Source organism: Oncorhynchus mykiss, chromosome 4, assembly GCF_013265735.2.
Source record: "Oncorhynchus mykiss isolate Arlee chromosome 4, USDA_OmykA_1.1, whole genome shotgun sequence".
NCBI lineage: Eukaryota > Metazoa > Chordata > Actinopteri > Salmoniformes > Salmonidae > Oncorhynchus > Oncorhynchus mykiss.
In genome coordinates, this window is record NC_048568.1 from 38611956 (window position 1) to 38682500 (window position 70545).

General features: G+C 45.5%; 2 protein-coding genes and 2 long non-coding RNA genes across 7 annotated transcripts in view; 1 reads left to right on the plus strand and 3 right to left on the minus strand.

The window, feature by feature from the left end:
* Positions 1–14260: 14260 nt before the first annotated feature.
* On the plus strand, positions 14261–39107 carry thbs1b (thrombospondin 1b). Of its 2 annotated transcripts, XM_036976230.1 has the most exons (22): positions 14261–14445; positions 14634–14717; positions 14952–15511; positions 15805–15880; positions 17636–17728; positions 18496–18605; positions 19032–19157; positions 22464–22560; positions 24264–24437; positions 24725–24901; positions 25222–25395; positions 26222–26502; positions 27169–27387; positions 27600–27707; positions 28627–28786; positions 30946–31064; positions 36726–36960; positions 37235–37462; positions 37662–37933; positions 38065–38162; positions 38364–38503; positions 38659–39107. In XM_036976230.1, exons 2-22 carry the CDS (start codon positions 14654–14656, stop codon positions 38664–38666), a joined length of 3519 nt encoding a protein of 1172 aa, XP_036832125.1. In that variant the 5' UTR covers positions 14261–14445; positions 14634–14653; the 3' UTR covers positions 38667–39107. The 2 variants fall into 2 exon arrangements, with proteins under 2 accessions (XP_036832125.1, XP_036832124.1); XM_036976229.1 differs by lacking the exon at positions 38659–39107 and having other exon boundaries at positions 38364–38517.
* LOC118964472 lies at positions 29154–30127 on the minus strand. Of its 3 annotated transcripts, XR_005051530.1 has the most exons (6): positions 30065–30127; positions 29873–30016; positions 29712–29823; positions 29520–29663; positions 29359–29470; positions 29154–29310 (listed from the first exon to the last, which is right to left on the minus strand). It is a non-coding gene; the product is annotated as an uncharacterized LOC118964472 (long non-coding RNA). The 3 variants fall into 3 exon arrangements; XR_005051529.1 differs by lacking the exon at positions 30065–30127 and having other exon boundaries at positions 29905–30036; XR_005051528.1 differs by lacking the exon at positions 30065–30127 and having other exon boundaries at positions 29873–30036.
* Positions 30182–30664, minus strand: LOC118964473. Its single transcript, XR_005051531.1, has 3 exons — positions 30451–30664; positions 30322–30401; positions 30182–30241 (listed from the first exon to the last, which is right to left on the minus strand). It is a non-coding gene; the product is annotated as an uncharacterized LOC118964473 (long non-coding RNA).
* Positions 39108–67998: 28891 nt separating the features above from the next.
* LOC118964498 (extensin-like) overlaps positions 67999–70545 on the minus strand; it is a 6917-nt gene continuing 4370 nt past the window's right edge. Inside the window, exon 2 of the mRNA XM_036976482.1 lies at positions 67999–69572. Coding sequence (XP_036832377.1) covers positions 67999–69572 — 1574 coding nt within the window. The remainder of the gene's footprint in view (positions 69573–70545) is intronic.

The following is a 70545-nucleotide window of genomic DNA, read 5'->3' on the forward strand; positions in this document are numbered from 1 at the left end:
GGAAAGCCTCCCTGGTCTTTGTGGTTGAATCTATGATTGGAATTCACTGCTCGACTCAAGAGCCATACATATACGTATGTGTGGGCTACAGAGATTCAGAAATCATGTTAAAAACTATTGTTGCACACAGAGTAAGTCCATGCAACTTATTATGTACCTTGTTAAGCACATTTCGACTAAGGAACTTATTTAAGCTTGCCATAACAAAGGCGTAGAATACTTATTTACTCAAGACATTTCAGCTTTTAATTTGTAATCAGATCTAAAAACATAATTCCACTTTGACAAAATGACGTATTTTGTGTAGGCCAGTGACACAAACCCCCATCTCAATTTAATCCATATGAAAGTCAGGCTGTAACACAACAACATGTGGAAAAAGACAAGGGGTCTAAATACTTCCCGAAGGTACTGTAACTTCACATCCCGCTCTGCCTGCATCCCAAATGGCACCCTATTCCCTATTGGCCCCGGTCAAAAAAGTAGTGCACTACATAGGAAATAGGGTGACTCTTAGCAACAGAGTGGCTGTGACACGTGTCTTTGAGCGTCTGACGGGGACTATAGCAGGCCATAGAAGGTCATTGCAGAGGTCACGACAAACTGGAGAGTGAGACATGATGCCTAGAGGGTGAAACAGGGAAAATATAGACAATTGATGATGGTCGGATGGTGACGTACTCACTGTAGAATCCTCACACTCATTGACCATCTGGGCCCTGAAGGGACAGATATAGATTCATTGAGATCTCATGACTAAGAACTTTAGGAGAACAGGGTCTACAGTAGATGTACTTTATCCCAACTTTGATCACTGTCTTGCATGCTAAGGGGAGATGGGTGTGTGTGTGTGTGTGTATATGTGTGTGTGTGTGTGTGTGTGTGTGTGTGCGTGCGTGTGTGCGTGTGCGTGTGCGTGTGCGTTGCGTTGCGTTGCGTGCAAGCAGAAATGCGAGATGACCAGAGCTCTCGGTTTCTGTCTGTAATTGTCAAGATAGATAGTGTCATCAAAACCAAGGTTACTGTCTGTCTGTCAATAGGAGTCATTCTAACCCCTTGTAGGACCACAGTATGTCTGAAAGTTGTAAGTTCTGTCAGATATGTGTCAGTGGCAGTGAACCAAGTCACGCTAGAGCAGACACATCCTTTTATTACATAAGTGAGAAACATCATTCATCAGTCATGAACATAATGCCCAACAGACCATTTAAATCCAATTCTCTGCCTTGACTTGTAGAGATTTGAACATGCCAAGTGATGACAAACCTTTCTCCTCTCCTCTAGCATCAAAACACTGATCAAAACTCTCCTCTCCTCTAGTATCAAAACACTGATTAAACCTCTCCTCTAGTAACAAACCACTGATCAAACCTCTCCTCTAGTATCAAAACACTGATCAAACATCTCCTCTAGTATCAAAACACTGATCAAACCTCTCCTCTAGTATCAAACCACTGATCAAACCTCTCCTCTAGTATCAAAACACTGATCAAACCTCTCCTCTAGTATCAAAACACTGATCAAACCTCTCCTCTAGTATCAAAACACTGATCAAACCTCTCCTCTAGTATCAAACCACTGATAAAACATCTCCTCTCCTCTAGTATCAAAACACTGATCAAACCTCTCCTCTAGTATCAAACCACTGATCAAACCTCTCCTCTAGTATCAAACCACTGATCAAACCTCTCCTCTAATATCAAACCACTGATCAAACCTCTCCTCTCTCCTCTAGTATCAAACCACTGATCAAACCTCTCCTCTAGTATCAAACCACTGATCAAACATCTCCTATAGCATCAAACCACTGATCAAACCTCTCCTCTAGTATCAAACCACTGATCAAACCTCTCCACTAGTATCAAAACACTGATCAAACCTCTCCTCTAGTATCAAACCACTGATCAAACCTCTCCTCTCTCCTCTAGTATCAAACCACTGATCAAACCTCTCTTCTAGTATCAAACCACTGATCAAACCTCTCCTCTAGTATCAAACCACTGACCAAACCTGTCCTATAGTATCAAACCACTGATCAAACCTCTCCTCTCTCCTCTAGTATCAAAACACTGATCAAACCTCTCCTCTAGTATCAAACCACTGATCAAACCTCTCTTCTAGTATCAAACCCCTGATCAAACCTCTCCTATTGTATCAAACCACTGATCAAACTGATTTTTGTTTTAGATTCCGTCTCTCACAGTTGAAGTGTACCTATGATAACAATTACAGACCTCTACATGCTTTGTAAGTTGGAAAACCTGCAAAACCGGCAGTGTATTAAATACTTGTTCTCCCCACTGTATATGGCCTAAAAAACAAGTTTCATGAAATCGATAACTTGCTAGTAACAGATGATATTCATATACTGACTATCTATAAAACTCGCTTAGATAATACCTTTAACTTCTGTGTCAGATTTCAAAAAGGCTTTACGGCGAAAGCACACCATGCGATTATCTGAGGACAGCGCCCCGCATACAAAACCATGAAAAACATATTTCAACCAGGCAGGTGCGACACGAAAGTCAGAAATAATTATATAATAAATGCCTTACCTTTGATGATCTTCTTATGTTGGCACTCCAAAAGGTCCCAGTTACATCACAAATGGTCCTTTGGTTCGATAATGTCCTTCTATATATACATAAAAACTCAGTTTAGCTGGCGCGCTTCAGTCAATAATCCACCCAGTTTCCCTCCATCAAAATGCATACAAAATAAATCCCAAACGTTACTAATAAACGTTTCCAAACAAGTCAAACAAAGTTTGTAATCAAACCTTAGGTACACTAATACCTAAACAGTATTTGGTTTCTTTCAAATTCTTTACCTGTGCTTGATTGAGCTTCCCTGGTGCGATGGAACCAATAGAGCAGTCCCAAAAGTGAAAACACTACGCATCTGGCACTCCGGCTCGGGCTCAAATAAACATTCAAAGGTTTTTCGAAAATAAGACATATGATTTGAACCCAGATCTGTAACCTAAATGGAGCGTAAAGGAGGATGGCCATGCTGATAGGTATGTATGACCCATTACACTCCAGGGTAGAGAGGAGTGGGTTCTCTCTCTGCCAGCACAGGATCAGGTCATGCATGGCCTGCTGTGAATCCTTACTTCAGTGGAAAGGAGACAGAGGGCACGGCAGAGTTAGTCACCTGGGAGGGAGGGAGGGAGGGAGGGAGGGTGTGCGTGCGTGCGTGCGTGCGTGCGTGCATGTGTGACCTGGCTTTCAAGAGAAGACAGGCTATGTGCACACTGCCCACAAAATGAGGTGGAACCTGAGCTGCACTTCCTAACCTCCTGACAATATTAGAGACACATATTTCCCTCGGATCACTTTTGTGCGTTCCTTTTTCTGTTCAAAATGACTGTTGATTTTTTTATTGTTTATTTCCTGTTTGTTTATTATCTATTTCACTTACTTCGGCGATGTTAATAATTAACATGTTTCCCATGCCAATAAAGCCCCTTTTGAATTGAATATAGGGGTTAGAGGTCAGTCTGAACTCCAGGACAACAGGACCTACATTAGATGGACTTTATCCCAACTTGCATCACTGTTTTGCACGCTTAGGGGGATGGGAGTGTGTGTGTGTGTGTGTGTGTGTGTGTGTGTGTGTGTGTGTGTGTGTGTGTGTGTGTGTGTGTGTGTGTGTGTGTGTGTGTGTGTGTGTGTGTGTGTGTGTGTGTGTGTGTGTGTGTGTGTGTGTGTGTGTGTGTGTGTGTGTGTGTGTGTGTGTGTTGTGAGGGGACCAAGTATTTTGCCTGTTGCTCTAAAGCGGAAAGGTGGAATAGGAGTCGGGATTATTATTATTTTTTTGACATAGAACAAAGTTCTCTATTGAAATATCTTCTCTTCTCCAACATGCCCACATAACTAAAAGGATAACACAATTCTTCTTCTTCACAGGAATAGGGAAAACAAAGTGAGTAACTTTTAACTACAACGTAAATCACGCGTGTGTCACCGTCTTAACTATACGTTGGTGGAGATCTCATTTCCGATGGCGGTTGAGAATTCGTGTTTGTCCCAAGAGGTTCTTTCTTCTGTCGTCTGTCAGGTAAGTCAGCCGTTTGGAGAATCAACACGTCCTTTTTCCACCGAGCTTCCCCGCTACTGGTTCTCCCGTATCCTACGTAGGAGGAAGGGAATAGGTGATTAGTGCCGCCAGGCGGGCTTAGCTGTCTCTGATTCCCTGCACTCACATGCCCGGGCTGGGCTACTATCAGTGGGCACAGCCTAACACCCCTGGAGGTCCTTCCACAGTGTGTGGTGGTGACACCTCTTCTAGCAGGTCCCTCTCAGAAAACACCTGATCTCAACCTTATTTGATGACTCACACTTTTGAATAGAAACCTGATGACGTTGACACCATGTGACAAAGCTGGTTCCCAGACCGCCACACACACACGTTACACACATAATACTGGATCACATACAGTACCCTAAACTAATCCCCAGTACTCCCTCAGGCAGTAAACAGGCTAACTGGAGAGACACCTATAACCCCTGACCCTAGGACCCCTGACAGTAGGACCCTAGGGCTGAAGGAGTGGAACCCAATCACCTACCTCACCATAACTCTAGAGTCCTCACTAGACTGTAAAACATAAAAATACCTTAAAACAGATCAAATGCCTCAAATTGGAACAATTACCTCAATGTGGAACAATTACCTCAAATTGGAACAATTACCTCATTGTGGAACAATTACCTCATTATGGAACAATTACCTCAATATGGAACAATTACCTCAATGTGGAACAATTACCTCATTATGGAACAATTACCTCAATATGGAACAATTACCTCAATGTGGAACAATTACCTCAATATGGAACAATTACCTCATTGTGGAACAATTACCTCATTATGGAACAATTACCTCAATATGGAACAATTACCTCAATGTGGAACAATTACCTCATTATGGAACAATTACCTCAATATGGAACAATTACCTCAATGTGGAACAATTACCTCAATATGGAACAATTACCTCATTGTGGAACAATTACCTCATTATGGAACAATTACCTCAATATGGAACAATTACCTCAATGTGGAACAATTACCTCAATATGGAACAATTACCTCAAATTGGAACAATTACCTCAATATGGAACAATTACCTCATTGTGGAACAATTACCTCATTATGGAACAATTACCTCAATATGGAACAATCACCTCAAATTGGAACAATTACCTCATTATGGAACAATTACCTCATTATGGAACAATTACCTCAATATGGAACAATTACCTCAAATTGGAACAAATACCTCAATGTGGAACAAATACCTCAATGTGGAACAATTACCTCATTGTGTGTCACGACTTCCGCCGAAGTCGGTCCCTCTCCTTGTTCGGGCGGCGTCCGGCGGTCGACGTCACCGGTCTTCTAGCCATCGCTGATCCATCTTTCATTTTCCATTGGTTTTGTCTTTATTTTCTACACACCTGGTTTTCATTACCCAATTACATATTCATGTATTTAACCCTCTATTTCCCCCATGTTTGTTGTGCGTGATTATTGCTATGTTCAGTTCGGTTCACGTTGGCTTGTATTTCGACGGGTGCTGTGTTCACCCGTGCGTAACATTTACCGTCGTTGTTTTTGGTGAAGTGTATTTGGAAACCTTGTGCCTTTATTTTTTGAGTAAAATACGTTGCTCACTCATTTTGCTCTCGTGCGCCTGACTTCATGCACCAGCTACACTCACCTTCTGACAATCTGGAACAATTACCTCATTATGGAACAATTACCTCAATATGGAACAAATACCTCAATGTGGAACAATTACCTCAGTATGGAACAATTACCTCATTATGGAACAATTACCTCAATGTGGAACAAATACCTCAATGTGGAACAATTACCTCAGTATGGAACAATTACCTCATTATGGAACAATTACCTCAATGTGGAAGAATTACCTCAATGTGGAACAATTACCTCATTATGAAACAATTACCTCATTATGGAACAATTACCTCAATGTGGAAGAATTACCTCAATGTGGAACAATTACCTCATTATGGAACAATTACCTCAATGTGGAACAATTACCTCAATGTGGAACAATTACCTCAATATGGAACAATTATCTCAATGTGGAACAAATACATCAACGTGGAACAAATTCATTAGAGCTCACACTACTACTGTTCTTTACGTCATTAGACCTGATTTAGATCATCAGACTAGAGACGGCAAGAAGAAAAGTTGTTTTTGAGCGAATTGTGCAAATGATTCAATCACAGTGTTTCACCTTGTACCTGACTGTATCAGTGTGATCTATGTTTGCTTCTCTGACAGGTGGCGGGACTCTTAGGAAAAAAAAAATGCTTCATTTGTCCCCATAGGAGAACCCTTTTAGTTCCAGGTAGAACCCTTTGGTGGTGAAAAAGGTTCTACTTCAAACCGTTTAGTGGTGAAAGGATTCCAAGGAGAACCTTCAACATTCTATTAAATAAATATTTGTTTTCATAGGCTTCTCCTATGGGGACAATTGTACAACCTTTTATCGTCCCAGGTAGCAGCCACTGCCTGACCGTCAGCTAACAGCTAACGTCCCATCTCTCGCTCTATCTCACTCTTTCTCTAGCTTTCTCTCTCTTTCTGTCTCCACTATCTGCCCCCCCCCCACCCTCCTCATTCCCAGTTAGTCAAAACACTGTCTGTCGGAGAACTTGTTACCTAGCACTCTGTCTCTCTCTGTTTAACAATTTATTTCTGGATATACAAGGGGATATTATTTGATGTTGGCAAGGAGAAGAGAGGAAGAGAGAGAGGCAGCGGCAGTAGGGACAGAAGAAGAACTCCAGGTCCAGCAGAACAGACACACTGCTGGGATAGTCATCACCCTTTCACCACTAACTCCAGATCTCCAGATGACTATGGGAATCTTTAATAGCAGTTATATTAAGAAACAAAAATAAAAGCCACATTCTCCTGCTGGTATTTTTGATAGCTGAGCTGGACGTTGGACGCTGGATCAAAACATAACTTTAGCCAAGACTTTAGAGAGACGTCTGGTGGAGGAGAGCTAGTGAGGATGCCACACACAGACACAGCACTTACACACACACACACACACACGCACACACGCACGCATGCACGCACACACACACACACACACACACGCACACACACACACACACACACACACACACACACACACACACACTCCAGCAGTATCCCCTTGCTGTATCCACTTGCTGTATCGTCTTGCTGTATCCACTTGCTGTATCATCTTGCTGTATCACCTTGCTGTATCCCCTTGCGGTATCCCCTTGCTGTATCCCCTTGCTATATCCCCTTGCTATATCCCCTTGCTATATCCCCTTGCTATATCCCCTTGCTGTATCGTCTTGCTGTATCACCTTGCTGTATCGTCTTGCTGTATCACCTTGCTGTATCATCTTGCTGTATCGTCTTGCTGTATCGTCTGGCTGTATCGTCTTGCTGTATCGTCTTGCTGTATCGTCTTGCTGTATCACCTTGCTGTATCGTCTTGCTGTATCGTCTTGCTGTATCGTCTTGCTGTATCCCCTTGCTGTATCACCTTGCTGTATCGTCTTGCTGTATCGTCTTGCTGTATCGTCTTGCTGTATCGTCTTGCTGTAACTACGGCATTTTTTTACAGCAAAATTTGACTTCAAATATTTTTCAATCAAGACAGACTGCAATTTCTGATACTCCATTATATATTCTGATCAACTGGCTTGTTCTTGTGTCAGGAAACTAAATCCCACATTAATCAGATAATGTACCTGGCCATTACAACAGATCAAAGATTTGTTTTACCAAATTCGTAGTTATTGCTTTTTGCCTTTTGTAGGGCAGAATAGTTGTCTCATTATTTGCCGTATAAGAAGATGGTCCCAGAACCACAGAGATCCTATATATTACTATGTCCAGAACTACAGAGATCCTATATATTACTATGTCGAGAACCACAGAGATCCTATATATTACTATGTCGAGAACCACAGAGATCCTTTTCATTACTATGTCCAGAACCACAGAGATCCTATATATTACTATGTCCAGAACCACAAAGATCCTTTTCATTACTATGTCCAGAACCACAGAGATCCTATATATTACTATGTCCAGAACCACAAAGATCCTTTTCATTACTATGTCCAGAACCACAGAGATCCTATATATTACTATGTCCAGAACCACAAAGATCCTATATATTACTATGTCCAGAACCACAGAGATCCTATATATTACTATGTCCAGAACCACAAAGATCCTTTTCATTACTATGTCCAGAACCACAGAGATCCTATATATTACTATGTCCAGAATCACAGAGATCCTATATATTACTATGTCCAGAACCACAGAGATCCTATACATTACTATGTCCAGAACCACAAAGATCCTTTTCATTACTATGTCCAGAACCACAGAGATCCTATATATTACTATGTCCAGAATCACAGAGATCCTATACATTACTATGTCCAGAACCACAAATATAATTTCCATTACTATGTCCAGAACCACAGAGATCCTATATATTACTATGTCCAGAACCACAAAGATCCTATATATTACTATGTCCAGAACCACAGAGATCCTATATATTAATATGTCCAGAACCACAGAGATCCTATATATTACTATGTCCAGAACCACAGAGATCCTATATATTACTATGTCCAGAACCACAAAGATCATTTTCATTACTATGTCCAGAACCACAGAGATCCTTTATGTTACTATGTCCAGAACCACAAAGATCCTATATATTACTATGTCCAGAACCACAAAGATCCTTTTCATTACTATGTCCAGAACCACAGAGATCCTTTATATTACTATGTCCAGAACCACATAGATATTTTTCATTACTATGTCCAGAACCACAGAGATCCTATATATTACTATGTCCAGAACCACAAAGATCCTATACATTTCTATGTCCAGAACCACAGAGATCCTATACATTACTATGTCCAGAACCACAGAGATCCTATATATTACTATGTCCAGAACCACAAAGATCCTATATATTACTATGTCCAGAACCACAAAGATCCTTTATATTACTATGTCCAGAACCACAGAGATCCTATACATTACTATGTCCAGAACCACAGAGATCCTATACATTACTATGTCCAGAACCACAGAGATCCTATATATTACTATGTCCAGAACCACAGAGATCCTATACATTACTATGTCCAGAACCACAGAGATCAAATCAAATCAAATCAAATCAAATTTTATTTGTCACATACACATGGTTAGCAGATGTTAATGCGAGTGTAGCGAAATGCTTGTGCTTCTAGTTCCGACAATGCAGTAATAACAAGTAATCTAACTAACATTTCCAAAACTACTGTCTTGTACACAGTGTAAGGGGATAAAGAATATGTACATAAGGATATATGAATGAGTGATGGTACAGAGCAGCATAGGCAAGATACAGTAGATGGTATCGAGTACAGTATGTACAAATGAGATGAGTATGTAAACAAAGTGGCATAGTTTAAAGTGGCTAGTGATACATGTATTACATAAGGATACAGTCGATGATATAGAGTACAGTATATACGTATGCATATGAGATGAATAATGTAGGGTAAGTAACATTATATAAGGTAGCATTGTTTAAAGTGTCTAGTGATATATTTACATCATTTCCCATCAATTCCCATTATTAAAGTGGCTGGAGTTGAGTCAGTGTCAGTGTGTTGGCAGCAGCCACTCAGTGTTAGTGGTGGCTGTTTAACAGTCTGATGGCCTTGAGATAGAAGCTGTTTTTCAGTCTCTCGGTCCCAGCTTTGATGCACTTGTACTGACCTCGCCTTCTGGATGATAGCGGGGTGAACAGGCAGTGGCTCGGGTGGTTGATGTCCTTGATGATCTTTATGGCCTTCCTGTGACATCGGGTGGTGTAGGTGTACTGGAGGGCAGGTAGTTTGCCCCCGGTGATGCGTTGTGCAGACCTCACTACCCTCTGGAGAGCCTTACGGTTGAGGGCGGTGCAGTTGCCATACCAGGCGGTGATACAGCCCGCCAGGATGCTCTCGATTGTGCATCTGTAGAAGTTTGTGAGTGCTTTTGGTGACAAGCCAAATTTCTTCAGCCTCCTGAGGTTGAAGAGGCGCTGCTGCGCCTTCTTCACGATGCTGTCTGTGTGAATGGACCAATTCAGTTTGTCTGTGATGTGTATGCCGAGGAACTTAAAACTTGCTACCCTCTCCACTACTGTTCCATCGATGTGGATAGGGGGGTGTTCCCTCTGCTGTTTCCTGAAGTCCACAATCATCTCCTTAGTTTTGTTGACGTTGAGTGTGAGGTTATTTTCCTGACACCACACTCCGAGGGCCCTCACCTCCTCCCTGTAGGCCGTCTCGTTGTTGTTGGTAATCAAGCCTACTAATCCGCAAACTTGATGATTGAGTTGGAGGCGTGCGTGGCCACGCAGTCGTGGGTGAACAGGGAGTACAGGAGAGGGCTCAGAACGCACCCTTGTGGGGCCCCAGTGTTGAGGATCAGCGGGGAGGAGATGTTGTTGCCTACCCTCACCACCTGGGGGCGGCCCGTCAGGAAGTCCAGTACCCAGTTGCACAGGGCGGGGTCGAGACCCAGGGTCTCGAGCTTGATGACGAGCTTGGAGGGTACTATGGTGTTGAATGCCGAGCTGTAGTCGATGAACAGCATTCTCACATAGGTATTCCTCTTGTCCAGATGGGTTAGGGCAGTGTGCAGTGTGGTTGAGATTGCATCGTCTGTGGACCTATTTGGGCGGTAAGCAAATTGGAGTGGGTCTAGGGTGTCAGGTAGGGTGGAGGTGATATGGTCCTTGACTAGTCTCTCAAAGCACTTCATGATGACGGATGTGAGTGCTACGGGGCGGTAGTCGTTTAGCTCAGTTACCTTAGCTTTCTTGGGAACAGGAACAATGGTGGCCCTCTTGAAGCATGTGGGAACAGCAGACTGGTATAGGGATTGATTGAATATGTCCGTAAACACACCGGCCAGCTGGTCTGCGCATGCTCTGAGGGCGCGGCTGGGGATGCCGTCTGGGCCTGCAGCCTTGCGAGGGTTAACACGTTTAAATGTCTTACTCACCTCGGCTGCAGTGAAGGAGAGACCGCATGTTTTCATTGCAGGCTGTGTCAGTGGCACTGTATTGTCCTCAAAGCGGGCAAAAAAGTTATTTAGTCTGCCTGGGAGCAAGACATCCTGGTCCGTGACTGGGCTGGATTTCTTCCTGTAGTCCGTGATTGACTGTAGACCCTGCCACATGCCTCTTGTGTCTGAGCCGTTGAATTGAGATTCTACTTTGTCTCTGTACTGGCGCTTAGCTTGTTTGATAGCCTTGCGGAGGGAATAGCTGCACTGTTTGTATTCGGTCATGTTACCAGACACCTTGCCCTGATTAAAAGCAGTGGTTCGCGCTTTCAGTTTCACACGAATGCTGCCATCAATCCACGGTTTCTGGTTAGGGAATGTTTTAATCGTTGTTATGGGAACGACATCTTCAACGCACGTTCTAATGAACTCGCACACCGAATCAGCGTATTCGTCAATGTTGTTATCTGACGCATTACGAAACATCTCCCAGTCCACGTGATGGAAGCAGTCTTGGAGTGTGGAGTCAGCTTGGTCGGACCAGCGTTGGACAGACCTCAGCGTGGGAGCCTCTTGTTTTAGTTTCTGTCTGTAGGCAGGGATCAACAAAATGGAGTCGTGGTCAGCTTTTCCGAAAGGGGTGCGGGGCAGGGCCTTATATGCGTCGCGGAAGTTAGAGTAACAATGATCCAAGGTCTTTCCTCCCCTGGTTGCGAATCCTATAGAGATCCTATATATTACTATGTCCAGAACCACAAAGATCCTATACATTACTATGTCCAGAACCACAGAGATCCTATATATTACTATGTCCAGAACCACAGAGATCCTATATATTACTATGTCCAGAACAATCACAAATGCATTTAGGTCGTAGGTCACATGCAGTTTTGGGGAAGCTACTCTGAGCTACTATGTCCAGAACCACAGAGATCCTATACATTACTATGTCCAGAACCACAGAGATCCTATATATTACTATGTCCAGAACCACAAAGATCCTTTATATTACTATGTCCAGAACCACAAAGATCCTATACATTACTATGTCCAGAACCACAGAGATCCTATATATTACTATGTCCAGAACCACAGAGATCCTTTATATTACTATGTCCAGAACCACAGAGATCCTATATATTACTATGTCCAGAACCACAGAGATCCTATATATTACTATGTCCAGAACCACAGAGATCCTTTATATTACTATGTCCAGAACCACAGAGATCCTATATATTACTATGTCCAGAACCACAGAGATCCTTTATATTACTATGTCCAGAACCACAGAGATCCTTTATATTACTATGTCCAGAACCACAGAGATCCTTTATATTACTATGTCCAGAACCACAGAGATCCTATATATTACTATGTCCAGAACCACAGAGATCCTATATATTACTATGTCCAGAACCACAGAGATCCTTTATATTACTATGTCCAGAACCACAGAGATCCTTTATATTACTATGTCCAGAACCACAGAGATCCTATATATTACTATGTCCAGAACCACAGAGATCCTTTATATTACTATGTCCAGAACCACAGAGATCCTATATATTACTATGTCCAGAACCACAGAGATCCTTTATATTACTATGTCCAGAACCACAGAGATCCTATATATTACTATGTCCAGAACCACAGAGATCCTTTATATTACTATGTCCAGAACCACAGAGATCCTATATATTACTATGTCCAGAACCACAGAGATCCTTTATATTACTATGTCCAGAACCACAGAGATCCTATATATTACTATGTCCAGAACCACAGAGATCCTATATATTACTATGTCCAGAACATCCACAAATGCATTTTAGGCCGTAGGTCACATGCAGTTTTGGGGAAGCTACTCTGAAAAAAATAGTTTACCAAGCTACCAATTACTTTACACTGGATTACATTAAGATACACCACAGCTACCCTCAAGGAAAATATAGTTTACTGAACTAAAGTTACTTTGAATAAGTAGTTCATATGTACATCTGAAATGCCAATGATCACAAATTGCTAGAAAACACATCACTTTGGGCTCATATGTTAATATAAAATGTAATTTAACCTATTAAACACAAAAACTATATTTCAAGGGAGAATTAGGCCTGTCTGATGCCGAAAAAGTTATAAATCGTATATTATTTTTTGCACAAAAAGTAGTGTGTAGTTCCAGTAGTTAGCTACACCCCTACATGGCAGAAAAATCATTAAATACTGATAACACTACTTAGATTTGAATTTAGTTCAACTACCAACCAAGCCACTGTACAATGTAGTTTAATTACTAGTTGAACTACATGTAGGTCGTACCTCACCAGCACTGGTCACATGAAATATGATTGTAATATATGAATTGGTAAAAAAGTGGTGCCATCTTAAAATAACCTCATATACGTGCATTCAATTCATATTCAAACGTCAATAGTACAGCACATCTGTGTGTGTGTGTGAATTGATTCACAAATCCAGTCGTTCTCTCATTCATATGATTGCAGCACAGGCCTCGGCGCCTCTCTAGTGAACTCACCACGGCTTCTAGCGGACAAACTTGGAACAGCAGCGTGGAATAAAACATTTTTTTCCCAATTGACTGACTGAGCATCCTCTCGCAAATTCCTGAAGCCTGTCTGGTGAATAAATAAGACCATATTTTCGCTCTAGGAATTGATTCACATTTCCATATTAATCCAACTTTCTCCATAAGAAAATAACACTGATAATCAGTTACCTATTTTGGTGAGACCACTATTGATAAGCAAGTGTAAGAATTAAGCATAAACTTAATCAAACATGAGCAAAAAGGTTTAAAGATAGAGAATATTATTATTATTATTTTATTTTTTTCCGAGAACATTTCAAACTGATGAGTAAACCAATAACCGGAAATGATGGTCTAGTAAAGGTATGGATCCGGTCATGGAATTCGGCCTGTGGAATGTGGCGCGTTTTTTTCTATCTCCCCTCTCCCCTTGTGCGCGTCTGAATGGGACTCAGTGCGCTCCAGCGGCTCTACTTGCTGTGAGGTAAGACCATAAGCTCATCCCTTTTCCCTTCCACCATCTGATTGGGCGAGACGCGTTCTTAGGAATGTCATGAAACTATTTAAATAGTACTTTGTCCCCTGGCTTACAGTTAGGTTCTTAGCTTCAGATACCAGAGAGAAGATTTTGCCGTTCAATTAAAGCAAGACAAGAAACGTACTTTCTGCATCTTATATCGGACTCCTTTCCATTAGAAATTAACAAGAAATTGTTTTTATCTTGTGGATTATTATTGGATTTCTATTTGACTGTTTCTCTCTGCTGTTTTCATTCAACAGGTGGGTTAACAATATTTCGATTTTCTTTCAACGAATCCAGCCTATATCAAGACATATTTTTCTAATATTGTCTTATTATAGTAAATAATAATATGCGTTTGGATTATTGTTTATTATTATATTTAAATGTTATGTGTAAATATGAACTTTTGTGAAAAGTGGTTGACTTTATTTGCTGTTTTTCATAGGGAAAAAACAGAGTTTCATCATGAAGTTGACAGGAATATTTCTGCTGTTGATGCTTTTGACCTGCGAGAGCGTACGAGTTGCAGGTGAGATGCTTGTCTGATACTGTATGTTTGTCTAGAATTAACGGAGTTTCTAACGCTTCAACTTAAAACTCCATGAACTTAAAACTTTAAAAAAATATATATATATTATCCCTTTAATTTATTGATTGCGTTGGACAAACTTTAGACTTCATTCCGCACAACAAAAATAATAAATTCCAAAGACATGCAGATAAAGACTAATTGCTCCCACTCATTCCCATGTCCCTCCCACAGAGAACCGAGACGACAATAGCGTGTACGACCTGTTCGAGCTGGTCCAAGTCTCCAAGAAGAACCACGGAGTGACCCTAGTGAAGGGCGACGACCCATACAGTCCCGCCTACAAGATCCTCAACCCGGACCTGATCCCCGAGCTCCCCGAGAGCTCCTTCAGGGACCTCATCGATTCCATCCATGCCGAGAGGGGCTTCCTCCTCCTGCTTAACTTCAAGCAGTTCAAGCGGACCAGGGGCTCCCTCTTGACCGTGGAGAAGCGGGACGGATCAGGAGCAGTGTTCGAGATTGTCTCGAATGGAAAAGCGAACACCCTGGATGTGGTTTTCTCCACCGTTAATAAGCAACAGGTGGTCTCGATAGAAGATGTGGACTTGGCGACGGGCCACTGGAAGAATATTACGCTGTTCGTGCAGGAGGACCGGGCGCAGCTATATGTTGGCTGTGAGGAGGTGAACACGGCGGAACTGGACGCTCCCATCCAGAGCATCCTCACTCAGGAGACTCCCGCCACAGCGCGCCTCAGGATCGGGAAGGGAGCGGTGAAGGACCGGTTCATGGTAAGTGGAGCGCGGAGCGCAGAGCACATGACGCACGGCATTACACATAATGGACACAGATGATTTAAGTGATCGAGTTGTTTTAGATGTTAGTAAGTGTTGAATTTAGTATTGTGTGACACTTAAATTAATACAAAATGATGTGCATAAAACCTATAGACCCATCCATAAAATGGATACGGTACACCATATTGGAAATCCTTGTATGATCCATAAAGTCCTATATTTGTTGAGTAAATGTCGAATGACAGTGACTGAAATACTCGAGCTAAAATGGATATTGATTCTCGCAGGGGGTGCTCCAAAACGTGCGCTTCGTCTTTGGAACCACTTTGGACGCGATTCTGCGCAACAAGGGATGTCAAAACTGTAAGTAGCCTAATCATGAACAGAAAGCATATTTGCGTGTTTACCCATGCGCCACTGGTTGTTATTCTAAAGCTACCAAGCATTCTATAAGACATGCGTGTGATTGTTTAAGAGCTGAGTTATTAACTGTCACGGGAAAGTTGCTAACAAATTCACGTTTATGTTGCCATGGGAAAGCTGAAGTTTACAAGCACTTCAATGCCTCCTCAGGGCTGGGCACATTAACTCATTAACTTCATTGTGATCCAAGATAGTATGAGGCTGTAATGTTCTGTATTCACTCAACTGAGTGTAGTTACATATCATCCACCCTTATATCACCAATGAGCCCTGGGGACAGTGTGTCTGTTGTGGTCTGTTGTGGTCTGCTGTGGTCTGCTGTGGTCTATTGTGGTCTGTTGTGGTCTGCTGTGGTCTGCTGTGGTCTGCTGTGGTCTGTTGTGGTCTGCTGTGGTCTGCTGTGGTCTGTTGTGGTCTGCTGTGGTCTGCTGTGGTCTGTTGTGGTCTGCTGTGGTCTGTTGTGGTCTGTTGTGGTCTGTTGTGGTCTGCTGTGGTGTGTTGTGGTCTGTTGTGGTCTGCTGTGGTCTGCTGTGGTCTGTTGTGGTCTGCTGTGGTCTGCTGTGGTCTGCTGTGGTCTGCTGTGGTCTGTTGTGGTCTGTTGTGGTCTGCTGTGGTGTGTTGTGGTCTGTTGTGGTCTGCTGTGGTCTGCTGTGGTCTGCTGTGGTCTGCTGTGGTCTGTTGTGGTCTGCTGTGGTCTGCTGTGGTCTGCTGTGGTCTGCTGTGGTCTGCTGTGGTCTGTTGTGGTCTGTTGTGGTCTGTTGTGGTCTGTTGTGGTGTGTTGTGGTCTGTTGTGGTCTGCTGTGGTCTGCTGTAGTCTGTTGTGTTCTGCTGTGGTCTGCTGTGGTCTGCTGTGGTCTGCTGTGGTCTGTTGTGGTCTGCTGTGGTCTGTTGTGGTCTGCTGTGGTCTGCTGTGGTCTGTTGTGGTCTGCTGTGGTCTGCTGTGGTCTGTTGTGGTCTGTTGTGGTCTGTTGTGGTCTGTTGTGGTCTGTTGTGGTGTGTTGTGGTCTGTTGTGGTCTGCTGTGGTCTGCTGTGGTCTGTTGTGGTCTGCTGTGGTCTGCTGTGGTCTGTTGTGGTCTGATGTGGTCTGCTGTGGTCTGCTGTGGTCTGTTGTGGTCTGCTGTGGTCTGTTGTGGTCTGCTGTGGTCTGTTGTGGTCTGTTGTGGTCTGCTGTGGTCTGTTGTGGTCTGCTGTGGTCTGCTGTGGTCTGTTGTGGTCTGTTGTGGTCTGTTGTGGTCCGCTGTGGTCTGCTGTGGTCTGCTGTGGTCGGCTGTGGTCTGCTGTGGTCTACTGTGGTCTGCTGTGGTCTGCTGTGGTCTGTTGTGGTCTGCTGTGGTCTGCTGTGGTCTGTTGTGGTCTGCTGTGGTCTGCTGTGGTCTGCTATGGTCTGCTGTGGTCTGCTGTGGTCTAGTGGGTATTGCCATTACAGTTTACATTGCTCTAAACAGTCTCTCTTTTTGTTTCTCCCTTCCTCCCTCTTCCTCCCTCTTCCTCCCTCGTCCTCCCTCTTCCTCCCACCCTACTCTGTCTCACTCCTTTTCCCCTGTCTCCCTCCCCCCCTCGCTTCCTCTCTTTCCACTCTCCCTCCCTCTCCCCTCTCCCCTCTATCCCCTCCCCCTCCTTCCCCCTCCCTCCCTCCCTCTCCCTCCCTCCCTCTCCCTTCCTCCTTCTCCCCCTCATCTCCCTCCCTCCCTCAGCTGTTCTGACTGATGAGATCGTCCTTATCGACGACACCATCAATGGGTCCAGCCCTGCCATTAGGACGGACTACACTGGCCACAAAACTAAAGGTAAACACAACTGCTGCTGCTTATTGTTATAAACCCTGTATAAACCCTGTATAAACCCTGTATAAACCCTGTATAAACCCTGTATAAACCCTGTATAAACCCTGTATAAACCCTGTATAAACCCTGTATGAACCCTGTATAAACCCTGTATAAACCCTGTATAAACCCTGTATAAACCCTGTATAAACCCTGTATGAACCCTGTATAAACCCTGTATAAACCCTGTATAAACCCTGTATAAACCCTGTATGAACCCTGTATAAACCCTGTATAAACCCTGTATAAACCCTGTATAAACCCTGTATAAACCCTGTTAAACTCTCCCGAAAAGGGTTCCATATACAGAATAGAACAGAACAGCATAGAATAGAATATAACAGCATAGAATAGGACAGCATAGAATAGAATAGAACAGCATAGAATAGAACAGCATAGAATAGAACAGAACATCATAGAATAGAATAGAAGAGCAAAAAATAGAATAAAACAACATAGAAAAAATAAAACAGCATAAAATAGAATAGAACAGCATAGAATATAACAGCATAGAATAGAACAGTATGGAATAGAACAGCATAGAACAGCATAGAAGCATAGAAGTATTAGAAGAAAGTAAATTATTCTATTCTATTCTACTGTCAGCAGTTGTCTGAAGCTTTAGGGAGTTGAACATTAGTCTGGAAGCCTTCATGTACATTGATAGTGAAACTGTATTTCCCATAGAATTCACATATCTCCATATATCTCTGTGTTTTCCCTCCCTCCAGACCTGCAGATGATCTGTGGGTTCTCCTGCGAGGACCTGGCTGGCATGTTCAAGGAATTGAAGGGGCTGGGAGTGGTGGTGAAGGAGCTGTCCAATGAGCTACGCAAAGTGGTGAGGAAACACACATGACTCCTGAACCAGATGTCTGTCTGTCTGTCTGTCTGTCTGTCTGTCTGTCTGTCTGTCTGTCTGTCTGTCGCATGATACTCTGCAACAAACTGTTTGTCAGTCACTGCATGTGGGCCTTGCTTAGCATACTGGCCTACCAGCACCAACTCTGGCTAGTCTGTCAAACTGCATGTTAGTTCATTGATTAAATCAAATTAGGTATGCTTTTCTAACTAGCTTTCCTTTGAAAGGCTTCTTAATGCTAAACCAGTGTGAGGTGGGGAAAATAATTCTCAAAGACCTGAATCTCTTTTTCAAACCACTTGGGCTATTGACAACTGAAGAGTGAAACAGTGTCTGCATTTGAAACCCTTTCTCATCCAGTATTCATATAGGAGTGTATGCTTCCTTCCTTCCTGTCTCCTTCAGACGGACGAGAACAAGTTTTTGATGAACAGAGTTGGGATCCACAGTGGAGTCTGTCTGCACAACGGCATCGTCCACAAGAACAAGGCCGAGTGGACCGTTGACGACTGTACCGAGTGCACTTGTCAAGTAAGGGCCGAAGTCGAGAGAGTTTGTGTGGATGGGGAGGGTAGTGGGGTGTGTGTGTGTGTGCGTGTGTGTGTGTGTGTGTGTGTGTGTGTGTGTGTGTGTGTGTGTGTGTGTGTGTGTGTGTGTGTGTGTGTGCACGCACCTACGTTTGCACTCTCAGACAGGCACTTGCAAACACATACTCATCCCCACTCAGCAAGTGCCCGCTCGCTACTCAAAACCTGTCTGTCATCTGGACAGTAATTGGGTTGGAGGAAGAGGCTGGCATCAAGCCAACAAGCCAACAGTGGGTGCTGTAGTGAAGTGACCATGCATGGCTCACCACTCTAGTGAACAAACAGAGCCTGAACAGGCCCACCATAGGCCCTGGTCAAAAGTAGTGCATCATAAAGAGAATAGGGCACCTCCTCATCTCTAATTACCTCCTCATCTCTAATTACCTCCTCATCTCTAATTACCTCCTCATCTCTAATTACCTCCTCATCTCTAATTACCTCCTATTCTCTAATTACCTCCTCATCTCTAATTACCTCCTCATCTCTAATTACCTCCTCATCTCTAATTACCTCCTCATCTCTAATTACCTCCTCATCTCTAATTACCTCCTCATCTCTAATTACCTCCTCATCTCTAATTACCTCCTCATCTCTAATTACCTCCTATTCTCTAATTACCTCCTCATCTCTAATTACCTCCTCATCTCTAATTACCTCCTCATCTCTAATTACCTCCTCATCTCTAATTACCTCCTATTCTCTAATTACCTCCTCATCTCTAATTACCTCCTCATCTCTAATTACCTCCTCATCTCTAATTACCTCCTATTCTCTAATTACCTCCTCATCTCTAATTACCTCCTCATCTCTAATTACCTCCTCAGCTCTTCTCAGCAGCTCCTCATCTCTAATTACCTCCTCATCTCTAATTACCTCCTCAACTCTTCTCAGCAGCTCCTCATCTCTAATTACCTCCTCAGCTCTTCTCAGCAGCTCCTCATCTCTAATTACCTCCTCAGCTCTTCTCAGCAGCTCCTCGTCTCTAATTACCTCCTCAGCTCTTCTCAGCAGCTCCTCGTCTCTAATTACCTCCTCAGCTCTTCTCAGCAGCTCCTCATCTCTAATTACCTCTCAGCTCTTCTCAGCACCTCCTCATCTCTAATTACCTCCTCATCTCTAATTACCTCCTATTCTCTAATTACCTCCTCATCTCTAATTACCTCCTCATCTCTAATTACCTCCTCGGCTCTTCTCAGCAGCTCCTCATCTCTAATTACCTCCTCATCTCTAATTACCTCCTCAACTCTTCTCAGCAGCTCCTCATCTCTAATTACCTCCTCAGCTCTTCTCAGCAGCTCCTCATCTCTAATTACCTCCTCAGCTCTTCTCAGCAGCTCCTCGTCTCTAATTACCTCCTCAGCTCTTCTCAGCAGCTCCTCATCTCTAATTACCTCTCAGCTCTTCTCAGCAGCTCCTCATCTCTAATTACCTCCTCATCTCTAATTACCTCTCAGCTCTTCTCAGCAGCTCCTCATCTCTAATTACCTCCTCATCTCTAATTACCTCCTCAGCTCTTCTCAGCAGCTCCTCGTCTCTAATTACCTCCTCAGCTCTTCTCAGCAGCTCCTCATCTCTAATTACCTCCTCACCTCTAATTACCTCCTCATCTCTAATTACCTCCTCAACTCTTCTCAGCAGCTCCTTGTCTCTAATTACCTCCTCAGCTCTTCTCAGCAGCTCCTCGTCTCTAATTACCTCCTCAGCTCTTCTCAGCAGCTCCTCGTCTCTAATTACCTCCTCAGCTCTTCTCAGCAGCTCCTCATCTCTAATTACCTCCTCATCTCTAATTACCTCCTCAGCTCTTCTCAGCAGCTCCTCGTCTCTAATTACCTCCTCAGCTCTTCTCAGCAGCTCCTCATCTCTAATTACCTCCTCACCTCTAATTACCTCCTCATCTCTAATTACCTCCTCAACTCTTCTCAGCAGCTCCTTGTCTCTAATTACCTCCTCAGCTCTTCTCAGCAGCTCCTCGTCTCTAATTACCTCCTCAGCTCTTCTCAGCAGCTCCTCGTCTCTAATTACCTCCTCAGCTCTTCTCAGCAGCTCCTCATCTCTAATTACCTCCTCATCTCTAATTACCTCCTCAGCTCTTCTCAGCAGCTCCTCGTCTCTAATTACCTCCTCAGCTCTTCTCAGCAGCTCCTCGTCTCTAATTACCTCCTCAGCTCTTCTCAGCAGCTCCTCATCTCTAATTACCTCCTCATCTCTAATTACCTCCTCAGCACTTCTCAGCAGCTCCTCATCTCTAATTACCTCCTCAGCTCTTCTCAGCAGCTCCTCATCTCTAATTACCTCCTCATCTCTAATTACCTCCTCGTCTCTAATTACCTCCTCAGCACTTCTCAGCAGCTCCTCGTCTCTAATTACCTCCTCAGCTCTTCTCAGCAGCTCCTCGTCTCTAATTACCTCCTCAGCTCTTCTCAGCAGCTCCTCGTCTCTAATTACCTCCTCAGCTCTTCTCAGCAGCTCCTCATCTCTAATTAACAACATATTTAAAACAGAGCTTTAGCTCAGACAAGTGGCCCACAGACAGGAAGACACAGAGTGCTACTGTATTCAATAAAAACTGCTGCAGGCAAATCTGCTCTGCCAGCCGTATCACCTTTCTCCTCGTAATCCCCTTGGCTCATGGGCTCTCTTGATCTGTGAATCAACTGGCCAGGATGTTAGTATGCTTCATTAGACAGACATATTGAATGTTCTGTCCATCAAGGCAAACTAATGCCCTTCTTTTGGTAGATAGATGTTTTATTTTTTGGGGTCGTCAGTGCCCAGTTCAACCCTCCACCGACTGTTTGGCCGTATTCCTACTACCCTGACCCAGTGGGCAGGTGCTGATTGGTCCACAGGGGGTCTCTGGCTCTCATTGTATTGACCCAGTGGGCAGGTGCTGATTGGTCCATAGGGGGTCTCTGGCTCTCATTGTATTGACCCAGTGGGCAGGTGCTGATTGGTCCACAGGGGGTCTCTGGCTCTCATTGTATTGACCCAGTGGGCAGGTGCTGATTGGTCCACAGGGGGTCTCTGGCTCTCATTGTATTGACCCAGTGGGCAGGTGCTGATTGGTCCACAGGGGGTCTCTGGCTCTCATTGTATTGACCCAGTGGGCAGGTGCTGATTGGTCCACAGGGGGTCTCTGGCTCTCATTGTACTGACCCAAGTTGGTCCAGGTGCAGAAAAGGGGGAACTTACTGTATGTCATTAACGTCCTGATTCCTTGTGATTCTTTGTCTCCGCCCCTTTTTTGTAGAACTCTGCCACCGTGTGCCGTAAGATCTCCTGCCCCCTGATCCCGTGTGCCAACGCAACCGTGCCCGATGGAGAGTGCTGCCCGCGCTGTGGAACACGTGAGTTCCGACCCTAGAATTACAATGATTGGTTCTGATTCTATGGTTCTATTTGTGTGGTTCCAACTCCATACAATAAGTAACATACCTGCACAAACAAAGGTTCACCTCAGGATCAAGGAAGTCTATATACAGTATTACGAACCAGAGGTTTATTCTATTCTAAAGCCATTGATAGCCTGAGTTGTCCTTTAATGTCTTTAAGACAAACAGGCCATTTAAACGGCACTCCATTTACTGCCATCTACTCGGATTCTATTTGCCAAATAAAGTATGAAGCCGCCAACATTTTCTCGGCGTAAAAGTTTCTATTCAAGAAAAACAAATTCATTTTAAGGGTGATTTAAATCTCCTAGCTTGTTAATGTATGAAAAGGCTGTTATGTGTCAGAACACTGTATAGAGGAATGGTCCAAATTTCCTCCTGACCATTGTGCAGGTCTGATCAGCAACCACAGAAAACGTTTGGTTGAGATTATTGCTGCCGAAGGAGGGTCAACTAGTTATTAAATCCAAGGGTTCACATACTTTTCCCACCCTGCACAGTGAATGTTTACACAGTGTGTTTAATGAAGACACGAAAAACATCCACCCAAAACATCTTTAATCTTCGGCTTGTAATGGCTATAATTGGGACAAATTGGTTTAAGTGGGATGGAAAATGTCTCTGTTTACCAAATGCATCCTAGACATTTTCCACATACCTAAGAGGGCTGGGCCGCAGTGGCCCCTACAACCTAAAGAAAGGCAGACAACCACACTCATCAGTACCTTGGACAACGTTATGACATGGTCCCTGGTTTCCTTTTTTACAAGTAACAGCAGTCAATGGGGATCACTGTGCATTCAGCTTCTTAGACGGACTTTCCCATTTTTACCCACTTCCCTTTGGCCTCTCTAACTCTCCTGAACTCCCAGGGGAGGCCGTCTCTTTAACTCTACCAACACACAGGCACACACACACACACACATGGACACAGACATGCACAGGCGACACACACACACATGGACACAGACATGCACAGGCGACACACACACACACACACAGGCACACACATGCACAGGCGACACACACACACACACAGGCACACACACAGGCACACACACACACAGACATGCACAGGCGACACACACACACACACACAGGCACACACAAACACATACACTCATCCCAGGGCTAAATCACGTACATTAGACCGGAGTTCTAATAACCTTAAGAGCTTTTAACCCTAATTTACTGCGAAGGGTGGGGTGGGGTGGGGGGGGCTTGTGGTCTCTGCAGTCCAATAAGCCCTCTCATTGTCTCCCTCTCTCCCTCTCCTCTCTCCCTCCACTCTCTCTCTCTCCCTCTCTTCCTCCCTTCCTCCTCTCCCTCCCTTCTCTCCCTCCTTCTCTCTCTTTCTCCCTCTCTCCCTCCTTCTCTCTCTTTCTCCCTCTCTTCCACCCCTCTCTCTCTCTCTCTCTCTCCCTCTCTTCCTCCCTTCCTCCTCTCCCTCCCTTCTCTCCCTCCTTCTCTCTCTCTCGCCCTCTCTTCCTCCCTTCCTCCTCTCCCTCCCTTCTCTCCCTCCTTCTCTCTCTCTCTCCCTCTCTTCCTCCCTTCCTCCTCTCCCTCCCTTCTCTCCCTCCTTCTCTCTCTCCCTCCCTTTTCTCCCTCCTTCTCTCTCTTTCTCCCTCTCTTCCTCCCCTCTCTCTCTCTCTCCATAGCGAGTGACTATGCGGAGGATGGATGGTCCCTCTGGTCTGAATGGACCCACTGTTCCGTGTCTTGTGGGCGGGGAATTCAGCAGAGAGGCCGCTCCTGCGACCGCATCAACAACAACTGCGAGGGAACCTCGGTCCAAACCAGGGACTGCTACCTTCAGGAGTGTGACAAACGCTGTGAGTTCAGTATTCTATACACATTCAAATCTACCGACCAAATCACATTCATCAATTGTCACATAGAAACTTGTTTCACATACTTTTATCGCCAACTTGTATTGATGGTGACAGAAACGATGGACCACATCTAAGCATTCAGCTGCAGATCAGCCAGCTGTGACTCCACAGAGCAACAATGCCGTTTAACTTTAAACTTCTCTTAATCTGTTTTGATTTAACATTGACCCATAACCAAGCGTCTCATTGACCCCTGACCCCTAACCTCTGCTCCTGTGACCCTCCAGTCAAGCAGGACGGTGCCTGGAGCCACTGGTCCCCCTGGTCATCCTGCTCGGTCACCTGTGGGGCGGGTGTCATCACCCGTATCCGCCTCTGCAACTCCCCCACACCCCAGCTGGAAGGCAAGGACTGCCAAGGAGAAGGAAGACAGACTGAGAAGTGCACCAAGTCACCCTGCCCAAGTAAGTACCATTAGTCAAGGGTTTTAAGAACAAGACCTGGTTCACATGTCATTGTGATCATTTGACATTAGTCAAAGGCTTTTTCATGCACCTCACACCCTGAAATATTTGCAGTCAAATGAACATCCTCATCCTCTTTCATGTGGTACCCTGTCATTTAGACTCAATTGCAGTCTGTATTTGTTCCTTGTTTGGCAAGTCAACGACCAAGGAGTTGGCTATTGCAGAAACAAAGATGGCATTGCAAAATGCCCTACCATCATGAAGAGCACAACAGTCACACCTGTATTGAAACCTCTGTCTCTTTACTTCCCCTTCAGTCAACGGTAACTGGGGACCCTGGTCGCTATGGGATACCTGCTCTGCCACCTGTGGGGGAGGAGCTCAGACACGTAAACGCCTCTGCAACGACCCCGCCCCTAAATATGGTGGTAAGGAGTGCCAGGGTGACTCCAAGGCCACTCAGCAGTGCAACAAGAACGCCTGTCCCATCGGTGAGTAGCAGGACACTGGTTGTGTCCGAAATGACACCCTATTCCCTATATAGTGCGCTACTTTTGACCAGGGCCTATAGGGTAGTAGTGCACTACTTTAGACCAGGGCCTATAGGGTAGTAGTGCACTACTTTTGACCAGGACCTATAGGATAGTAGTGCACTACTTTTGACCAGGGCCTATAGGATAGTAGTGCACTACTTTAGACCAGGGCCTATAGGGTAGTAGTGCACTACTTTTGACCAGGACCTATAGGGTAGTAGTGCACTACTTTTGACCAGGGCCTATAGGGTAGTAGTGCACTACTTTTGAACAGGGCCTATAGGGTAGTAGTGCACTACTTTTGACCAGGGCCTATAGGATAGTAGTGCACTACTTTTGACCAGGACCTATAGGATAGTAGTGCACAACTTTAGACCAGGGCCTATAGGATAGTAGTGCACTACTTTAGACCAGGGCCTATAGGATAGTAGTGCACTACTTTTGACCAGGGCCTATAGGGTAGTAGTGCACTACTTTTGACCAGGGCCTATAGGATAGTAGTGCACTACTTTTGACCAGGGCCTATAGGGTAGTAGTGCACTATATAGGGCATAGGGTGCCATTTCAGACGCATACAATGTCTCTTAAAACCTAAGTACTGTGAATGATTACACAAATGTTAGGTTTTAGACCGTTTTAAAGTGAAAATAACACTTTTAAAACTATTACTTTTAAAGCTTTTATTGATTTTAGGGCTTATAAAACACTTTTACACGTATAACTTAACACTAGTACTTAAAGCAGTCAGTACACAGTACTTACAAGCTCGTGTCTCTCTCCTCAGATGGCTGTCTGTCCAACCCTTGCTTCCCTGGGACCAAGTGCACCAGCTTCCCTGATGGAACATGGAGGTGTGGAAAATGCCCCTCTGCTTACTCTGGTGATGGCATCAAGTGCGAGGACATTGACGAGTGCAAAGAGGTTCCTGACGCTTGCTTCGTGTTCAACGGAGTCCACCGCTGTGAGAACACTGACCCTGGTTACAACTGTCTGCCCTGTCCCGCACGCTACTCTGGACCTCAGCCCTTCGGCAGGGGAGTGGAGGAGGCCACCGCCAAGAAACAGGTTAGTACTGGTAAAGTGTTGTGATGATTGTCCTCTTAGACCGTACCTCTGGTGTCAGCTGATTTAGAATTTAGAATTAGGAATTTGGAATTAGGAATTTAGAATTTAGAATTAGGAATTTAGAATTTAGAATTAGGAATTTAGAATTTAGAATTAGGAATTAGGAATTTAGAATTAGGAATTAGGAATTAGGAATTTAGAATTAGGAATTAGGAATTTAGAATTAGGAATTAGGAATTTAGGATTAGGAATTAGGAATTTAGAATTTAGAATTAGGAATTTAGAATTTAGAATTAGGAATTAGGAATTTAGAATTAGGAATTAGGAATTTAGAATTTAGACTTAGGAATTAGGAATTTAGAATTAGGAATTTAGAATTTAGAATTAGGAATTAGGAATTTAGAATTTAGAATTAGGAATTTAGAATTTAGAATTAGGAATTAGGAATTTAGAATTAGGAATTAGGAATTTAGAATTTAGAATTAGGAATTAGGAATTTAGAATTAGGAATTTAGAATTTAGAATTTACAAGATCATAGATTCCTTGAAAAAGCTATGCTTTTCTCTGTCCCGATCATACTGCCAATTGTTGTCCTCTAAACAAAGGCTGGGAGGTTATCCATTTCCTGGCTCGTCTGATCAATTCTTCACTTCCTCCCCCTCCAGGTGTGTACACCACGTAACCCCTGCCTGGATGGGAGCCACGACTGCAACAAGAATGCCCGCTGTAACTACCTGGGACAATTTACCGACCCCATGTACCGCTGTGAGTGTAAGCCTGGCTATGCTGGAAATGGACACATCTGTGGTGAGGACACGGACCTGGACGGATGGCCCAACCAAGACCTGGTCTGTGTGGAGAACGCCACCTACCACTGCAAGAAGGTATACAGGAGCCTGACATGTAGAGGTCCTTGAAAAGGCCCAGCTTGCTATTTAACTAGAGAAGAACTCACATACCTTATAATGTGCTGATAATGACTATTACACAGATCAATAATGTTCTACAGAAAACACACGAGTGGTTCGTTCACTGTCCGACAGGACTGTTCATCGTGTGCACTGTTTGGCCTTATGGTGTACACTTTCTTTTGTAGGACAACTGCCCCAACCTTCCCAACTCAGGCCAAGAAGACTACGACAAGGATGGTGTTGGTGACGCTTGTGACAACGATGATGACAATGATGGTATTGCTGACGACAGGGTAAGTGAGGAAGTGATTACCTCATTCATTCATTCAGTAATTGAAGGTCTGAAGTCCCCACCCCTTACTGAGACAAATATAATTCATATTTTTTCAGGTTATGCTGAATGTGTGTGTGTGTGTGTGTGTGTGTGTGTGTGTGTGTGTGTGTGTGTGTGTGTGTGTGTGTGTGTGTGTGTGTGTGTGTGTGTGTGTGTGTGTGTGTGTGTGTGTGTGTGTGTGTGTGTGTGTTCAGATTTGGCAGTGGGCCATGATTGTGGTTTTACATTCATCATTCATGCTGTGAAATAAAACAACTGAGCAGAAAGCAAGCGTTTATTTGCCCTCAGAGCCAAACCTCAAATTCCAACACTGAGGTAACACTCTGAATGAGACGCAGTGTAATATGCTAGTCCTAACCTTATATATGGGACGGGGCCTAAATATAAGACTCACTTTCATCCACCCTCTCTCTCTGCAGGGTACACAGACCACAGCAAGTTAATATATCATGTCAGAGATGTTTTCCTGAGCAGTGGACACTGGGTTTATTATTCTAGTAACTGAACTGTGCCCTCTCTCTCCCTTTCCCCCTCTCTCTCTCTCTTGCTCTCTCTCTCTCTCTCTCTCTCTCTCTCTCTCTCTCTCTCTCTCTCTCTCTCTCTCCCTATCTCTCTCTCTGTCTCTCTCTCCCTTTCTCTCTGCCTCTCTCCCTTTCCCTCTCTCTCTCCCTTTATCTCTCTCTCTCTCTCTCTCTCTCTCTCTCTCTCTCTCTCTGTCTCTGTCTCTGCTTCCCTCTCCCTTTCCCCTTCTGTCTCCCTTTCCTTCTCCCTCTGTCTCTCACCCTCTCCCTCTCTCCCTCTCTTCCTCCTCCCTCTCTCTGCTTCTCTCTCTCTCTCTCTCTCTCTCTCGCTCTCTCTCTCTCTCTCTCTCTCTACAGGATAACTGTCCGTTCGTGTACAACCCCAGGCAATACGACTATGACAGAGATGATATTGGAGATCGTTGTGATAACTGTCCTTACAACAGCAACCCTGACCAGACCGACACAGACAACAACGGGGAAGGAGACGCCTGCTCTGTGGACATTGATGGAGATGGTGAGACTCAAACTTGCTTAGTTGTCCCCTATTTGAATCCTGTTCTGTATAATATAGGCGCTATAGAACATCTAGGCATCAACTCGCTACAAAGAGCACAACAAATCAAATCAAATCAAATTAATTTTTATAGCCCTTCGTACATCAGCTGATATCTCAAAGTGCTGGACAGAAACCCAGCCTAAAACCCCAAACAGCAAGCGATGCAGGTGTAGAAACACGGAGAACACAACAGAGGTAGAAAACACAATCATAGAGAACAAACCTGTTCTTCAGTAAAAAGGTCCTCAATCACCTTTCTGAATTGCCCTAGAGACACCAGTTCACCCACATTTAGATATTATTTTTTTTTAGATTACTCCACCTTCCTCATCTCATCCTGAATAACAACAACACCTTCCTCATCTCATCCTGAATAACAACAACACCTTCCTCATCTCATCCTGAATAACAACAACACCTTCCTCATCTCATCCTGAATAACAACAACACCTTCCTCATCTCATCCTGAATAACAACAACACCTTCCTCATCTCATCCTGAATAACAACAACGGCTAGGTTTTCCCTCACCTTCCTCATCTCATCCTGAATAACAACAACACCTTCCTCATCTCATCCTGAATAACAACAACGGCTAGGTTTTCCCTCACCTTCCTCATCTCATCCTGAATAACAACAACACCTTCCTCATCTCATCCTGAATAACAACAATAGGCTAGGTTTTCCCTCACCTTCCTCATCTCATCCTGAATAACAACAACACCTTCCTCATCTCATCCTGAATAACAACAACACCTTCCTCATCTCATCCTGAATAACAACAACGGCTAGGTTTTCCCTCACCTTCCTCATCTGATCCTGAATAACAACAACACCTTCCTCATCTCATCCTGAATAACAACAACGGCTAGGTTTTCCCTCACCTTCCTCATCTCATCCTGAATAACAACAACACCTTCCTCATCTCATCCTGAATAACAACAACGGCTAGGTTTTCCCTCACCTTCCTCATCTCATCCTGAATAACAACAACACCTTCCTCATCTCATCCTGAATAACAACAATAGGCTAGGTTTTCCCTCACCTTCCTCATCTCATCCTGAATAACAACAACACCTTCCTCATCTCATCCTGAATAACAACAACACCTTCCTCATCTCATCCTGAATAACAACAACGGCTAGGTTTTCCCTCACCTTCCTCATCTGATCCTGAATAACAACAACACCTTCCTCATCTCATCCTGAATAACAACAACGGCTAGGTTTTCCCTCACCTTCCTCATCTCATCCTGAATAACAACAACACCTTCCTCATCTCATTCTGAATAACAACAACACCTTCCTCATCTCATCCTGAATAACAACAATAGGCTAGGTTTTCCCTCACCTTCCTCATCTCATCCTGAATAACAACAACACCTTCCTCATCTCATCCTGAATAACAACAACACCTTCCTCATCTCATCCTGAATAACAACAACGGCTAGGTTTTCCCTCACCTTCCTCATCTGATCCTGAATAACAACAACACCTTCCTCATCTCATCCTGAATAACAACAACGGCTAGGTTTTCCCTCACCTTCCTCATCTCATCCTGAATAACAACAACACCTTCCTCATCTCATCCTGAATAACAACAATAGGCTAGGTTTTCCCTCACCTTCCTCATCTCATCCTGAATAACAACAACACCTTCCTCATCTCATCCTGAATAACAACAACACCTTCCTCATCTCATCCTGAATAACAACAACGGCTAGGTTTTCCCTCACCTTCCTCATCTCATCCTGAATAACAACAACACCTTCCTCATCTCATCCTGAATAACAACAACACCTTCCTCATCTCATCCTGAATAACAACAACGGCTAGGTTTTCCCTCACCTTCCTCATCTCATCCTGAATAACAACAACACCTTCATCATCTCATCCTGAATAACAACAACGGCTAGGTTTTCCCTCACCTTCCTCATCTGGTCCTGAATAACAACAACACCTTCCTCATCTCATCCCGAATAACAACAACGGCTAGGTTTTCCCTCACCTTCCTCATCTGATCCTGAATAACAACAACACCTTCCTCATCTCATCCTGAATAACAACAACACCTTCCTCATCTCATCCTGAATAACAACTACTGCGATTGGTCCAACAGGCATTCTGAATGAGAAAGACAACTGCCCGTACGTCTACAACGTGGACCAGAGAGACACCGACCTGGACGGTGTGGGAGACATGTGTGACAACTGTCCTCTGGAACACAACCCTGACCAGGTGTGTATACGTACACTCACAACCCATTCTACACACACACACACACACACGCGCACACGCACACACACACGCACACGCACACGCACACAAACACACACACACATACACACACACACACATACACACACATACACACATACATACACACACACACACACACACACACACACACACACACACACACACACACACACACACACGCACACACACACACACACACATACACACACACACACATACACACACATACACACATACATACACACACACACACACACACACACACACACACACACACACACACACACACACACACACACACACACACACACACACACACACACACACACACATATACACATACACACACACATACACACACACCCACAACAAATGTGTGCAGACAGAAATGCATGAGCGTACGGGTACACATGCATGCCACTGTCACAAACACCTCTAATTTGCATACATCTGTCTGGTGGGGCATGTCTGTCATTCAGGAAGAACACTCTGTTGTGTGAGAGCTGTAATGAGTAGCTGTAATGGGTAGCTGTAATGAGTAGCTGTAATGGGTAGCTGTAATGAGTAGCTGTAATGAGTAGCTGTAATGAGTAGCTGTAATGGGTAGCTGTAATGGGTAGCTGTAATGAGTAGCTGTAATGGGTAGCTGTAATGGGTAGCTGTAATGGGCAGCTGTAATGGGTAGCTGTAGTGGGTAGCTGTAATGGGTAGCTGTAACGGGTAGCTGTAATGGGTAGCTATAATGGGTAGCTGTAACGGGTAGCTGTAATGAGTAGCTGTAATGAGTAGCTGTAACGGGTAGCTGTAACGAGTAGCTGTAACGGGTAGCTGTAATGGGTAGCTATAATGGGTAGCTGTAATGGGTAGCTGTAACGGGTAGCTGTAATGAGTAGCTGTAATGGGTAGCTGTAATGAGTAGCTGTAATGGATAGCTGTAGTGGGTAGCTGTAACGGGTAGCTGTGGGTAGCGCTAGACTGTATCACTAAACAGTATCACAAGACTGTTTCACTAGACTGTATCACTAGACTGTATCACTAGACTGTACCACTAGACTGTATCACTAGACTGTATCACTAGACTGTATCAGTAGACTGTATCAGTAGACTGTATCACTAGACTGCTTCACTAGACTGTATCACTAGACTGTATCACTAGACTGTATCACTAGACTGTATCACAAGACTGCATCACTAGACTGTACCACTAGACTGTATCACTAGACTGTATCACTAGACTGCTTCACTAGACTGTATCACTAGACTGTATCACTAGACTGCTTCACTAGACTGTATCAGTAAACTGTTTCACTAGACTGCATCACTAGACTGTACCACTAGACTGTTTTACTAGACTGTTTTACTAGACTGTTTTACTAGACTGTATCACTAGACTATCATTAGACTGCATCACTAGACTGTATCACTAGACTGTATCACTAGACTGTTTTACTATACTGTATCACTAGACTGTATCACTAGACTGTTTTACTAGACTGTATCACTAGACTGTATCACTAGACTGTTTTACTAGACTGTATCACTAGACTGTACCACTAGACTATTTTACTAGACTGTATCAGTAGACTGTATCAGTAGACTGTATCACTAGACTGCTTCACTAGACTGTATCACTAGACTGTATCACTAGACTGTATCACTAGACTGTTTTACTAGACTGTTTTACTAGACTGTATCACTAGACTATCATTAGACTGCATCACTAGACTGTATCACTAGACTGTTTTACTAGACTGTATCACTAGACTGTACCACTAGACTGTTTTGCTAGACTGTATCAGTAGACTGTATCAGTAGACTGTATCACTAGACTGCATCAGTCTAGACTGCTTCACTAGACTGTATCACTAGACTGTATCACTAGACTGTATCACTAGACTGTTTTACTAGACTGTATCACTAGACTGCTTCACTAGACTGTATCACTAGACTGTATCACTAGACTGTATCACTAGACTGTACCACTAGACTGTATCACTAGACTGTATCACTAGACTGTACCACTAGACTGTTTTACTAGACTGTATCACTAGACTGTATCACTAGACTGTATCACTAGACTGCTTCACTAGACTGTATCAGTAAACTGTTTCACTAGACTGCATCACTAGACTGTACCACTAGACTGTTTTACTAGACTGTTTTACTAGACTGTTTTACTAGACTGTTTTACTAGACTGTATCACTGGACTGTTTTGCTAGACTGTATCAGTAGACTGTATCACTAGACTGTATCACTAGACTGCATCAGTCTAGACTGCTTCACTAGACTGTACCACTAGACTGTTTTACTAGACTGTATCACTAGACTGTACCACTAGACTGTTTTGCTAGACTATATCAGTAGACTGTATCACTAGACTGTATCACTAGACTGTTTTACTAGACTGTATCACTAGACTGTACCACTAGACTGTTTTGCTAGACTGTATCAGTAGACTGTATCACTAGACTGTATCACTAGACTGCATCAGTCTAGACTGCTTCACTAGACTGTATCACTAGACTGTATCACTAGACTGTATCACTAGACTGTATCACTAGACTGCTTCACTAGACTGTATCAGTAAACTGTTTCACTAGACTGCATCACTAGACTGTATCACTAGACTGTATCACTAGACTGTATCACTAGACTGCTTCACTAGACTGTATCAGTAAACTGTTTCACTAGACTGCATCAGTCTAGACTGCTTCACTAGACTGTATCACTAGACTGTATCACTAGACTGTATCACTAGACTGTTTTACTAGACTGTATCACTAGACTGTATCACTAGACTGTATCACTAGACTGTTTCACTAGACTGTATCAGTAAACTGTTTCACTAGACTGCATCACTAGACTTTACCACTAGACTGTTTTGCTAGACTGTATCAGTAGACTGTATCAGTAGACTGTATCACTAGACTGCATCAGTCTAGACTGCTTCACTAGACTGTATCACTAGACTGTATCACTAGACTGTATCACTAGACTGTTTTACTAGACTGTATCACTAGACTGTATCACTAGACTGTATCACTAGACTGTATCACTAGACTCTTTCACTAGACTGTATCACTAGACTGTATCTTACAACGGGATTCATCTAGGGGGAAATGGGAATATACACAAATCCTATCCCTCCCTCCAAGTCCTCCCTTCAGTCCTCCCTTCAGTCCTCCCTCCAGTCCTCCCTCCAGTCCTCCCTTCAGTCCTCCCTCCAGTCCTCCCTCCAGTCCTCCCTCCAGTCCTCCCTTCAGTCCTCCCTCCAGTCCTCCCTCCAGTCCTCCCTCCAGTCCTCCCTTCAGTCCTCCCTCCAGTCCTCCCTCCAGTCCTCCCTTCAGTCCTCCCTCCAGTCCTCCCTCCAGTCCTCCCTTCAGTCCTACCTCCAGTCCTCCCTTCAGTCCTCCCTCCAGTCCTCCCTCCAGTCCTCCCTCCAGTCCTCCCTCCAGTCCTCCCTCCAGTCCTCCCTCCAGTCCTCCCTTCAGTCCTCCCTCCAGTCCTCCCTCCAGTCCTCCCTTCAGTCCTCCCTCCAGTCCTCCCTCCAGTCCTCCCTCCAGTCCTCCCTCCAGTCCTCCCTCCAGTCCTCCCTTCAGTCCTCCCTCCAGTCCTCCCTCCAGTCCTCCCTTCAGTCCTCCCTCCAGTCCTCCCTCCAGTCCTCCCTTCAGTCCTCCCTCCAGTCCTCCCTTCAGTCCTCCCTCCAGTCCTCCCTCCAGTCCTCCCTTCAGTCCTCCCTCCAGTCCTCCCTCCAGTCCTCCCTTCAGTCCTTCCTCCAGTCCTCCCTCCAGTCCTCCCTTCAGTCCTCCCTCCAGTCCTCCCTCCAGTCCTCCCTTCAGTCCTCCCTCCAGACCTCCCTCCAGTCCTCCCTTCAGTCCTCCCTCCAGTCCTCCCTCCAGTCCTCCCTTCAGTCCTCCCTCCAGTCCTCCCTCCAGTCCTCCCTTCAGTCCTCCCTCCAGTCCTCCCTTCAGTCCTCCCTCCAGTCCTCCCTCCAGTCCTCCCTTCAGTCCTCCCTCCAGTCCTCCCTCCAGTCCTCCCTTCAGTCCTCCCTCCAGTCCTCCCTCCAGTCCTCCCTTCAGTCCTCCCTCCAGTCCTCCCTCCAGTCCTCCCTCCAGTCCTCCCTCCAGTCCTCCCTTCAGTCCTCCCTCCAGTCCTCCCTCCAGTCCTCCCTTCAGTCCTCCCTCCAGTCCTCCCTCCAGTCCTCCCTTCAGTCCTCCCTCCAGTCCTCCCTCCAGTCCTCCCTCCAGTCCTCCCTCCAGTCCTCCCTCCAGTCCTCCCTCCCTACCGCATTTTTTCATCCCTCCATCGCTCCCTTTCTTTCCTCCTTCCATCCCTTCCTCCCTCCATCCCGCCGTCCCTCTCCTCGTGCGAGATTGTAAAAACTGTGTAATGTGTGTAGTCCTGCCAAGCAGCAGGCACAGGTGATTCCCATCTGCAGGGGAATGTCTAGCATGTTTCAGTCTGTGGAAAGATAGGCCTACTGGCGTTAGCAGAGCAGATGGGAGATGGGAGGATAAAGGAGGACAGGAGGGAAAAGAGAGGAGGAGGAGGAGGAGGAGGAGAGAAGAGGTGTGTTTAGTGTTGGTTGATTGTCAGCAGATTAAAATTGACACCAGAATTATCTTGACAGGTTTAAAGAGGTGAGAGTGATTGGAGTCCATTATGAAATAATTATCTTGACAGGTTTAAAGGAGGTGAGAGTGATTGGAGTCCATTATGAAAGGAGGTGGGGTGAGGAGTGGGGGAGGAAGAGTAGAGGGGGAGGGCGAGGGGGAAGGAGGAGTGGGGGACGAGGAGTGGGGAGGAAGAGTAGAGGGGGAGGAGGAGTGGGGGAGGAAGAATAGAGGGGGAGAAGGAGTAGAGGGGGAGGGGGAGGGGGAGGAGGAGTGGGGGACGAGGAGGGGGGAAGAAGAGTAGAGGGGGAGGGGGAGGGGGAAGAAGGAGTGGGGGACGAGGAGTGGGGGAGGAGGAGGAGGAGATATTGAAGAGATGATTGGTTGAACAGCTGGTACAGATGTAAATTAAAGGATTGGAGTCCAATATGAAAAGATGAGGGGAGGAGGAGTGGGGGAGGAAGAGGGGGAGATATTGAAGAGATGATTGGTTGAACAGCTGGTACAGATGTAAATTAAAGGATTGGAGTCCAATATGAAAAGATGAGGGGAGGAGGAGTGGGGGAGGAAGAGGGGGAGATATTGAAGAGATGATTGGTTGAACAGCTGGTACAGATGTAAATTAAAGGATTGGAGTCCAATATGAAAAGATGAGGGGAGGAGGAGCGGGGGAGGAAGAGGGGGAGATATTGAAGAGATGATTGGTTGAACAGCTGGTACAGCTGGAAATAAAATGAGCATCTGCGAGTAAGTGTCATCATAATTGCTACCGTTAGTTGCCCGTAGGCACAGATCTAGGATCAGCTCACCTTCCCCAATTTCTTAAACCTAAGGTATACCATTAGTTTGGAAAGCACAAAACTGATCCTAGATCAGTGTCTAAGGACACGTCACCCAACTAGGAGAGGAACACAGCACTTATCCCATATCAGTGTCCACCAGACTGGTGAATCTAAAGTCTTCTGACAATGTCTTCTGACCGCTAACAGCTAGCATGCTAACGTCAATCTCCATTTACCCCTACAGGTTGACTCTGATGACGACCGTGTGGGAGATAAGTGTGACAGCAACCAGGACATCGATGAAGATGGCCACCAGAACAACCTGGACAACTGCCCCTACATCCCCAACGCTAACCAGGCCGACCACGACAAAGACGGAAAGGGAGACGCCTGCGACCACGATGATGACAATGACGGGATCCCAGACGAGAAAGATAACTGCAGATTGGCCTTCAACCCTGACCAGATCGACTCCGATGGTGAGTGGCTCTAGAAGAGAGGAAATCTTGAGCAAAATGTAGACTGAAATCTTTAGCATAATCTTCAGAGTTGAGTACCCTTTTCAACTGATCAATTGGCTTAACAATTAGGTGGTTACTTGAATCAGTTTTGTTACTTCTTGCCTATAACAAACACCCTTTGCATCCTATAGCTCTTCAAGACCAGGATTGATGACCATGGACGTGCATGATATCAATTTTAATCTACCTAATGTTAAGACGTGTTATTTATCAAGTCTTCTATCTCTTCCAGGTGATGGTCGAGGAGACGCTTGCAAAGATGACTTTGACCAAGACAATGTGCCTGACATCTACGACGTGTGTCCGGAGAACTTTGACATCAGCGAGACGGACTTCAGGAAGTTCCAGATGGTTCCCCTGGACCCCAAGGGAACGTCCCAGATCGACCCCAACTGGGTGGTCAGACATCAGGGCAAAGAGCTGGTCCAGACCGTCAACTGTGACCCTGGCATTGCTGTTGGTGAGTGGATTTGGATGGATTGGTTGGTTTGGTTGGTTGGTTGGGTGGGTGGGTGAGTAGATGGATTGGTTAATTGGTTGACTGGTTGTTGGATGGCTTGATTGATACATGCTATGCATTGGGACATCTCAAAACAACCCAACCCTAACTAAAAAAGATCATCCTCTCACTCTCGTCTTCTCTGTTTCCCCGTTCCCAGGTTTTGATGAGTTCAACTCGGTGGACTTCAGTGGAACCTTCTTCATCAACACAGAGCGAGATGACGACTACGCCGGCTTTGTGTTCGGCTACCAGTCCAGCTCCAGGTTCTACGTGGTGATGTGGAAGCAGATCACACAGACCTACTGGAACAACAAACCCACCAAGGCTCAGGGATACTCAGGACTGTCCATCAAGGTGGTCAACTCCACTACTGGACCTGGTGAGCACCTCAGGAACGCTCTCTGGCACACGGGTAACACCCCAGGACAGGTAAGAAATAACCCCTATCGTCTTACATGCCTGAACACATACCACATACCCACACATAGGAAAAAACCTTGGGGAGTATAGGGTGACTACGCCATCTAACTTTAACCCTACGTTTCTTCTTTCTTCTGTAGGTGAAGACTCTTTGGCACGACCCGAAGAACATTGGCTGGAAAGACTTCACAGCCTACAGATGGCACCTGATCCACAGACCAAGAACAGGACACATCAGGTAACCACTGAAGCCTTGGCCTGGTGGAGATTTATGAGATTGAGAATGACTCTAGACAAACCCCATGACTTACTTGACTTTAAAACCTTTTACTCCTGGGAGAACGTTGGTCAAACTGCTTTTATAGACTTTCCATAATGGCTGTGTTTGTATCGTAGCATAGTTTATCTCACAAATCTTCTCATTGTATCTTTGTGTCAGAGTGGTCATGTACGAGGGGAAGAAGATCATGGCTGATTCTGGGAGCATATATGACAAGACGTATGCAGGCGGAAGACTAGGCCTCTTTGTCTTCTCGCAAGAGATGGTATACTTCTCAGACCTCAAGTATGAATGCAGAGGTAAGGAACAATGAACTTTCTATGTCTTACTAGAACTCCAACAGCAATTGTTTAGTGACATTTCTTTCACAATAGACCTATGTGAAGTACCTAACCACAACTTAACGCTTTCTCTTCACCTAATGCCTTGTGTTCTTTGTGTTTTTTCTTTCCAGATGCGTAATTGCACGGAGCAAGAAGCTCTTGGAACAATGCACCTTTCTGTATAAATATGAACAATATGTATTCAGATGAAAAGTCCAGGGATTGTTTTTTTTTTCTGCTCTTCTTACTTCTGCGGCACGCACACTGGTGGGACCGAGGGGTAGGGCCTGGTGTGGTCAGCCTCAGGTTAAATTGACACTGGTTGGACAGAGAACCATTTGCTTTGCCTGAACGGGAGACCGGCCAATGTTACCAACCAACGTTACCAACCAACGACACCGACCGGCCGATCTCTCTCTGATCTTAAAGACCTCATTCAGCTCTGCGCAGGAGAGGCTCCCCATAGTCGACTATGCACTTCCAAACCTTTACATCTCTCTCTCTCTCTCTCTCTTTCTATCCTTATCTCGTTTTCTGGAATGGACGTTTTCAAAGAAAGACTATGTGATGTTCTGTTTATTAAAAAAAACAGATCTACCCGGATGTAGATTCTGAACGATACGACTCTGAGGAAGTGGGGGGTTTTGAGCTCAGAGGAGGAGGTGGGGGGGGGTTGGGCTCAGAGGAGGAAGTGTGGGGGGGGTTGGGCTCAGAGGAGGAAGTGGGGGGGGTTGGGCTTAGAGGAGGAAGTGGGGGGGTTTTGGGCTCAGAGCAGGAAGTGGGGGGGGTTGGGCTCAGAGGAGGAGGTGGGGGGGGTTTGGGCTCAGAGGAGGAAGTGGGTGGTGGAGGTTTGGGCTCAGAGGAGGAAGTGGGAGTGGGGGGGGGGGGGGGCTCAGAGGAGGAAGTGGGGGGGGGGGGTTGGGCTCAGAGGAGGAAGTGGGGGGGGTTTGGGCTTAGAGGAGGAAGTGGTGGGGTTGGGCTCAGAGGAGGAAGTGGGGGGGGTTTGGGCTCAGAGGAGGAAGTGGGGGGGTTGGGCTCAGAGGAGGAAGTGGGGGGGGGGGGCTCAGAGGAGGAAGTGGGGAGGGGGTTTGGGCTCAGAGGAGGAAGAAAACAATAAGACTTTTTTCACTTTAATTTTTGTAAGAAAAGGGCTTGTGGCCGTTGAACGTCAGCTGCGTAACAACAAGATATGGAGGGACGGTTACTTTGTGTGGATGTATGTTCGTTTATGTGTTTACATAAGAAGAAAGTGCTTGCTTTTACCCTTCTGTATGCGTACCCTTATAGAGAAAAGTGTTTCAGAGACGAAAGAAAACAAACCGAAATTAAAATGAGCCGAAATATTTTTGGGTCAAATACAGGATTGCTTGTAGGCTTTTATGGCTGGCATTAGATTGATACTGTGTTTCAGTTGAAAGTTAACACAGTATAACTCAGGGTAAGATGGAAGCGACCATCTTAGCATTGCAGAAATGACATGGGAGGGCCATGTGAAAAAGGACATTTCCAGAGCCAGTAAACCCAAGACATTCTGTCAATTAAGACACCTGTCATTTTGAACATTAAAAGTTACAAATATTCAGTATGTATTTATTTTCCAAAAATCTAAAAAGATACAATTTTGGGTAAGATTACAAAACGGGGATCTCCCTCATCTTTAGAGGCTTTACACTTGATATTTAATTTATTAACTCTTGCCTACAGTGTAGGTACCAAACCGTTAAAATACTTTGAGAATGTGAGAGATTCCCCCAGTGTTCCAACGAGTCGGTCAGTCAGACTGGTGTCTTTGGTGTCTTTAGTGGGATTCTACTCTCCCCCTCTCTCTCCCTATGAGGAAACTATTCTAGGGATTAGAATCCAGCCATGGTTAGAGCTATAAGGCTCCTGAATCAGTGTGGTATGTATGTGACCTGTGTGCCTTTTCTGCTGAGAGAGATGAAAAAAACAAAGGAACTCTTTGATCTACAAATATTACCTCATTGCTGTTGAATGATTCATTTGATCAAACAAAAAAGTAATTTTGTTCATTGTACGCGTACAGAATACAAGTTGATCCACATCTTATTGCTACTGTAGCATGAGTTTGTAAATAGTATTACTTTTCATTTCAAAACAGAATTCCCTCCCCATCCAACACCCTCCTGCAGTAAAATTTTTGTTTATTTTTTACACATATTTGAATTTTTTGCTTTCACATATGTCCTTTGTCCAGTGCTCTTTTTAATGAATAAATTATTATTCTGTTTTGTTCTGTCTTTGCTGTTCTGTGTGTGAGAGGTCGATTTGTGTGTGTAGATAAATGCTATTTAAATAATTTATCAGGATTCGCTGCCTGATGAAGGGGGCGTATCCGTATGTATAAACGGTTTGCACACTGACGCCAGGATGTTCTGTTCTTTTTTTTCATCTTTACTTTCACTTTTTCGCTTTCTCGCTATTTTAACCCTTTTTTTTACCATTATTTTCTGTAACAATTTAGTGATGCTTGTTGTCTGTAAACATTCTTTGCTTACTTGTACAATGCAACAACGACAAAAAAAATGCTGTCTTTATCCATAGCAAATATTTTGTTACATACTTCTGAAACAATAAATGGTTGTTTAAATCCTCAGTCTGTATGTTCACTACCGAGTCGTTGACCGAGTTGAAGAACCACAATGCACCCATTACAATGTCCTCCTACAACATGTGTTCTTGACTGCACATTACATATCTCATATTCTATTGACCAGGTGCTTTGAGTCTTGAATGCTGATTGGCTGACAGCCGTGTTACATCAGACCGCATACCACGGGTACGCTATAATTACGTTGGTAACCAGTTTATAATAGCAGTAAGGCACATCAGGGGTTTGTGGTATATCGACAATATCCCACGGCTAAGGGTTGTGTCCAGGCACTCCGCGTTGCGTCGTGCGTTAGAACAGCCCTTAACCGTGGTATATTGGCCATTTACAACACCCCCTCTTGCCTTATTGCTTAAATATATACTGCATGCTTTTTATAAAGTCTAAATATAGTATATGGACATTGGCTGTGCAGCTAAGTAAGCTAAAAGTCCAAATGCAGAACACAATTCAGGTGACACCATGAACATCAACAGAAGTCCAGATATCTGCCTCAAAGTCAATGTTAGGCCCCTGTTTGAATAGGGCTGTGTCTATATATTGTCTTCTCTGTCCCTGTTAAAGACACACATGCCATCCTCGGGGAGGGAATGTAGCACGGTACTCTGTTCATAGATCTGTTTAATGAACATTGAAAGTCACTGTTATCATGGACAGACTGGAAACCTCCAAGTTGTCTCTCTTTGTGGTGCTGAGTGATTGATTATTCTGCTGTACAGACATTATAGTAACTTCTGTGTGCGTATGTCAATGTTTTGGTTGGAGACTAGCTCTCTGAAGACGAATAGGTTGAAAAAACAGCCTCTCAACCCCCGTCAGCATGGTATTCTCCCAGAGCCACGGCCAAGTCTCAAATGGAACCCTATTCCCTATATAGTGCACTACTTTTGACCAGAGCTGGCACCCTATTCCCTATATAGTGCACTACTTTAGACCAGAGCTGGCACCCTATTCCCTATATAGTGCACTACTTTAGACCAGAGATGGCACCCTATTCCCTATATGGTGCACTACTTTAGACCAGAGCTGGCACCCTATTCCTTATATAGTGCACTACTTTTGACCAGAGCTGGCACCCTATTCCTTATATAGTGCACTACTTTAGACCAGAGCTGGCACCCTATTCCCTATATAGTGCACTACTTTAGACCAGAGCTGGCACCCTATTCCCTATATAGTGCACTACTTTAGACCAGAGCTGGCACCCTATTCCCTATATAGTGCAATACTTTAGACCAGAGCTGGCACCCTATTCCCTATATAGTGCACTACTTTAGACCAGAGCTGGCACCCTATTCCCTATATAGTGCACTACTTTAGACCAGAGCTGGCACCCTATTCCCTATATAGTGCACTACTTTAGACCAGAGCTGGCACCCTGGTCAAAAGTATTGCACTATATAGGGAATAGGGTGCCATTAGGGACTGAAGAGTGGTCCATATTTCAGACCACTGGTCTACTGGCCCTGCGATAGAAGCACTGCCACATAGCCTACACAGAGTCAACAGCAGGTATATCAACTTGTCCAGCAGTAAAAACATATATTCATCGGCAGTGTGGGGTGAACCCTGTTTTCCAGTTTTGCAGAATTTCCAATTGACATCATTATAGCAACTGAGAGAAATAGGAGAAATAGCCTATATACTGTGTAAAAAACAGTCTGTATAGGGTTTATCCAAGCTTAAAATGCAATACGGACCCATACAATTGTTCCACCAAAGTTTTTTGCCAAATTTCCCATTGATATCCATACTAACAAAGGTTAGGAGGCAGGATTTGACACCTCTGTGAGGAGAGATCTGATCAGAAAAACATCTTTGTGGTTATCAAGTGTATAGCGTGGTGACCTACAAACTGTCTTGGCTAGCCCATCTGCACGTAAACACCAACCGTTTTGGACAGAGGAACTCCCCCATTATCACATCGTCTTTAAATTAGGAATCATTTCAAGTCTCAAACTGTAAGTCCAATGAATCAACAATGGGCCTTAACTGGAGGGTTCGAAATGTGGCTACTGGTTCAAAGGTCATCCACCCTAGAATTACTGGACATTCTGTAGCTCTCTGGTAGGTTTACCCTGTTGTGGATTAGGGTGAAGAAGTGCACTCCCTTGCTGATGGACACTACCATTACATGCCAAGCCCTCAATTCATACCTCTCCACATTTTGTTGTCTTACAACATGAATTCAAAATGGATAAAATTGTTGTTTTTTACACATCCACACAAAATACCCCATAATGACAAAGTGAAAATGTGTTTTTTTTTTATTTTTTTTATTTGAAATGAAATACAGAAATATATAATTTACATCAGTATTCATACCCCTCAGTCAATTCATGTTAGAATCAACTTTGGCAGCGATTACAAATGCACAAATCTCTATTTTACTTTTTATTTATTTATTTATTTCACCTTTATTTAACCAGGTAGGCAAGTTGAGAACAAGTTCTCATTTACAATTGCGACCTGGCCAAGATAAAGCAAAGCAGTTCGACACATACAACGACACATGGAGTAAAACAGACATACAGTCAATAATACAGTATAAACAAGTCTATATACGATGTGAGCAAATTAGGTGAGATAAGGGAGGTAAAGGCAAAAAAAGGCCATGGTGGCGAAGTAAATACAATATAGCAAGTAAAACACTGGAATGGTAGATTTGCAGTGGAAGAATGTGCAAAGTAGAAATAAAAATAATGGGGTGCAAAGGAGCAAAATAAATAAATAAATTAAATACAGTTGGGAAAGAGGTAGTTGTTTGGGCTAAATTATAGGTGGGCTATGTACAGGTGCAGTAATCTGTGAGCTGCTCTGACAGCTGGTGCTTAAAGCTAGTGAGGGAGATAAGTGTTTCCAGTTTCAGAGATGTTTGTAGCTCGTTCCAGTCATTGGCAGCAGAGAACTGGAAGGAGAGGCGGCCAGAGAAAGAATTGGTTTTGGGGGTGACTAGAGAGATATACCTGCTGGAGCATGTGCTACAGGTGGGTGATGCTATGGTGACCAGCGAGCTGAGATAAGGGGGGACTTTACCTAGCAGGGTCTTGTAGATGACATGGAGCCAGTGGGTTTGGCGACGAGTATGAAGTGAGGGCCAGCCAACGAGAGCGTACAGGTCGCAATGGTGGGTAGTATATGGCCTTTGGTGACATAACGGATGGCACTATGAGCTTTGGACACCTGGATTGTACAATATTTGTCCATTATTCTATTTAAAATTCTTCAAGCTCTGTGAAATTGGTTGTTGAACAGTACTAGACAACCATTTACAGGTCCATAGATGTTCAAGCTGATTTAGGTCAAAACTGTAAGTCAGGCACTCAGGAACATTCACTGTCGTCCTGGTAAACAACTCCAGTGTAGATTTGTCCTTGTGTTTTAGGTTATTGTCCAGCTGAAAGGTGGATTCATTTCCCAGTGTCTGATGGAAAGCAGATTAAACCGGGTTTTCCTCTAGGATTTTGCCGGTGCTTAGCTCCATTATCCTGAAAAACTGTGGGGATGGGAATGGGGATTCCTTAATGATTGCAAGCATACCCATAACATGATGCAGCCACCACTATGTTTGAAAATATGGAGAGTGGTACTCAGTAAAGCGTTTATTGTATTTGCCCCAAACTGAACACTTTGTATTTGGACAAAAAGGGAATTGCTTAGCCAAATGTTTTCAGTATTATTTTAGTACCTTGTTGCAAACAGGATGCATGTTTTAGAATATTTGTATTCTGTACAGGCTTCCTTCTTTTCACTCTATCAATTAGGTTAGTATTGAGGAGTAACTACAATGCTGCTGATCCATCCTCAGTTTTCTCCTATCACAGCCATTAAACTCTGTAACTGTTTTAAAGTCACCATTGGCCTCATGGTGAAATCCCTGAGCAGTTTCCTTCCTCTCCAGCAACTGAGTTAGGAAGGACGCCTGTATCTTTGTAGTGACTGGGTGTATTGATACACCAGTCAAAGTGCAATTAATAACAACATTATGCTCATTCAGTGTCTGATTTTTTTTACCCATCTACCAATAGGTGCCCTTGTTTGCGAGGCATTCGAAAACCTCCCTGTTCTTTGTGGTTGAATCTCTGTTTGAAATTCCCTGTTCACAGAAGGTATGAGTACCACCTCTCGAGAACACTTTGTGGACTGTTTTTAGAATCGTATTCTAAGTGTTCTATTGTGGATTCTACGTGTTCTATTGTGGATTCTAAGTGTTCTATTGTGGCTTCTAAGTGTTCTATTGTGGCTTCTAAGTGTTCTATTGTGGATTCTAAGTGTTCTATTGTGGCTTCTAAGTGTTCTATTGTGACTTCTAAGTGTTCTATTGTGGAAGACAAAGAAAGGACACACAATGTCACCCATACTGCTCTTAATCTACATATTTCCTCATAGTCTGCACCTTTTTATTAAAGGTTAAATAAAAACTAAAAAACAGTAGGAACCCCAGTGCAAGTTATGACACGTTCATGTGGAGAAAGTCAAAGCATCCTATCATTCACTACATCGATAGTCAAATGCCTAAACCTTCATATCGAGTCACCAATGTTATCGTCTGCATATTCCTATGGCGACAGGGGAGAGGTGTGTTTCATAAACCGAACGTCAGCCTCTTGAACTCTCACAGACCCTCTTTGGCGTGGGGACTCTATTTGTTTTTCCTCTCATTATAAGGAGGCAACTGAAGCATGGAAAGTGTTTTGAATAGCTCAGACCAATGTTTCCAAAATAACATTACCATTGACCACGTTGGCATCTCAGCGTGTGTGACAGAGGATGATCATCCTTGTTGTGGAACTCCTTTGTAGTTCCCCATTCGTTCCTTTGAGAAGTAAGCCAAACGCCTGCTAGTTCGGTACTGTTTGAAAATGATAAACACATGTATGAACTTCTATTTAAACCATTTAATGCAGGGCGTTTATAGCAACTAGCTTCAGACCCGAGGAGTGGTTATTCACAACATAGAAACGACAGTTGGCTGACTTTTCCAATTGTTGCATTTAGAATCACAAAGTAGTGTGAGGCCAGGTAAGGCCATGCCTCTGGTATCACAGGCACTAAATACAGCAACCCACTTCCACAAAGTGGATCCAAATACTCAACCGAATGTGGTCTCTTTAATATACCTGTATATAACATCAAGCTACAGGCTGATGTTATGGTCTCGGTACCAAGGTGAGTGCCTTATATAAAAACAAGGGGAAGAAGGAAACTAAAGACTAATAGTTTGCTATTCATTAGCCCGCTGGCAGCAGATGAGAGGGTATAGGGAGTCTGAAGGAAGTAGCTCCCTCTTTAAATTTCCTGCAGGGAGTACGCCCAGCTACAGCCCAGCTACTCCCCTACAACCCCTGCTTAGAGAATGGCCTATAAATCCCTTAGCCTGGGTCCTATAGCCTTAACTGGCATTAGACCTGCATTAGATCCTGCAGTGAGTTAGAGTAGGAAAACAGGGACCATCATACCACAGCAACGCATCAGAACAATACGTTGTTATCAAGTCACAAGGCGAGACCCAGATGCAGAATAAGGAGGCAGATGGTTGGAGTCTTACAATGTTTATTAATCCAAAGGGGTAGTCAAGAGAATGGTCATGGACAGGCAAAGAGGTCAAAACCAGATCAGAGTCCAGGAGGTACAGAGTGGCAGACAGGCTCGTGGTCAAGGCAGGCAGAATGGTCAGGCAGACGGGTACAAAGTCCAGAAACAGTCAAGGGTCAAAAGGCAGGAAAACGGGGAAAACGCTGGTTGAAACATACAAGACGATCAGAACCTCTCCTCCGGGCCGTAACCCTCCCAGTCAACCAGGTACTGGAAACCCCTGCCCCATGGTCAAACACCCAGGAGACGTTTTACCGTGTATGCCGGATGGCCATCAATGACACGGGGAGGTGGGGGGTGGGATGGGCCTGGGGACAGAAGACAAAGAACAGTGAGACACAGGCTTAATCTTAGACACATGGAAGGTAGGGTGAATATGGAGGGTACGGGGAAACACAAGACGGACAGCAGTGGAACTCAGGACTCTGGAGATGGGAAAATGACCAATGAAACGAGGGGATAATTTGTGGGACTCTACCCGAAGCTGGTTGACTTGGAAACATACAAGACAAACTGGCACAGAGAGACAGGAAACACAGGGATAAATACACTGGGACAGAGAGACAGGAAACACAGGGATAAATACACTGGCACAGAGAGACAGGAAACACAGTGATAAATACACTGGCACATAGAGACAGGAAACACAGGGATAAATACACTGGTACAGAGAGACAGGAAACACAGGGATAAATACACTGGCACAGAGAGACAGGAAACACAGGTATAAATACACTGGCACAGAGACAGGAAACACAGGGATAAATACACTGGTACAGAGAGACAGGAAACACAGAGATAAATACACTGGTACAGAGAGACAGGAAACACAGGGATAAATACACTGGGGAAAACAAGCAACACCTGGAGGGGGTGGAGACAATAACGAGGACAGGTGAAACAGATCAGGGTGTGACAGTTGTATTATGGCACTACATGCTTCACATCATATTGTGAGTGATGGCGATGTTTGGTTATTACATAGAAATTCAGAATGAAAAGGCAGTACAAGCTAGCATATTGGATAGTAGAATATGTTGTTGCTGGGTATTTAGCCATGGGAAGAAATTTTACACAACACAGTAAAGCCTACAAGGATACAGGGGGCCACACGTGAACTATCCACTGATAGGTAGATCAAACCTGCTTTCTCTGTGATACTGCCTGAACCGGTCCAGAGCCAGTTAAAAGTACACAACTTGAAGTGTTTGAACACACCCAAGATGATTGACTATTTCCGAACCATCACACATATCCCCAATGAGAGAGGAAGTCTGCAGGCCGTGATTCGCCCACTGGCCACAGGTACATGTGACATTTGATGGATCCCTGTGATGTACAGTGATCCCACGCTAGGCCAGAGGCTTCCTAGGAGTTTCCTATGGCCTGACGTTTGCGTGAGAGGTGACGATATCACACATTGGGATTGGCTGTTTCTTTTTCTGTATCACTGCGAATGAAGTCTTACAGTTCTGTTGGCCACAGTCGAAAGTAATGCACGACACAGGGATTAGGGTGCCATTTGGGAGGTAGAAAAAAGGGAATAGTGGCTGAGACTGGAGGATGATCCTCAGGTCAGGAAGTGAAGCTGGCAGGAATTCCAGACCGGGGTGGCTTGGCCCTCCACTTCCTGCGTGGTGTCGTGGCTGACTGATGCAGACCAGGCCTAGACCAACCAAGCCCAACATGTGTAAGCCTTCCAGACTGGAGGGAGTCCCAGGGTCTGTCACCCTGACGTGGCTGACTGACACAGCTGACGGACTGGATGACGCAAACCAGACCAGGGCCAGTCTGGGTTCAGCCTCCTACTTCCAGTCTGCTTCCCAGGAATATGTGTCGTGTTATGCCCTTATTATGCCCTTATTGTCTGTCTGAGAGATGAACTGGCAGGATTCCCCTACACAGAGACTGACAGTAAGGTGTCAATCTGTCAGCGCCAACCACAGAGGGAAACACACACAGCTGAAAGATGCCTTCATGACACAATACAGGAGTTTCACTACCCACAACCCACCACACTGACAGCACAGTAAGGTATGGCCAGGCGACTGAGCTATACAGTCTCTATAAAGCTCACCTTTAAAGGTGTCTTGGTCTTGCTATTCAGAATACCACTGTGTTACAGATATCATGGTGGTTAGTGGACCATAACGTTAGCTTTGTGTATTCTCCCTTCCATTGTGAGCAGCCTCGGTTATCCACTCTCTCATGCATGGAGCTACTTTAGCAGGAGGTAGACTCCTCACGTTACAAAGGTCAACGGCTTTACTGTGCTGGCCAACACACCTGGGACAAAGGCGAAGTGGCTAACATTAATTTCTTATCAAAGGAATTGGTATTACTTGTACCAATGCACATTTGATTTCAATACTGAAAATACGTTGTAATGCGTTTAATGATTTAGATGAATAAGTACAGACGCTGTTATAAGGTTCAATACTAAAGTCAATGCATTACTTTATTGGACAAGAATTGATGTATATAGCCACAAGCATAGTAAAAACAAATGAATAAAGTTCACAAGGTTCTAATCCCTCTCTGTGGTCGAGAAACAGAAACACTGAAAGCGGGCCGCTGGGGCGCGATGGGAAAGGTGCGGCGTTGGTTTCCCTCCAGACCCATTCTGTGTCCTCACTCGGTTTGAGCGAGACAAAAGCCCCACAGAAACCAGAACCTGGGGCAGCGCTGCTCTGCTGCTGAGAGTCAGAGAGGAGAAGAATGGGCTCCTTTCAGTGTCTAGCTGGCTGGGCCGGACCAACTGTACAGTACACCTCAGAGAGGCACTCAGAGGAGAGGGGAGATGGGTTACCCAGACAATGGACACACACAGGGATCTCTTCGGCTCTTCAGGATCTCATCTGGCAGAGTCAGAGTCTGAGAGAGAGAGAGGGAGAGAGAGAGAGAGAGAGAGAGAGAGAGAGAGAGAGAGAGAGAGAGAGATAGAGAGAGAGGGACGCTTGGAGGAGGTGGATTTTTGTTTTGGTGTGAATACAACCGCTTTGATTGCTGCTTCACTCCAAGCTTGGCTGTCCTTGCCGTTGTCAGACTCTGTTGTCTGTTTGGGTACAGCGAGATTGGCAAGAGAGAGTGAGAGCCGCAGTGGCATTCCAGTTTCATCTGACACCGTGGCTTTTGTTGGAAACTGCAGTCCACCGGAGCCGCTGTTATTGGGTTTGGTTTTCAGCGTGGGGTTAGCAAGCGATGAGATCTGACACAAATACTTTGAGGGGATGTAACTAACCATCGTGATTCACCCAAAATATTCTGTGTCCTCTCTCTGTTCTCACAGACAATGCCAGTGGAGCAGTGTTCAGAGAAAACGGGCACAACTATTATTCCCACGGCAGAAAATAACCAAAGAACATCATGACAACTGATCCACTGGCCAGTAGTGGCCGCAAAGCCAAAGCGTTGATGTAGGACAAAACTGTCAAAACAAAAGCACAGTCCCTGCACAACAAGAACTTCAGTCTGATTGACGAGCCAAGTTCTCAGTGGGAAAAATACAATGTAAAAATCCCTAAAGCACTGCTTTGCTTCTCCTTCTCAGCTAATCCATTAAAAACACAGACACAACCCAGACAGCAATCATACCTGGGTTAAAACACTATTTGAAATCATTTCAAATACTTTAGTTGGGCTTGATTTAGCTTGTTCGTTGCAATGGAAACAATAGAAACGTCTCAATGAGTGCAAAGCCTGCCCACCCCGCCACTCCAGTCAGCCTAAAACCAAATGCTCAAAGTATTTGAAACTATTTCAAGTACTGTTTGAACCCAGGTAGGTCTGCACACAACCCAGAAAGTTCTGAAAGCAAAGAAAAGGTTAATACCCTATCTCATCCATCAATTCATGGTTCTTGTACGATTTCACACTTCTATCAAAGACACCTGTCTACATTCCTGATGCAGCCTTCACAAGATAAAAGAGATGGTATAAATACTATAGTATTCACTGTAGTGTTTTTGCAGAATTTACTGTGGTATTCACTGTAGTGCAAAAACACTGTAGTATTTACTCTAGTATTTACTCTAGTATACTGTAGTGTTTACTCTAGCATTTACTGCGATATACTGTATAAATACTGTAGTAACAGAAAACTGTACTATACTGTAATATTTATGTCACGCACTGACCTTAGAGAGCCTGTTTATTTCTCTATTTGGTCAGGTCAGGGTGTGATTTGGGGTGGGCATTCTAGTTTTCTATTTCATTGTTGGCCGGGTATGGTTCCCAATCAGAAGCAGCTGTCTATCGTTGTCTCTGATTGGGAATCATGCTTGGGCAGCCTGTTTTCCACCTGTGTTTGTGGGATCTTGTTTTTGTACAGTTGCTGTCTAGCCCTGCAGAACTTTACGTTCGTTGATCTTTTGTTATTTTTGGGTGTTCATCTAAAATAAAGTAAGACGTACACTTTCCACGCTGCGCTTTCGTCTGTTTCCGACGACGGACTTAACCTGTTGAGTCTATGGGGGCGCTATTTCATTATTGGATAAAAAAAAACGTACCCTTTTTAAGCGCAATATTTTGTCACGAAAAGATGCTTGACTATGCATATAACAGCTTTGGAAAGAAAACAGTCTAACGTTTCCAAAACTGCAAAGATATTATCTGTGAGTGCCACAGAACTCATGCTACAGGCGAAACCAAGATGAAACTTCAAACAGGAAATGAGCAGAATTTCTGAAGCTCTGTTTTCCAATGTCTCCTTATATGGCTGTGAATGCACCAGGAACGAGCCTGCGCTTTCTGTCGTTTCTTCAAGATGTCTGCAGCATTGTGACGTATTTGTAGGCATATCATTGGAAGATTGGCCATAAGAGACTACATTTTCCAGGGGTCCGCCCGGTGTCCTTTGTCTAAATTGGTGCGTAATCTTCAGTTGCGGTCATTTTCTCCTGGGATTCAGGACAGAAAGCACACTTCCACGAACGATATATCATCGAAGAGATATGTGAAAAACACCTTGAGGATTGGTTCTAAACAACGTTTGCCATGTTTCAGTCGATATTATGGAGTTCATTTGGAAAAAAGTTTGGCGTTTTGATGACTGGATTTTCGGGTTTTTTTTGGTAGCCAAACGTGAAGCACGCAACGGAGCGATTTCTCCTAAACAAATAATCTTTCAGGAAAAACTGAACATTTGCTATCTAACAGAGTCTCCTCATTGAAAACATCTAAAGTTCTTCAAAGGTAAATTATTTTATTTGAATGCTTTTCTGTTTTTTGTGAAAATGTTGCCTGCTGAATGGTAATGCTAATGCTAACGCAAAATGCTACGCTAGCTAGCTACTGTTACACAAATGATTGTTTTCCTATGGTTGAGAAGCATATTTTGAAAATCTGAGATGACAGTGTTGTTAACAAAAGGCTAAGCTTGAGAGCTAGCATATTTATTTCACTTCATTTGCGATTTTCATGAATAGTTAACGTTGCGTTATGGTAATGAGCTTGAGTCGTTATGGTAATGAGCTTGAGTGCAACTGGTTCAGAAGATCCCACCACCAAGTGACCAAGCAGCATGCCCAAGAGTGGAGGACATCATGGACCTGGGAGGAGGTAATGGCAGGGGACAAGACCCTGTCATGGAAGCAGGCGGAGGCAGCGAGAGAGGAACGGCGACGAGATCAGGAATCTTGGACATGATGCAAGCACGAGAGGCAGCCCCAAAACATTTTTTTTGGGGGGGACACACGGAGTGGTCGGCAGAGCCGAGGGGTGAACCAGAGCCAGCCAGGTAGTCGAGTGAGGAGCTCGATGCAAGATTCCGGAGAGAGGTGCTGGCGTTGAGAGCGCTGTAGAGTGGGCGTGCTAAGGAGGATGACACCAGCCCGGTGTCATGTGCACCGGTTTCACGCAACTGGCCTTCGGTGTGCCTCCCCAGTCCGGTGCGTCCTGTGTCTCCTCCGCACACTCACCATGGGGTGTGTGTCACGGTTCAGGCACCATATTATGCAGTTCTACGCATCGTGTCTCCAGTGCACCTTCACAGCCCAGTGCGCCTTGTGCCAGCGCCCCACACTTACCGGGCTAAAGTCAGCATCCAGCCAGGACGGGTTGTGCCAGCTCTATGCTCCAGACCTCCAGTGCACCTCCACAGTCCAGTACGTCCTGTGCCTCCTCCCCGCACTCGCCCTGAGGTGCGTGTCATCAGCCCGGTGCAACCTGTACCAGTCCCACGCATCAGGCCTCCAGTGCGCCTCCACAGTCCAGAGCTTCCGGCGACAGTTCCCAGTCCAGAGCTTCTACCGACGTTTCACAGTCCGGAACCTCCAACGACGGCCCACAGTCCGGAACCTCCTACGACGATCCACAGTCCGGAACCTCCTACGACGGTCAGCAGTCCGGAACCTCCTACAACGGTCCACAGTCCGGAACCTCCTACGACGGTCCACAGTCCGTAACCTCCTGAGACGGTCCACAGTCCGGAACCTCCTGAGATGGTCCACAGTCCGGAGCCTCCTGAGACGGTCCACAGTCCGGAACCTCCTGAGACGGTCCATAGCAAGAAGTCTCCAGTGATGGTCTTGTTTTTGTACAGTTGCTGTATAGCCCTGAAGAACTTGACATTCGTTGATATTTTGTTGTTTTTGGGTGTTCATGTAAAATTAAGTAAGATGTACACTTTCCACGCTGCGCTTTGGTCTCATTCCGACGACGAACATAACAACTTTGCGTATTTTGTTTCATTATCGTTGACACAGAGGTGGAGGTTTTCTCCTTCCGGAAACATGCTGCAGAAATACTAAAAGAGCAAATGTTCTATAACTTGTAGGAAGGTAGGACTTGAGTCTAAACGAAGAGTTCAGACCTCCTTATTTTTTCTATAACCTGTAGGTAGGAAGGAAGGAAGCATCCTCCCAGGATATGCAGATTTGGCTCTCGCCTTCTGTAAAAAGAAGCCCGTGCATTGACTATAGAAATCTCAATCAAATCACGGTGAGGTACAGTTACCCTCTACCTTTTAGCGACTCTGCGATTGAGTCAATGCATGGGGCTTCTTCACGAAACTGGATCTCAGGACTACGTATAACCTTGTGCATATCCGGGTGGGAAACGAGTGGAAGAGAGCATTTAGTACCACCTCAGGGCATTATGAGTACCTCATCATGCCATACGGGTTGATGAATGCTCCATCAGTTTTCCAATCCTTTGTAGACAAGATTTTCAGGGACCTGCACGGGCAGGGTGTAGTGGTGTATATAGAGGACATTCTGATATACTCCGCTACACACGCCAAGCATGTGTCCTTGGTACGCAGGGTACTTGGACAACTGTTGGAGAATGACCTGGCCAATAAATGCCTGTTCTTTCAGCCTGTTCTTTCGTCTCCTTCCTAGGGTATTGTATTTCCACATCAGGGTGGAAATGGAGAGTGACCGCGTTGCAGCCGTGCGTAATTGGCCGACTCCCACCACAGTAAAGGAGGAGCAGCGATTTTTAGTGTTTTCCAATTACTACCGGAGGTTTATCAGGGGGTTTTGGCCAGGTGGCTGCTCCCATTACCTCACTGCTGAAGGGTTGTCCCTGGAAGGCGTTCATGGAACGTCTGGGGGTCTCGATCACCCGAGAGTAATGGCAGGTGGAGAAAGTCAACAAGGATGTGGGCAGTTTTCTGCGGTCCTATTGCCAGGACCGGCCGGGGGAGTGGGCAGCGTTCGTGCCCTGGGCCGAGATGGCGCAGAACTCGCTTCGCCACTCCTCCACTAACCTCTCTCCCTTTCAGTGCGTATTGGGGTACGAGCCGGTTCTGGCACCGTGGCATCAGGGTCAGACCGAGGCTCCTGCAGTGGACGACTGGTTCTGGCGCGTTAGGAGACATGGGAGGCCGTCCATGTTCACCTCCAGCGTACCGCGCCTCGCCAAAAGACCAGCGCGGACCGTCACCGCAGTGAGACCCCAGTGTCCACACCGGGGGACCGGGTCTGGCTCTTGACCCGAAACCTGCCCCTCCGACTGCCCTGCCGGAAGCTGGGTCCGCGGTTTGTGGAGCCATTCAAAGTCCTGAGGAGGGTGAACGAGGTATGTTACAGATTACAGGTTCCCTCTGATTACCGTACTAATGGAACCTCAAACCTTGTCCCATGTGTCTCTCCTCAGGCCGGTGGTGGCTGGTCCACTCCAGGAATCCTAGGTGCGGGAGGTTCCTCCGCCCCGTCTGGACATTGAGGGGGCCCCAGCGTACTCCATTCATGCCATCCTGGATTCGAGGCGTCCCACTCCACGGGGGCCCTTCAGTACCTCGTTGGAGTGGGAGGGGTACGGTCTGGAGGAGAGGTGCTGGGTGCCGAACTGCTACGGGAGTTTCACAGTCGGCCGGATCGCCCTGTGCCTCGCCCTCCGGGTCGACCCCGAGGCCGGTGTCGGCTCGCCGCTGGAGCCGCGCGTCTTCCACTGAAGTCGGCACCTCCCCTTGTTCGGGGATTGACGTCACCGGCTTTCTAGCCATCGCCGCTCCATTTTTCATATATCCATTTGTTTTGTCTTGTTCCATTACACACCTGGTTTTCATTATCATATCACACTGCATGTGTCCTAGGTTGCCCTCCATGTCTTTGTGTGTAATTGTTTATTGTTATGTGGGTATGTTCACGCGCTAGACTTTTGTACATGTTCCGTGTTTTGGGCACTTTGATGTCATTTTATACTTATTTTATTGACATAAACATACCCTATAGTGGTGTGGATGGTACATTACCAGACCCTATAGTGGTGTGGATGGTACATTACCAGACCCTATAGTGGTGTGGATGGTACATTACCAGACCCTATAGTGGTGTGGATGGTACATTAACCAGACCCTATAGTGGTGTGGATGGTACATTACCAGACCCTATAGTGGTGTGGATGGTACATTACCAGACCCTATAGTGGTGTGGATGGTACATTACCAGACCCTATAGTGGTGTGGATGGTACATTACCAGACCCTATAGTGGTGTGGATGGTACATTAACCAGACCCTATAGTGGTGTGGATGGTACATTACCAGACCCTATAGAGGTGTGGATGGTACATAACTAGACCCTATAGAGGTGTGGATGGTACATAACTAGACCCTATAGTGGTGTGGATGGTACATTACCAGACCCTATAGAGGTGTGGATGGTACATAACTAGACCCTATAGTGGTGTGGATGGTACATAAACAGACCCTATAGAGGTGTGGATGGTACATAAACAGACCCTATAGAGGTGTGGATGGTACCGAAACAGACCCTATAGTGGTGTGGATGGTACATTACCAGACCCTATAGAGGTGTGGATGGTACATTAACCAGACCCTATAGAGGTGTGGATGGTACATAAACAGACCCTATAGTGGTGTGGATGGTACATAAACAGACCCTATAGTGGTGTGGGTGGTACATTACCAGACCCTATAGAGGTGTGGATGGTACATTACCAGACCCTATAGAGGTGTGGATGGTACATTAACAGACCCTATAGTGGTGTGGATGGTACATTACCAGACCCTATAGTGGTGTGGATGGTACATTACCAGACCCTATAGTGGTGTGGATGGTACATTAACCAGACCCTATAGTGGTGTGGATGGTACATTACCAGACCCTATAGTGGTGTGGATGGTACATTACCAGACCCTATAGTGGTGTGGATGGTACATTACCAGACCCTATAGTGGTGTGGATGGTACATTACCAGACCCTATAGAGGTGTGGATGGTACATTACCAGACCCTATAGAGGTGTGGATGGTACATTAACAGACCCTATAGTGGTGTGGATGGTACATTACCAGACCCTATAGTGGTGTGGATGGTACATTACCAGACCCTATAGTGGTGTGGATGGTACATTAACCAGACCCTATAGTGGTGTGGATGGTACATTACCAGACCCTATAGTGGTGTGGATGGTACATTACCAGACCCTATAGTGGTGTGGATGGTACATTACCAGACCCTATAGTGGTGTGGATGGTACATTAACCAGACCCTATAGTGGTGTGGATGGTACATTACCAGACCCTATAGAGGTGTGGATGGTACATAACTAGACCCTATAGAGGTGTGGATGGTACATAACTAGACCCTATAGTGGTGTGGATGGTACATTACCAGACCCTATAGAGGTGTGGATGGTACATAACTAGGCCCTATAGTGGTGTGGATGGTACATAAACATACCCTATAGAGGTGTGGATGGTACATAAACAGACCCTATAGAGGTGTGGATGGTACCGAAACAGACCCTATAGTGGTGTGGATGGTACATTACCAGACCCTATAGAGGTGTGGATGGTACATTAACCAGACCCTATAGAGGTGTGGATGGTACATAAACAGACCCTATAGTGGTGTGGATGGTACATAAACAGACCCTTTAGTGGTGTGGATGGTACATAAACATACCCTATAGAGGTGTGGATGGTACATAAAAAGACCCTATAGAGGTGTGGATGGTACATAAACAGACCCTATAGTGGTGTGGATGGTACATAAACAGACCCTATAGAGGTGTGGATGGTACATTAACCAGACCCTATAGAGGTGTGGATGGTACATAAACAGACCCTATAGTGGTGTGGATGGTACATAAACAGACCCTATAGTTGTGTGGATGGTACATTACCAGACCCTATAGAGGTGTGGATGGTACATTAACAGACCCTATTGGGGTGTGCGTTCACATGCTTTCACGTATGTGTGTGTGTGTGTGTGTGTGTGTGTGTGTGTGTGTGTGTGTGTGTGTGTGTGCGCGCGCGTGGTCTGTCACAGATGTTACCTGTTAATTCAGGGTCGATGCCAAAGCTGTGTCTAGACCGCCACTGTAGAGTTACTGTGTCCGGTCTGGGCCGTGTAAACACACACACACACACACACACCACTGTGCAACACATGCCGACATGTTGCTGATTAAAACATCGCAATTCCCTCAAACACATTTTGAAAAACTTCAAACAGCCCTTGGTAGCAGTGCAGACAGAAAACTTTCACACGGCGATATCATGTGTTTTCTTTCAGATTTCCTAAAACTAGCGATTACCGAGTTAATCACTGAAATTCCTGTGAGTTCTGACAGGGCTACTGTGGATATTCCTGTGAGTTCTGACAGGGCTACTGTGGATATTCCTGTGAGTTCTGACAGGGCTACTGTGGATATTCCTGTGAGTTCTGACAGGGCTACTGTGGATATTCCTGTGAGTTCTGACAGGGCTACTGTGGATATTCCTGTGAGTTCTGACAGGGCTACTGTGGATATTCCTGTGAGTTCTTATAGGGCTACTGTGGATATTCCTGTGAGTTCTGACAGGGCTACTGTGGATATTCCTGTGAGTTCTGACAGGGCTACTGTGGATATTCCTGTGAGTTCTGACAGGGCTACTGTGGATATTCCTGTGAGTTCTGACAGGGCTACTGTGGATATTCCTGTGAGTTCTTATAGGGCTACTGTGGATATTCCTGTGAGTTCTGACAGGGCTACTGTGGATATTCCTGTGAGTTCTGACAGGGCTACTGTGGATATTCCTGTGAGTTCTTATAGGGCTACTGTGGATATTCCTGTGAGTTCTGACAGGGCTACTGTGGATATTCCTGTGAGTTCTGACAGGGCTACTGTGGATATTCCTGTGAGTTCTGACAGGGCTACTGTGGATATTCCTGTGAGTTCTGACAGGGCTACTGTGGATATTCCAACAGTGGAGTCGTTGTTTTAGGGGGTCTTTGCCGGCTTTGCGCCCGTTCAAAAATATGTTTTTGTATCTTGTTGAAAAAAAACCTAACGGGACCATTCAGTTTATAGAAGAAACAGCGTAGCAGACAGAGAAGGCCTTTGCATGGACTACTTCATGCCATGGCAAGATTGTGTATGTTTATATGTGAGTAATACGCCCTTTGAAAACAGTCAAGTTCAAAGATGCGAGTCTCTCTTGTTTAAGGCAAGCAGATAGCAGAAGGGAGTCAAAATGAGAAAAACAAATAAAGACTAATAAAAATGAAGGGACTCTTTCATTCAGAGGGTCTAGTAGTCTCCAGTCTGCTTGCCAAATAGTACCCTATTCCCTCTGAGGTAGTACCCTATCACTGAGGTGGAGACAGTGTCACTGTGGGGGAGCATCACTGCGGGGGAGGGGGCATCGCTGTGGGGGAGGAAGCATCACTGCAGGTGAGGGAGCATCACTGTGGGAGAGGAAATGACTGTGGGGGAGCATCACCGCAGGTGAGGGAGCATCCCTGTGGGGGAGCATCACTGTGGGAGAGGAAATCACTGTGTGAGAGCATCACTGTGGACAAATAAGTCTTGTGGGTTTGTTGTTGTATTGTCTGAGTCCCAAAATGACACCCTTTCCCACTTATAGTGCACTACATTTGACCAGGGCCCACAGGAATCTATGAACTATATAATGAAAAGGGGGCCATTTTGAACACAAGCATTGTACTCTGTTTGACTCCAACCATCACAGAGATTGTTGGTCACAAAAATTACATTCATTATTTTATTTTGTGTTTCAGCTTTTTGTGTTTTTATATATATATATAGTTGACTGTGATTAGAAAATGGATCTGATGTAAAACATTACTTGATTGTATAAATTGAATGTGAATTGAGAAGGTTGAGAATGTCGTCAGGAGATGTGGTCAGAGATGTGGTCAGAGATGTGGTAAGAGATGTGGTCAGGAGATGTGGTCAGGAGATGTCGTCAGGAGATGTGGTCAGAGATGTGGTAAGAGATGTGGTCAGGAGATGTCGTCAGGAGATGTGGTCAGGAGATGTGGTAAGAGATGTGGTAAGAGATGTGGTCAGGAGATGTGGTCAGGAGATGTGGTCAGAGATGTGGTAAGAGATGTGGTCAGGAGATGTGGTCAGGAGATGTGGTCAGGAGATGTGGTCAGGAGATGTGGTCAGGAGATGTGGTAAGAGATGTGGTCAGAGATGTGGTCAGGAGATGTGGTCAGGAGATGTGGTCAGGAGATGTGGTAAGAGATGTGGTCAGAGATGTGGTCAGGAGATGTGGTCAGGAGATGTGGTCAGGAGATGTGGTCAGGAGATGTGGTCAGGAGATGTGGTAAGAGATGTGGTCAGGAGATGTGGTTAGGAGATTTGGTAAGAGATGTGATCAGGAGATGTGGTAAGAGATGTGGTCAGGAGATGTGGTAAGAGATGTGATCAGGAGATGTGGTAAGAGGTGTGGTCAGGAGATGTGGTCAGGATTTGTGGTAAGCTATTAAACAGAAAGGAAAACAACATGTCACTGTCTTGTCTGTCTGTCTGTATGTCTGTCTGTCTGTCTGTCTGTCTGTCTGTCTGTCTGTCTGTCTGTCTGTCTGTCTGTCTGTCTGTCTGTCTGTCTGTCTGTCTGTCTGTCTGTCTGTCTGTCTGTCTGTCTTGTCTGTCTGTCTGTCTGTCTGTCTGTCTGTCTGTCTGTCTGTTTGTCTCTTCACAGCTCTGAGACAAACACTTTAAAAACCCTTAACTCTTCGTATGAGCCCTGAGTTCAAAATCCCATCAAACTGTCTCAGCTGTGATTTACTGGAAGATGATGCAATTGGTAGCTGCTCAGTAATTACATGTGTCGTTGATAGACGTGTCAAGCCACACACGCTTAAGCAATAAGGCCCGAGGGGTTGTGGTATATGGCCAATATACCACGGCTAAGGGCTGTTCTTAGGCACAACACAATATAATGGGCATATATCACAACCCCCCCGAGTTGCCTTATTGCTTTTATAAACAAACGTAAATTGAGAAGTAAAAATAAATGTTTTGTCATACCTGTGGTAAATGGTCTGATATACCACGGCTGTCAGCCAATCAGCATTCAGGGCTCGATCCACCTGGTTTATAATAACATTTAGAGAACAGGTGAGACAGCAGAGACACTAAATCTCTTTTAAAAGTGCCACTAAGATTGTCCATAGAGCAGTGATGGATATAGATGGTCAAAGGCACAGCTTACCTTCCCCCTAATCCTAAACACAGTAGGTACACGCTAAAGATAGCCCCGAGATTTTACAGCTGTTATATCGTCCAGCGTGGCAGATCTACAGACTTTAGGAGTTTTATTATCGTGCGGTCGGAAAATGATCGAATGACAAGCTGTAATGTGAAGTGAGCACGGGAAACTCTGTTTGGAAACTGTTTCAGCCTAACCGTTCACAATGAGAGCAATTACCCAACGGTGATTGCCACTGGCAATGCTGCACACACACACACACACACACACACACACACACACACACACACACACACACACACACACACACACACACACACACACACACACACACACACACACACAGGCTGCAGACTGGCTTGCATGGAAAAGGAGCAAACAACTAGCCTGGTGTTTCTAAATCTGCACACATCCAATTGAAATTATAAACTGGGTGGTTTTGAGCCCTGAATTCTGATTGGCTGACAGCCGTGGTATATCAGACCGTATACCACGGGTATGACAGAACAGATATTTTTTTACTGCTCTAATTAGGCTCATTTGATCTTGAAACCTTTCGGTTACTAGTCCAACGCACTAACCACTAGGCTACCCACCGCTAGGCTATTGGCATGTGTGTTATTTTATATCCCAGAGTTCGGTCTGTAATCACAGTGTTGAGATTGATTTAGTGTTCCACTCACTTACCTTGCCTATGTATTTATGCTGTTATCTACATGGTTATTTGAGAATGAAACAGGTTCAAGGTTTTTTTTCTTCTGACAACAACAAAAAAAGCTGAGAATTGCTCTCATTTTCCCATCACCTGAAGGTTTTTAAATTCAATTCTCATGATGGATATTTTACAACACAGTGACCAGGGGGAGGATGGAGTGCTGCTAATGATGCCGTATACACACACACACACACACACACACACACGCACACGCACACACGCACACACCACACGCACACGCACACGCACACGCACACGCACACACACTCACCACACGCACACGCACACGTACACGCACACACACACACACACACACACACACCACACACACACACACACACACACACGCACACACACACACACACACGCACACGCACACACACACGCACACACACACACACACACACACCACACACACTGTACCTAAATGAGCCAAACAAGCTGGCTTTGCTGACTACTGTTACTGAAGCCGTATAACCACACACACACATAGAAACACACACACACACACACACACACACACACAGAGAAACACACACACGGCAATTGAGCCATATAAACCAGCCTGCCTTCAGAGGGGAGGTTTTACCCATTACGCATTACCAGTAAGCCTGTAATTCTGACTAGTTAGAAACGTAGCCTTGTTCTTGTTAAATAACCAGATCTACTCAGCTATGACAATTGATTTCATCAGCAATAAAATATATTACAGTTTTTTCCAACTGCTTACACAAAATCTATCCTAAAAAAATCTATCCTGCAGTGTTACATTTTGAAGGAGATGTGAGGCATTTTGCATTGTAGGTGTGCAGTTTTGGAAATTGTGTGTAGAGTTTTGAAAAAAGGAGACAGTTTTGAAAACGTGTGTAAGCAGTTGGAAAAAACTGTAATAGTTTTTCTAAGTATAGTTGAAAGAGTTTGTTCATTTAGATCTGTAGTTGATTGAGATTGTTCTGGTGAGGCCCATGCTGCTCTGTTGGAGAAACCAGTACTGGTGAGGCCCGTCCTGCACTGTTGGAGGAACCAGTACTGGTGAGGCCCGTCCTGCTCTGTTGGAGGAACCAGTTCTGGTGAGGCCCGTCCTGCTCTGTTGGAGGAACCAGTACTGGTGAGGCCCGTCCTGCTCTGTTGGAGGAACCAGTTCTGGTGAGGCCCGTCCTGCTCTGTTGGAGGAACCAGTACTGGTGAGGCACGTCCTGCTCTGTTGGAGGAACCAGTTCTGGTGAGGCACGTCCTGATCTGTTGGGAAACCAGTACTGGTGAGGCCCGTCCTGATCTGTTGGAGGAACCAGTTCTGGTGAGGCCCGTCCTGATCTGTTGGGAAACAAGTACTGGTGAGGCCCGTCCTGATCTGTTGGAGGAACCAGTTCTGGTGAGGCCCGTCCTGATCTGTTGGAGGAACCAGTTCTGGTGAGGCCCGTCCTTATCTGTTGGAGAAACCAGTACTGGTGAGGCCCGTCCTGATCTGTTGGAGGAACCAGTCCTGATCTGTTGGGGGAACCCTTTTTCAAAGCCTGTTGGGCTTTGTTTTTTCCCTCTGAACATACTGTTGTTGTTGTTTTTACTGTTACAAACTGGCTATCTATTTGTGCAAATAAACTCAAGTTAACTAAACCCTTGACTGTGAACTCAAGCTGGAAAGATGTTTCACCAAATTCCTTGGAAATCCGTGACATACAGCGCCTTCGGAAAGTATTCAGACCCCTTGACATTTTGTTAAGTTACAGCCTTATTCTAAAATTGATAAAATAAAACATTTTCCTCAGCAATCTACACACAATACCCCATAAAGACAAAGACAAAATTGGTTTTTAGAAATGTTTGCGAATGTAAAAAAACAAAAAACAGAAATACCTTATTTACAGAAGTATTCAGACTCTTCGCTATGAGACTCTAAATTGGGGACAGGTGCATCATGTTTCCATGGATCATCCTTGAGATGTTTCTACAACTTGATTGGAGTCCACCTGTGGTACATTCAATTGATTGGACATGATTTGGAAAGGCACACACCTGTCTATATAAAGGTCCCACCGTTGACAGTGCATGTCAGAGCAAAAACCAAGCCATGAGGTCGAAGGAATTGTCTGTAGAGTTCCGAGACAGGATTGTTTCGATGCACAGATCTGGGGAAGGGTACCAACATTCATCTGGGGAAGGGTATCCGTCATTAATCAGATATTCCTCATTGTCCCAGTGCTTCAGTCATTAATCAGATATTCGTCAGTGTCCCAGTGCTTCAGTCATTAATCAGATACACGTCAGTTTCCCAGTGCTTCAGTCATTAATCAGATATTCCTCATTGTCCCAGTGCTTCAGATATTCGTCAGTGTCCCAGTGCTTCAGTCACTATTAATCAGGTATTTGTCATTGTCCCAGTGCTTCAGTCATTAATCAGATATTCGTCATTGTCCCAGTGCTTCAGTCATTAATCAGATATTCGTCATTGTCCCAGTGCTTCAGTCATTAATCAGATATTCGTCAGTGTCCCAGTGCTTCAGTCATTAATCAGATATTCGTCAGTGTCCCAGTGCTTCAGTCATTATTCAGATATTCGTCATTGTTCCAGTGCTTCAGTCATTAATCAGATATTCGTCAGTGTCCCAGTGCTTCAGTCACTATTAATCAGATACACGTCAGTGTCCCAGTGCTTCAGTCATTAATCAGATATTCGTCATTGTCCCAGTGCTTCAGTCATTATTAATCAGATATTTGTCATTGTCCCAGTGCTTCAGTCATTATTAATGAGATATTCGTCATTGTCCCAGTGCTTCAGTCATTAATCAGATATTCGTCATTGTCCCAGTGCTTCAGTCACTATTAATCAGATATTTGTCATTGTCCCAGTGCTTCAGTCATTAATCAGATATTTGTCATTGTCCCAGTGCTTCAGTCATTAATCAGATATTTGTCCATTATCCAGTTCTTCAGTCATTAATCAGATATTAGTGTCCCAGTTCTTCAGTCATTAATCAGATATTAGTCAGTGTCTCAGTTCACTGTAAAGGGAATAGAGTGTAATTTGGGGAGCACACCGAAAACACAACCACTGACGAATAAGTGTCAAAAAATGTAATGCCTCAAAGGGGTTAAAGTCGGATCCAGATATACGAGACCCCAATCTGTCAGCATCACGGCTGTGCGTCAGCCAACACAGTCCCCCGACCCCCTGACCCAGGTCGCTACGCTAGATCAGGTTCCTTTTATCTCCCGGTCCCTCTGACGTACACACAACTATGTGCTCCACAGGACACGTCTGCTGTTCACACACACACACTCATCAACACGCACACCCACCCATGCCCATGCCCATACACACACACACACACACACACACACACACACACACACACAATATACTCTAATTAGGTTGATGGTATAGAGAAGATAGGAAGACAACCCAGTGGTGGACCTTGGCCGAGTTTTACATTGCACCTGTGTATTAGATTTCATCCCATGCAGGCTGGGGACTTAGAAGGCAAAACATGGACGGATAGGTGAGGGAAAGACCAGTTGAGAACAGACAGAGCGTGAGGGATGGCTTTAGACCAGACCAGTAGAGAACAGACAGGGGATGAGGGATGGCTTTAGACCAGACCAGTAGAGAACAGACAGGGGATGAAGGATGGCTTTAGACCAGACCAGTGGAGAACAAACAGAGGATGAGGGATGGCTTTAGACCAGACCAGTAGAGAACAGACAGGGGATGAAGGATGGCTTTAGACCAGACCAGTAGAGAACAAACAGAGCGTGAGGTATGGCTTTAGACCAGACCAGTGGAGAACAGACAGGGCGTGAGGGATGACTTTAGACCAGACCAGTGGAGAACAGACAGGGCGTGAGGGATGACTTTAGACCAGACTAGTAGAGAACAGACAGAGGAAGAGGGATGGCTTTAGACCAGACCAGTAGAGAACAGACAGGGGATTAGGGATGCCTTCAGACCAGACCAGTGGAGAACAAACAGAGGATGAGGGATGGCTTTAGACCAGACCAGTAGAGAACAGACAGGGGATGAGGGATGGCTTTAGACCAGACCAGTAGAGAACAGACAGGGGATTAGGGATGGCTTTAGACCAGACCAGTAGAGAACAGACAGGGGATAAGGGATGGCTTTAGACCAGACCAGTAGAGAACAGACAGGGCGTGAGGGATGACTTTAGACCAGACCAGTAGAGAACAGACAGGGGATGAGGGATGGCTTTAGACCAGACCAGTAGAGAACAGACAGGGGATTAGGGATGGCTTTAGACCAGACCAGTAGAGAACAGACAGGGGATTAGGGATGGTCAAGGTCAGAGTTAGAGTTAGGGTTCAAACACACTTTCTTTCTTGAATGAGTAGGGAAGAGAGGATCCATTTAAAAAGTATTAGATCCAATCAAATCAAAGTTTATTGGTCACGTGCACATGATACAGGGTGTCAATGGTACAGTGAAATGCTGACTGGCAAGCTCTCCTCAACAGTGCAAAAGAGTAGTAGAACATGTCATAATGAAACAGGGCAGAGCTGCTTGGTGAGTGTTTCTGTGATGGGTTTGTTCCTCACTATCACTGTGCATACAAACACACACACACACCAGACACAAACACACAAACACACACACACACACATACACAAACACACACACACACACACAAACACACACATACATACACACAAACACACACACGCAAACACACACAAACACACAAACACATACAGACACAGACACACACACAGACACACACACAAACACGCACATACACACAAACACAGACAGACACAGACACAAACACACAGGCACACACAAACACACACACAGACACACACACAAACACAAACACAGACAGACACCGACACAAACACACAGACACACACAAACACACACACATACACACAAACACACACACAGACACACACACACAAACACACACGCACACATACACAAACACACACACACACACGCAAACACACACAAACACACACAAACACACACACACACACAAACACACACATACATACACACAAACACACACACGCAAACACACACAAACACACAAACACAGACAGACACAGACACACACACAGACACACACACAAACACGCACATACACACAAACACAGACAGACACAGACACAAACACACAGACACACACAAACACACACACAGACACACACACAAACACAAACACAGACAGACACAGACACAAACACACAGACACACACAAACACACACACATACACACAAACACACACACACAGACACACACACAAACACACACGCACACATACACAAACACACACACACACGCAAACACACACAAACACAGACAGACACAGACACACACACAAACACGCACATACACACAAACACACTCACAAATACAAACACAAACACAGACACACACACAAACACACACAAACAGGCTCACAAACACAAACACACAAACACACACACAGACACACACACAAACACACACACAAACAGGCTCACAAACACAAACACACAAACACACACACAGACACACACACAAACACACACACAAACAGGCTCACAAACACAAACACACAAACACACACACAGACACACACACACACACACAAGAACAAGCCCTCATTGAGATTTCCAGTCATGTCTGCCACTGTGAGGGTCACGTCCTCGTCCTCTTCTCTCGTCCTCCTCCTCCTTCTCCCCTTCTCTCCTCCTTCTCCTCCTTCTCTCCTCCTCCTCCCCCTCCTCTCCTCCTCCACAGCAGATGTGTCTTTGTCTCCAGGCCGGCTGGCAAAACTGAGATAATCTGGACTAAATTAAATTTGAAACTGAAGCCATGTCATCCATGAAGGCCTCACAATAGGAGAAAAGGTATCTTTCAGGGAAGGAGAGGAGGAGGCAGGGAAGGAGGGAGGGAAAGAGGCATGGAAGGAGGGATGGATAGGAGGAGGCAGGGAAGGAGGGAGGGAAAGTGGCATGGAAGGAGGGATGGAGAGGAGGAGGCAGGGAAGGAGGAAGGGAAAGTGGCATGGAAGGAGGGATGGAGAGGAGGAGGCAGGGAAGGAGGGAGGGAAAGTGGCATGGAAGGAGGGATGGAGAGTCTCAGGCAAAGGAGTAAAAGAGACAGGGAGGGAGAGATGAAGAGAGGCAGAGAGGGAGAGAGGGAGAGAGTGAGGGAGGGAGGTCTTGGCTGGTTAACAGCACAGTGGTCAGACAGTAAATCTAGCATTAGGTCACCATTCCATGTCAAAGTGTGGCTTCAAACATCCAGCAATATAAAAGATTGATTACGTAAAAACCCGTTCTCCTAAAAATCCCATAACTGCTGTTTTGCTGAGAGTTACATTGCATTCAGACTCTCACCAAGAACTGACGCCAAATAGCCTACATACCAATGGAGCACAACAAAATAACCTACCCAGTTGGGGAATAGATTGAGTGGTGTAGTCAATTGTTTCACACTAAAATGTTGTAAAAAACAAACATTTTTTCCATCACAAACCTTAAAGTGCTTTTGTAGCAGCATCAAAAATAAGTTGCTGTCATAATACCTTTCACTCCCTTCTAACTCACTCAGTGTTTTGATTAAATTAGTGAGACAACATTAGTTCCCCCAAACAACATGTAGAAGAAGTCTGACAACTAAAATAAGCCGGCTCTAATGGGGGCTTTTGCTGGGTGGCTAGGTCTGGTGGAGAGGTGGCTTGAAGGCTGGGTCTGGAGGGCTGGCACTGGTGGCGAGGTGGCTGGAGGGCTGGGTCTGGAGGGCTGGGACTGGTGGCGAGGTGGCTGGAGGACTGGGTCTGGAGGGCTTTGACTGGTGGCGAGGTGACTGGAGGGCTGGGACTGGGGGAGAGGTGGCTGGAGGGCTGGGTCTGGGGGAGAGATGGCTGGAGGGCTGGGACTGGAGGGCTGGGACTGGGGGCGAGGTGGCTGGAGGGCTGGGTCTGGAGGGCTGGGACTGGGGGTGAGGTGACTGGAGGGCTGGGACTGGGGGCGAGGTGACTGGAAGGCTGGGTCTGGAGGGCTGGGACTGATGGTGAGGTGGCTGGAGGGCTGGGTCTGGAAGGCTGGGTCTGGAGGGCTGGGACTGGGGGCGTGGTGACTGGAGGGCTGGGTCTGGATGGCTGGGACTGGTGGCGAGATGGCTGGAGGGCTGGGTCTGGAGGGCTGGGACTGGGGAGAGGTGGCTAGAGGGCTGAGACTGGAGGGTTGAGTCTGGAGGGCTGGGACTGGAGGGCTAGGACTAGGTTGAGAGGTGGCTGGAGGGCTGGGCTGGGTCTGGAGGGTTGGGTCTGGAGGGCTGAGTCTGGAGGGCTGGGTCTGGAGGGCTGGGACTGGGGGCGAGGTGACTGGAGGGCTGGGTCTAGAGGGCTGGGACTGGGGGCGAGGTGACTGGAGGGCTGGGTCTGGAGGGCTGGGTCTGGGGGAGAGGTGGCTGGAAGGCTGGGTCTGGAGGGCTGGGTCTGGAGGGCTGAAACTGGGTTGAGAGTTGGATGGAGGGCTGGGACTGGGGGCGAGGTGACTGGAGAGCTGGGACTGGGGGCGAGGTGGCTGGAGGGCCGGGACTGGAGGGCTGAGTCTGGAGGGCTGGGACTGGAGGGCTAGGACTAGGTTGAGAGGTGGCTGGAGGGCTGGGCTGGGTCTGGAGGGTTGGGTCTGGAGGGCTGAGTCTGGAGGGCTGGGTCTGGAGGGCTGGGTCTGGAGGGTTGGGTCTGGAGGGCTGGGTCTGGAGGGTTGGATCTGCAGGGTTGGATCTGAAGGGCTGGGTCTGGAGGGTTGGATCTGCAGGGTTGGATCTGAAGGGCTGGGTCTGGAGGGCTGTGTAGTTGGAGGTTTGCGTCTGGGAGCGATGTGGTTGGTTGGATTGACCTTGGGGCGAGGTGGAAAAATAAGTGATGGCATGTTGACCAGACTCCCTGGCTGGACGACCTGTCTGGCTGGACTGGACTGGTTCCCTGGCTGGACTGGACTGGTTCCCTGGCTGGACTGGACTGGCTCCCTGGCTGGACGACCTGTCTGGCTGGACTGGACTGGTTCCCTGGCTGGACTGGACTGGTTCCCTGGCTGGACTGGACTGGCTCCCTGACTGGACGACCTGTCTGGCTGGACTGGACTGGTTCCCTGGCTGCACTGGACTGGTTCCCTGGCTGGACGACCTGTCTGGCTGGACTGGACTGGTTCCCTGGCTGGACTGGACTGGTTCCCTGGCTGGACTGGGGAAACCCCTCTCAACACTGGACACACTAGTTGTAATTATGGTCTAGGCTGAGAATAGCAGCGAGGCGGAGGGAGGGAGGGAGGGAGGGAGGGAGGGAGGGAGGGAGGGAGGGAGGGAGGGAGGGAGGGGATGACCAAGCTAGTTTCCACCACTGTAATAAGGTGTTGGCTCGGTTGGTAAGCCCTGCAGGGAGGGAGGGAGGGCGGGAGAGAGAGAGAGGAAGAGAAAGGGAGGGAGAGAGAGAGAGAAAGAGAGAGAGAGCGAGAGAGGCTGTGTCTGCCCTAGCCAACCCTGGTCCTCCAGGACCTCACTGACCACAGGCTGTTCTGGGGCTGGAATAAACCACTTAACCAATTACAGGGGGGCGGTGGCCTTCCTTAGGTCCAGGGTGTTCCAAGTGTTTAAAAGGTGCTAATAGAACCGTATACGACCACATCCCCCCCACTGGGCCAATGTTGGCTGACTCCCTTGGTTTTACACACCTATATACATCATTTATATACTGCATGGTGATATACAGAATTATTCAACTAAACTTTTGGTCTTTTACAAGCAACACTCTGAAACTAAACTTGTCTTGGGGTCTTTTACGAGCAAGATTTTGTGGTTGTTTGGCAATGAGAGAGAGAATTTGGATATCGTATTTGTTCTAACAGTAAATATGTCTTATTGAATAAACTCATTCAAAGTCAAATATTTGTTTAGTGTAGAACAACAATAAGACTGGATTGAATGGGACCGTAGCTCTTGTTTACCACTTACGTTTTCTCATAATGGAGGATCAGAGAGAGGTTAGACTTTGACTGTGACTGGTTTAGAACGTTCAGTTCATTACCCACAGTTCAATAAGGTGATTACAGTCTGGTTATCAGGAAGCAGCCCGCTTAGCGACAGGGTCAATGTTCATCGGGATGAATTAATGAACGGATCAACATGGTTTAACTGTTGCAACACAACAAAATCAGATT

What these genes read in the sequence shown, in the direction of transcription:
- thbs1b (XM_036976229.1), top strand. Translation starts at nt 14,654, where the DNA reads ATGAAGTTGACAGGAATATTTCTGCTGTTGATGCTTTTGACCTGCGAG. An exon ending in CAACAAGGGATGTCAAAACT is followed by an intron (nt 15,881 to 17,635) that starts GTAAGTAGCCTA and finishes TCCCTCCCTCAG; the next exon opens with CTGTTCTGACTGATGAGATC. An exon ending in CACTGGCCACAAAACTAAAG is followed by an intron (nt 17,729 to 18,495) that starts GTAAACACAACT and finishes CCCTCCCTCCAG; the next exon opens with ACCTGCAGATGATCTGTGGG.